Here is a 57,609-nt window from a genome sequence, read left to right as displayed (position 1 = left end):
GTGAAGAACAGTGGTTCCAGGATAGGTTATCATCTTTTGTGTGACTTTTTCCAGGTTGAATCTATGTTATTTTCGAGGCCCCTCTTACCATTTTGTGCCTTATTTGTAGAGTAAGCTGTATGTAAAACCAGGATGAGAAGGTTCCGAATTGCCTCAATATATAGAGTGTTTTGCATACACTAAAATGGATCATTTTACAAATTATCTTGAGATCTTCTCAAATCCTTTGCTATACCTAGAATTTCTACAATCTTTTTTTTTTTAGGGCCTCACTCTCACCACCTGTGTTTATTGTCACTTCATTAGTCAGAGGCTGTTGATTCTATCGCCAAACTCTTCTAGTTAAATTGTTTTCATGGCATTTAAAGGATCAACTCCAGGTATGCCGGGTTTTTCGGGGCCTGAAGCTGATCGGAACACACCATAAATGTCTGAGGCCTAAACTTTCCTGCAGCCTGTCTTTGGCTGTTTTGGGGGCTGGCTGCTTGTGTCTGATTAGATGAATAGCTTCACCTGGCTGCCCAGTTATCAAGCAAGTGGTTTCATTTGGATTTCTACCTATTAATACCTCAGTCTCTCAGACAGTCTTTTTTTATTTTTATTGATTTACGGTTTTGTTATAAGCTAGGTCCCACTAACCACACCACGTAGGGTAACTGATCAGGGTTCGTCTGAGTAAGTTATCCCTGAAAGGTGGATTTCAGAACAAATAGCAACAAAACATTGAACTCCATGCACTACATGCATTAATTTATCAGTGAATTAGTGAAAAGATATTCCATTCCACTGTAACCATAAATTTGTCTTTATCAATTTCTCTTCACTTTTTATGATAATCTTTCAACTTTTGACTTGTTTTAGTCTTAGCTTGTGTCCAGTACCTAAATATTAGTGAAATGTTTATTTTTTCAATGTAACTATAATCTACTGCATAAAATGTTCATGCTTTGCAACTCAAGACAAGAAAAAAAAGAAAGACAGATATGCTAGTACACAACCAATTTAAGACTCAATATTTAGATCAGTCTATCTGTGCAACATGATTTGTATCTGGATAGGGTATTCTTTTTGAAAGATATAAAATAAAATGTTGTTACCAGCGATGTAAATCCCAAAATCTAAAAGACCTACTAGGTCTACTGAGATATTTTTATTAGCTATAAATATCAGTTCTTTTGATCTACCAGTACATAATACGTTCTCATAAAAGATGGTTAAAAATGGCTAAAAATGTCAGGGCCCAAAGAAATCTCAAAAAGTTGGAGAAAACATTAATTACGACACCTTAAAAACCCAAAATAAAGTCATTTTTTAAAATCTTACTTCTAACGGGTAATTATTAAATATCTTGTATTGATGTACATATTTTGCCAATATTCCTTATCTCGCCAGACAAAGGTTCTTGCAGTAGCAGACTTTATCCACCAGGCGCCACCACTGCGCCCTATGATGTCATGTCTTTTCCAAGTCTGCTGTTTTTCTCCACGTCATGCATTTCTGTAGAGGCTCCCTGATCCTGCAGCTGTCATAAAGGCATATGGAGGAGCCCCTTTCACAGAAACATCCTGATTATCTTAGCTTCTTTGGCATTATTGAAATATGTTCTAAGCAGCAGCTGTAGCAGCTTAGCTTGACCCATTAACAGATGCTGGGGACATACAAACCTTCTCTGTTCCTCTACTGTCCATGCTGCCGCCAATCAAACACCGTTTTAGACGCCAGCCTGTTACCTAGCAACCTCTCCCCACTTCCATGGTGATGCTATTAAAAGCAGCAACACACGTACACACACAGATTTAACAAAAAGTGGAAAACAGACGAAAATGAGGTGAGAGGGAGGTGATAAGGTGCAAGCAGAAAGGTTTTAGTAGTTTTTAAACGAGGCAGACAATGTGGACCTTTTTTTTTTGCTGTCTTTTTTGTCCTTGTCCACTATTGCATGTAACACCCTTTTTGGTTTCCCCTCCATTCCCCCATGCTTTATGCCAGTGGGAGCATATTTTAGAAGAAAAAGCAGACAGAATCTGAAGGCCAAAGTGTTTGGAGAGGATGGTGATATGCAGAAAAAAAATGAGTTGGACACAAACAAAGAAATATGAGTGTTTCTGTTCAGCTTCGGAGAGAACGGCTTGCCAGATTGCCTGCCAGTTGGTGTGTCCTCAGATCTGCAGAAGGGCTCGCTTTATCTTCTGCTGAATCTTTTGGAGTTAAATTAAACCACTAATGCAGTTTTATTAGGAAATACTCTGTATGTTAAAGAATAAATCTGACATCAAGGAGGACATTTTTACAACCTAGATCATTTTAGATCAAAAGTTAACAGATGGAGAAAACAAGTCCATGAAACATCAAGGGTACTTATTAAGATTAAACATTAAATATTGTCCAATCCATGTAATGGATAAGCACCAAACTACTTTTCCATATTTTATTCTAACTGAAACGTTAACGTTTTAGTTAAAATATGTCTTTCCAGAGCCGTTTTATTTACCCAATCTCTTAGTTACTGACTCAATGTTTCATGTTTTTAAGGAGTAATTTAACCATCCCCTTTGTTGGAAGTTAATGTAGCATAAAACTTTAAGTGTTTAAAAATGTAAAAAATTACAAAATTACTTTTTCCTTTATCGACACTTAGCCAGATCAGGGAAATTATTTTTCCCATAAAAGAGAACTTACAATATTCATTCTGAGGTTCACATTGTTAAACTATGATGCTTAAAAATGAAAATATAGTTGCCTTTGTTTCATCCAGTTATTTGTGAGCTTTTTGAAAACTGCATAAAAATAATAATCCTTAAATCTCTGAATACATCCGGTTTCATTATGCATTATGATATATGATAAATATATGTATATATGATTATATATTACTATATTATAATGAAGTGAAATGCACAAATATTTTTGAGAAGTGTCTAGGTGGCGACAACAATAAAAGAAATGTGTCAATGTGAAGCTCTGGAAAAGATGGTATATGGGGTAAAAAGGTGAGTCTGTTCTGAAACTAAAACGTTTTGAACCAATGACCACAATTTCTTTATGATTATTTTTGAAGTATTTGAATCAAAGTGTTAGTTTTGGATCAACTTTTAACCCCAAGAATGTATTAGCTGATGAAAGGAACAGACTCACTGATGATGAAAATTAAAGGGCCAGAGCTAATTAAAGCAAGAATTAATTAATAAGAAATAAAATACAAAATCATTGTGAAAGAGCTTCAGAAAAAAAAAGATGATATAAAACAGCTTAAGGAATGAAAAGGTGTCTTCTTGAAAGTTAAGCACCTTGGATACTCAGGGTGATAAATTGAGTGTAATATTCTTTTAAAGGTCTCCTTTACCATTCTGTTAAAAGTGCCAAAGCAATAATAAAGCTAAACATTGGAAAAAGAAAAGTGTGTTGTTTCTTCTTCAGACTATAAGGAGTAGAATCAGCAAAAACAACAAAGACTCGTTTTAGTTTTAAACTTTATTCATAATCCTCTCATACCAGTTATTAGTGCATTACCAGCCTTGCATTTCATTAAAACCTGTGACGGAGGCCTCTCACATGTTTGAATGTTAAATGAAAAATGGCCTCCTGAGAGGGATTTGAGACAAAAGTGCAGTCTTAGCGCCGTGTCACCAGCTTCTTGTCCTTCATGTTTAAACACACAGTTTGAAGGCGTGAGGCCCACCAGTTCTCCAATCCTGTATTTTCCTTTAGCTGGGACTGTGCTCTCCCTCTAAGTCATTTTAGGTTCCCTTGACGGGAAGACAAATACCAACAAATACGGACACAGTCACGATGAAGCTCTGAGGAGGAGCTGGAGTAATTGTCTCTTTTTTATCTCTTACTTTTCTTCTGTTGATAAAGTAATTCGGTAAAGTAAAGCTTTTCACAACCATAAAACTTTCCATCTGTAATTTTTTGTACAATTATTTTATATATTAACAAGAACTACTTTGACATTTGACAAACATTTACCTTGAATGACATCAAAAGTAAAAAATAAGCTTTATAAAATTAAATAAATGAAATAAAAATACATGAATAAAAACACAGCCATTTATTTCTTTTTTTTTGTTGTGCTTTTTGATTGTTTTAAAAGCGGTACGGACAAAGAGATGAGGAATCTCTGTTTGCACACACGACGCGTTGGATTATGCTTCAGTTACCATGAACAGCCTCAGAGTCAGCTCTGTCAGTAATCAACACACCTGCTCGGCGGATAGCTAGTTAACCTTCCACTTCTACGACGAGCTAAATAACTTCAGCACAACCAGACAAAAACAAGATGATGAGCTGGTGCCGTGGAGAGACGACCACGAGGGGGGACACCGATCCCCGAGGGGGCCTGTGGGTGAGGAGGCAGCCATGGAGAGCAAGCCTGCTGGTGCCTCCTTCCATGCTGATTTATCTCGTCTGGGAAATGAGGAGACATAAACACACAGCAGAGTGCACAGGCACAGAAAGCCTTCTGCATCTAACGCTTTAACCCTAACAGACTATAAATCGGTGTCAGGCGCTTTAGAGCAGCCCTCTGTATGGATGGAGGAAGTCCTTCAAAAAGTACTTATAACACTTGAACTTTTTTATTTTGTCACGTCAAATTTTTTTTTTTCTAACCGAGATGTGATGTGATGGACCAACACAAAAAAGGATATACTTGTGAAATACAGAAGAAACATATTAAAGATATTAAAAAATGAGTAAAAATGTCTTAAATTAAGTGTATTTAACCTTAATTCAAGCCAGTAAATAAGATATTCTGCCAATGGAATGAACATTTCTAATCTTGTAATAAGTATAAAATTAGATAATTAGATAATATGCTCTTGGAATAAGAGACTGCAGTTGTTTTTTTCTTATTTTAAATGTAAATTCCCTTATTCCATTGGCAAAGTGTATCACTTAACTGCTCAATTCAAGAAAAAAAATGCCCTTTTTTAAAGAAAAATAAACTTAGATTTAATTGTTTTGCAGTGTATCTCTGAATGAAATTCAGTTTTACTAACTGCTGTAAAAATTCACCTAATCATTCACCTGTTTTATTTAATAATAGTATTATTTCCTGCTGTTCATTAGCAAACATTAGTTAACTAAAAGCAGGTTGAAGGAGATGAGCTGAAAGGTCAGGAATGTTACCTCATTGGTCAATGAGAATGACTCTCCTGTATGACCATCCACCTAAACCCAACAGGGACGAGCACTAATCTGAGTGGCCAATGGTAACTCTGGGAGAGCTGAAGAGATCCATAGCTCAGCTGGGAGAATCTGTTGACATGACAGCTATAATCTTTGCTCCCCACAATTTATTCTTTTATGGAAGGTCAAGAAGAAAGAAACCCATAGATCCTGTTTCCAGTTTCCACCCTACAGCAGACATGTGGAGTAGCTGCTCAGGTAAGATGAGACCTACCGGTATATGTTCACTCATCAACCTGTAAACAATATCAGCAGAGGGAAACATGGCAACAGCAGCATCATGCTGCTTTTTCCCAAGAGGCGACAAGGGAGCCACAAAGAGTTGATGGAAAGATCAAATGGTCCAGCCGAAATCCAATCCCAAAGAGCTGCTTTTTGACAAAGCATCAACTCTGGCTAAGCCTGTTTAAGAAGGGCCGTCAACATCCCCAATCTCTGCGGATAGCCGGTAGAGAAATATTTTTAAAAACTAGCAGCTGGAATTCTGTGGAAAACGAGTTTCAGGAGGACTGAATGCATCCAGAACCACACACCTCTCTGTGTTTTGGTCTGTCACATCACATTGTGTTAAAACAAAGTGAACTTTGTGGTTGGAATTTAAAAATGTTCAAGTGGTACGAATACTTTCACAACTCTCTGTGTACTTTGCATACAGGCTCCAGTGAAGGCAACCCTGAAAAACATGTTAATAATATATTTAAGTTTATAGAAGAAAAAAAAAAAGGACTTTTGTTGTAACTGAACATCTGAACCTGCTGCATCTTAAAACCAACTCCTTAAAGGAGTTCCTGGTAAGTGGAAGCTGAAATACTTTTTTTTTTGTGAGAATACGTTTGTCTCCACATATTTTTGGTCATGTAGTGTTGAAAGATAAATTCGGTTGAAATTTTCCTGCAGGGCTGCAGCTGCTTAACTCGAGCTGATGGCCTACTTCTCCTTCCCCCGGAGCCTCCATGTATCATGCCGGCCTCCTCAACTCATGATGTCGTCTCTCCAGAGCGCCACTGACACACTTACTGTAGGTCCTTCTCTACCTTATACCAGGCCAATACATTAAGCTTTGAGGGAAACTCTTTCCCAACATTTTCTCCTCTGAGTTTCTAAAAGCAGGGGAATTATTTTCCACCTTTGTAAACTAGCAAAGACAAGCCTTATCTAAAGTTTTTTATGCCTCTTCTGCAGTTGTGATCACAATCTCCACCTTCTTAGTTTAGAGAGGAGAAAACCAGATCGCTTGAGCAAACATTTTAGTGGCAGCATGCCATGAGAGAAAGAAATAGAGCCAATGAATTCAGCTTAAAAGTCTTCTGAAATAACCCTCAGGAGCCACGCTTTACATGCAGAATGGTGGCTTGCACCAAAGGAAAGCTGGGTTTCATAGAGTCAGAGTTGAGGGTAAATGAGGTCATGCTATCAACTATGATCAATCCAACCCTCTGCAGAAAAATGCAAAACAAATGATCAGTGATTAAGTTTTACGAGTCTCAACAGAAGCAGAGCTTTTTGCAGAGTTTTGACAGCCGGTAATGGATATGACCAAACCGTACCGTCAGTAGTATGTGATGCTAACGCAGCATGCCCTGACAGCCATGCTTGTTTATTAGCACGCAGCAAACCTGGAAGCAGGAGAAATATCAAATGGCTCTCTGCTTTAAAAGGACGTGGAAGCAGAGTGCTTCAGCTTTGTGGTTCGGACCGATGTAGATAGAAGAGATTTTCTCCCTGCAATAATGCTGCCCAGAGTCTCTTCTGTGTCTCAGCAATGACTGGGAAGATTCAGCATTAGCGGTAAAAGATTGGACCATTAAGAAAAGTGTGAGTCCAACAAGCTTATGGAGGTTTGATGGACCTCCTAAACTCACTGGCTATTTTCCATAGTGACATCATTAACGAGAACGGAGGGGATAGGATCTGGGAGCGGCTTCAGACGATGGATTTAAGACACATTTTACTTCTTTTTTCCACGATAGCGATAACAGCAAGAACCGCTTGAGACTTTTTCCTATTTGCTGCAAACAAACATTTCAAAATACAACTGAGCATGACCAGAAACCATAGAATGTAATAAGAATTACAAAAACTTGATTTAGCCCTTGAATTGAAAAAACAGTCTAGAAACTGAGATGCATGGCAGGTTGAACAGATTTGGAACAGTTTCTCTTCTCTTCTGTTCTGTCTAAGGGTTGGAGGAGAGCCATTCGGTTAGGATCTACAATAAAAATGGGCTGCAGTCATAATATGTGTCTCACAGACACCCAATCGTTGTGCTTTAGAGCATCTCAGCCCAGATGATCACACACCACTTCCCTCCTGCCAGAGTAGTCTGGCTTCCCAATCCCTAAAATTCTCCACCAGGGTTTGGATTCAGTAGACAGAAAGAAAAAAAAAGAGTTAAGAGCAAGAAAGCAGGAATTAAAAGCATGTTTACTGACTCATCCAAATGTCCATGAGGGTTTATTAAGCTCCTTTTTTACTCCATCATAAGAACGGTTTCAATGAGTATATTACAGTTTGGTCTTTTATTTTTATCTTTTTCGTTGTTTTCTGTTGATTTTCTTCATGTTAGGCAACTGATTGTGTCGAGGGAAGAAAACCAAAGCCCCTGAGGGAGAAACTGGAGGGAGAAAAGAGGAGAAACTAGTAGACGTTGCTTGATATGTGCCCCGTTTGTGTCACCAGCTGGGTGATTGGGTCTGTTCTGTCTGTGCTGCTGTCAGAAGAAAGGGGGGGGGAAGGGTCAGAGAAGACTTGCCAAAAGGGTCGAAGGTAAAAAGGGGTCCGAAGTTTAAAAAAAGGTAAGCCCTAGGTCTCTTTGCCGCACTCTCGTTCTCGCTGTCCACTCTTGCTCATCTTCATCTCTGTCAGCTGGATGTACCTCAGCACGTTGGTGTCTGCAACAAACGGAAAACTTTATGCATAAGCGTAGGAACCATGACTTCAGTTAATAAAGCCATGCTGTTTTTCTCACAACGCTGTTAATGAGGTTTCATTTGCCATAGAAAAACGTTTTCCACTATATAACCAACATGTTAAAATTCAGTTTGAAAACTAAGACAAGCAGGTACAGTTAAACCTCAGATTATACACCTCCTGATACACTGAGAACTTAAGTTTTTTTTGTATCTTTTCTTGTGATAGTAAAAATCCTTAGTGTTTTAGTATGGTTCAGCCAGAATCTTGACTTAAATCTGACAGGGAATCTGAGAAGGGAGCTGAAGATCAGGGTTATGGCAAGGAAGCCTTACCCCCTCAAAGATATGTCATCAAAATGCCATAATGTTAACCAGTTTTATATACAAACAATGTGAATTTTAATTCTCCGGATACCCAAACCAGGCTGACTCTGCTGTGATGAGCTGCAGCATCAAATTGCTTTGTTTCCCTCCAGGGATCCGGTATATATGAGGCAAACTGTAAATATAAACGTAAAACTAGGTAGATTGGAAAAGCGTAAAGATTGACGCCACATTTCAAACTTTTGAAATGTCACCAACCATTTCCTTAATCATCTAGTACCAAATATTTGTATTATAAATTACTTTTAACCAGGAAAATGGCAGGCATCCTACAACTATAGCATGTAGGAATAGAGCTGTATGTGATTAATGAGCCCTCAGTCCATTTAAATCTTCCGGCTTTTCTTACAGAGACATAAGTTTGGTTTGGTGACAGCCATGGAGAAAGGTTGATTCTCTCATTGTTGAGCTAATCAGACGTAGAGTTGTCCTAATTTTAAAAGGATCCATTTTCAGTTTATAGGTTAAGACCATCAGCTATTTATACAGAAAAAATATCAATGACATCATTTGCATTGACAAAGCTCCTGGACCTTTGGAGGGGACCTTGGTGCCCACAACACCAAAAAATCTCCACCGTACTTAACATCATATATCAGGAGCTTTCAAACAAATCTCTGTACTCCAATAAAAGAACATTAAAAAACAATCCACTGGACTTTGTTTCCAAGTTTGAAGGCATTTCGGTTCCCATCCAAGAAGCTTTTTAATTCAAAATGTCAGGAATAGCGTTGAGTTCGAGGATTTATGCAGTACTTTTTACTGTATAAAACCTCAAACTCAACGCTGACTATGATCTGGATGACTGGGAATCTTCACCAGCAAATCTCTGTACTCCACGTCAAACAGCTTAATCTCTTTCAAATCTTTCGTCATTGCTTTTAAATGATTGTTAGGGGCAACAATAATTATACAACTCAGGACTTAGTTGATATAAAACCTTTCTTTGTTTTTAATTTTACCTCTCAAATAGAAAAAAACATGATTATATCTTCATTATCCTACAGAACAAAAAAAGCCAACATTATGCTCAACACTCTTAAGAAATGTATCCTCTCAAATAGCTTTATTATATTATGTTTAGCTAAAGGACTTAAAATGAAAAATCAAATCCTGCTGCGAAGGATAGAAACTATCAGTATCATCATAAGACCAAATATTATTTAAAACTGTTTAACTTAGAGTCTTTAACATTGACTATTCTAATAGATTTATTTGTGTTTAAAACTGTATTTTTTCTTCATTATGTCTTTATGATTCAGTTAGGTACTTACTTATATATCTATCTACATTAACTCAGGCTTACCTGTAGGTTCGCGGTTCTTAGCATCCCGCAGATAGCGTAATGCACATTCATAATCGCCCAGGTGATAGAAGGCGATACCGGCCCGGTACATGGCCTTAAAGTGGTCTCTCTGGTGGCTAAGCACCTTCAGACAGTACTCCTTCACCCTCTCGTAGTTTACCAACTCAGATTGTAGAAGACAGGCTGCAGGAGAGAACAGAAAAGATGGCAAGAAATAATTAAGGCAGGAAAGAAACTGTTTGCCGAGATCCCCATACAAAGGTTACCGGTAATGTTATTCAATGGTTGCACTTTCATAGTTTCCCAGTGAAACTTTTTCATGGTTTATCTTCTGAGTAGTGGTGAGCAGACTATAAATAGTGTGTCCTAATGTCTTACAGAGCGCAGAAAAGACAAAAAAAAAGGGGAAGCAATTGAAGCCCCCAGGCGAGAGCATGGTGTCTCTTTTATTTATTGCTTTCACTGGATGTGTCAGGCAAAATAGAGGAATGGAGTGAAACGGCAGCCACAGAACGATGCAGACACCTAATGTTTTAGAGTCAGGCACAAGAAAAAAAGCAAGAGAAAGGGCTGAGTGGATTATCAGAACACATCAGGAAAAATAAAAATACTACAGTCATCAATCCTACCTGTCAAACTAGCGATATCTCAGCAGTTCTTACATCAGCTTAGGCTGGAACTACTTTATTATGAAAAGCACACAAGAAAAGTCAAAGACAGCTTTTAGTCCATCAGAGCTTTTAAACACCACTGATGGCTCCGATATCCTCTGCTGATCACAACCACACAAGCTTTTATTTCCACCCGTTTCCCTTCAACTCTCCCATTGTCTCTGCCAATTAATCTGGTGAGACATTAGAAAAGAAATCCCTCTATCTAAGTGTGGGACCACAGTTCCACACTTCTTCCCTGTTTCCTCTGACTTTGTCCTTGACATATTTGTTAAAATCATGAGTCATGGAGCGTTAGCTGGGAGGCATGGTGAGTCAGAGGTGAGAGGCAGACTGGGGAGGGAGGGAGGTGGAGGTGTTTGTGTGGGAGAGCGGGGTTAAAGCAGGGGAGAGGAGCAGCACCTTTGGAGGCGACGTGGTGAATAGGAGGAGTGTGATGAAAGCAGTTTACAGCCTTCCACCCACCATCCTCTTCAGATCAACACAAAGAACATAATAATTAAAGTCATATCAATGTGATTCATGGTTTTTAGCATTTTCTATTCAATTAATTTTCAAAAGTTAGGTCTAGTTTTGTGTTCAGCACCTCTGACTCCATTGAACCCCCCTTGAGAGTACGTCTCTGTAAACATTCCACAATTTGAAATAGAAATTCTAAGCAGGGATCTAGATCTGACTTTGACTAGGCACACTGACCACATTAAAATACTTTGAGATAAGCAACTCTACTGTTACTCTAACTTCAAGTCACCAATGACAACTCCATTTAAAGGGGAAAAGAACCTTGTTGAGTGCTTGATAAGTGCTGCAGTTCTGTGTTTTGACCACAGGTGGCAGTATAATTATTAGAAAACTCTGTCATACCCCTTTAAGGTCTCTGTTTATAGGGATAAACCATCCCATTAAGGCTGGTTTCCTGTTTGGTACCTTAGCCGCTTGTTTTGTTTGTATGACCGCCATTGTGTAACAACTCATGAAGATGGACCAGCTAGAAGAGAGAATCTGCGAAGAAGTGAGGAAATACCCACATCTTTACGACCGTCTTTCTCCACATGACAAGGACAGCTCATATTCAAGCATTTCGTGGAGGGAGATAGGGATGAATGTGTGTCTAGATATGGCTGAGGTGGTGAGGAAGTGGAAAAACTCAAGGAACAAGTTAGTCTCAAGCCTTAGTCTGCATCCTCCAACATGCTTTCTGCCAGGATAGTTGTGCATTTATCAGACAGTATAATGCCTCCATAATTCACAGTGGGGATGGTATGTTTATTTCAATGTGTTTCTTTTTCTCTGCACAACATGTTATATGTGCAAGTGAAAAAGTTTCATTTTGCTCTTGAATTGACTTTCTTGTTGACTCTTTAAAGGCTTGACCAGCGTAACCATAGGGCTCCTGACTACTTTCCTTATTAACATTTAGGCTACATCAGATCCTGAGGACTTAGATTGGGCTTGAAATACATTTCTAAGCCAAAGTCGATGCTGATAGGGACCAATTTATGTAATGTAATGTATGGTATTGAGTTTAAAAAATTGTCCCAAAACATTGGGTACAGATGATCTCATCAATAAAACTGGATGCAGCATGCATGGATAACAGACAGGAGAGGCTTGAAGAAACTGGTGGCATGGTATATAAAAAAAAAAGAATAGAAACTAAGAACCTGGAACTTTACTGGTTCAGGGATATAAATTAACTTAGGCCATTTTTAAAATAAAATACTCCCTTCTATAAACAAATCTTTGACAACAGCCTTTTCATTGGAGCACTCTCACTTTAAGGAGCAGATTAACGTTGACCAAACCCAAATATACAGCAAATGTTCTTTTTTGCTGGACTAACTTCATAAGACTGTAATTGGGTCTAGTTGTCATGGTAACAAACTTCTGAGACTTTCACAGAACATCTGTATTTATGATAAAATTAAAATATACTCAGCAAGACACTACGTGCTAATTAGGGGAACACTGAAGGCCATTTGTTGCACTGGATGCTCTTAAGGGGTGTAGGAGTGAATATGGTAGTGCCAGCATATATTTCTCTGAGTTTTATTGTATAAAAGTCATTGGGTACTCTAACGTTTAATTATGAAAACTTTTTTATCAGAATTATTAATCAAAACCAATTTCCATATTCCAAATAAACTTAGGTTTGTTATTTTGATGAAGGTAATTTCTTGTATGAAAGGTGTGATATTATTAAGAAAATGTTTTTCAGCTTTCCTTAGAGCTGGACTTTGATGCAACTGAAAAACGTGGGAGAAAAACAATCAAAATCCCAAATAAATACTATGAAGAAAAGGAGGCCTTTAAAAAATATCATGCGCCAGGCTCCTTGTGGGCCAAAAAAGGACTGTGGCAGGAATTATAAAATGAATACCTGCATAAGAATCCACACATATAGGTTTGATAATAACAGGAACATAAAGAAAACTGACACTTCATGTTGTAAGTCAGAGTCAGGGGCAGAGCAGGAAGGGCAAAGCTGTTTTCCCTCTTTAGTCAACATAAAGCCCTCTCACATCTACTACAGCAGGATTCACCTCACTCGCCCTCCACCTGTCCTGCACACCCTGCAATACACACGCTACTCTGTTTGTTTCTACCAGCACTTAGCAATCACAAGACTCTTCCTCGCTGCACACCCATCCATCATCTTCCTCCAGCAGGGAGCAGGGCGCTGAGCTTTCAGAGGATTCAGTTACAGTCCATAATGGTTTAATGGCTGACTTAGAGGTCTCACTCATACTGACACACTAATATACAACCAATACACACCAACACTGCATACAGTACATACAAGTAATCCAAACATCACAATGAAACTGTGAAAACATCCACCTGTGCCAACATGGGTGAACAAAAATATCCACTCAAAAAAATCTGCACAAAGCAGATGACTTTAGCAGGAGGACGCACCACAATTGTATGAGGCCCTTCAAATATACACAATCCACAGTGTGCAGAAGTGATGACTGGCTGGCCGCACCCAGTCGGCCCATTAGGCAGATGGATGGAATGCCAGAGGAAATGTAGAGTGTGGTGGGATGCATTAAAGATACGACGATAATGATGGGATCATCGGACCACGCTCTGCAGGGGCACGGACCCAATAAACACAACGGAGCGAATTCACAGTAGCCGAAACGTCTCTGTCACTAAAGACATGACTGTGTCTGGTATAACTGGAGACACGTGACAGCAGGTGCAGCGAATGGGTGACAAGTTAGTTAGTTAGTTTTTTATTTTTATTTTATTTTATTTATTTATTTTATTATTTTTTCCTACTTGCTTTGATTCTGTTTTATTTTCCTATATTTTAATCTTGTAAAGCACTTTGCATTGTCTTTGTATTAAATTGTGCTATACAAATAAATTGGCCTTGCCTTGCCTTGCCTAGCAATTAAAGAAAAAGCGTGGCAAGTATTAAACGTAGAAAAAGATGATAAACAACTGACTTCTTTTTTTGTTTTCATCTCAGTCTTAGACAAAGTTTGACAAAAGTTCTAAAGAAACTTAGAGATTCAACTTATACATTATAATGATTACTTTGGTACATTTACACACATTCTCTGAAAAATGTGTCTCATATTCTCAATCTATGAATCCCATCAATTCTTTACAGTCAAAATAATGTGAATTCCTCTCTGTGTGTTATTTAATTTTTAGATGGCCGACAAAAACCATCAAATGAATAAACAATTTTATAAAAAACACTGATGAGCTTAGCGTTTAAAAACACTATGGTGAATGGAAATCACAACTCATTCTCACAACTCTTTCTCTTCATTCTACTCTTGCTGTAGATAGTACAAAAGTTTTTTTTACATAATTTTTTCTTAAACCCACAAACTCAGAACACACTAAACAGTATAATACATGGCGCTACACATAAGGGGGTGAAGTGTACTGTACATACAGTAACAGCAATAAACATGCGGTTATCTTCAATCCTGGCCTCCACTGCATGAAAACAGGGATCTTTCTGCTCAAGCTTTAAATGCTAATTGCAAAAATGTTGCATATTGCTTTTAAATTTTGTTCCATAAAGTTTACTTATGAGAATTGTGCTTAATGCATGAGAGACGTGTGAAGTGTTTTGAAAAAAAAAAAAAAAATGTGTTTTAGAACTACATCTAGAGAGAAGAGCAGAAAACGGGTGTATAGTTCAGCAGAACTGGTTCAAGCTGGTGCATGAGTTACATCTTTTGGTGTGTAAATATTGGAAAAAACCTACATTTTCCTAGTCATACTGATATTAGGAGTAATGAAAAAAATGTACAAAGCCCAACAGAAGAATCACAGGCGGCTTATTTTTCATCATCTTTCTTTAGGTTACTTATTTTAAGGAGGATCAAGGAGCTAAAGTAATGTGAGCCTTTCAGATGTGATGCAGACAGCTGATTTCTCTTAATCAGCTGCTTCATACAGGGAATAATAGAGAGATCTGAGGATTCCAGGCTTTACTTTCTGCTTTCCGAGGGATTCAAGAAGGAGCAATGTGTAAGAATTGTTAAAAGACTTTAAGTAAAGATGCTTGTGACCTCAGATTGCCTTGGGATACCATGCTTTTGTATTCTTTTCTTAAAAAAAAAAAAGAGAAGTTAGAGGCACGTAGAGTTGAAGGAGTTCAGAAGCCCTACAAGTTGCCTGAAGCATGAAGCAATGTCAAAGACTGTTTGAACAATAAATAAAAAGAACAAAGAGTGAAAATCAAAAAAACAAGCAAGACAAACAAAAGATGAAAGGCAGAAGCAGAACAATGATAGAATCTCTTCTGTTTTCTGTTTTTCTGATCTCCACTAGATGTTCCAATCCGGCCTAATTTCGTTTTGCTGCTTCTCGTCATGTATTCCCTGTAGACCCATGTCCTTCCCTCAGCCTTGCATCTTCTCCATCATAACAGCAGGCCTGACACCGCGCTCAGCCTAATTTGAAGCCTCTAGTGACCCCGGTGATTAGTCTGCTGTCCATCACCTTGTAATTAGTTCTGCTGGAAGATAATGGGAGTATCAGAGAGCCATCACTCTCTGGCACTTACATCTCCTTCATGTCCTCCCTGTTCACTTCAGACCAAAGTTCTGCTCCAAACCTTTTTCCTTCATCATGTCCTCTATCCTTTAGAAAGGCCATACTGCTGCAACAGATTTAGTTACGGAGTTAAATGAAGCGTGCATCATTGTGAAACTGTCTCACACATGTGCTCTTGACGTCACAGTTCGTGTTTCACTAAGAAAAGCTCAACCCAAAGCAGTTTTTGCAAATGTCTTTAGATGTTATTGAGAGGGACAGGGCCACAATTCATAGCTCTCCCCAGCCCTCACAAAACCTTTACCAGCAGCACTTTCATTTATCGGTTTAGCCACTTTCCTTTCCTGTCTGAACCCTTTGCTTTTGCCAGATAAAGTATAAAAACTAGGACTGCAACTAAAGATTATTTTGCAAATCGATTGATTTGTCTATTTTTTTTTTTTTTAAATAATCGATTAATAATCAGATAGCCAAAAGTTCCTTAAAGAAGACCTTTTGTGAAATTAAAGCAGGCGAGACAAAAACTTTTCCATTTAAGGGGGTTCTGAATAGAGGATATTGACAGAGGAAAAAGATTTTCATCTTAAATGCAAAATGTTTACATATATTTAATTCTTTTTACAATTTTGGTATAATTGCTGCTCAAGGTGAGTCGCTCTGTAAGCTGAAGACAGGGTTTAGAATCTCTACACTCCAGTTAATGATTAATCGAATACTAAATGAGTTGAAGATTATTTCAATAATCGATTAATTAAGATTAATCAGATTGTTTCAGCCCTAATAAAAACTAATGGAAGTTTTCTCTCTAATTTAGAAATACTGTATTAAACTAAATCTATAAGCTCTGTAAAAAAAAGTGTAAAAAACAGATTTATCTTATTTTTATATTTCAAATATAATTAATTTGTAAATCTAACAAAGACAGGAAAGTTAAAATACAACAATAACTTTTCTTTTTAACCAAAGTATCTTGACCAACTAAACTCCTTTGTATTTGGCAGCAGGTCAGAGAAAAAAGTATTAGCATTAATAAGAAGTCTCTGACCCCTGAAATAGGACACAATTAAATCCAAATTCTTAACACTATATTTGATTTTGGGTCTTTTATTGTGAAAATAAAGTTTGTAAACAGGATATGAACCTGATTTATTCTATATAGATACTTGATGTTTTCAGCTGCTTTCTTTACTTTTGCGGACATTAAAAAATGTTCATTGGATGTCAAAATAATACAATTAAGCCCTATGTTTTTAGAACCTTGCAGATTTAGATTTTAAATTATTTTATCTATTTTTCTGTGAAGTTTATTCTTATATTGGGAGGTATTGCTTGAAAAGAAATCAAAACAATGTAATATACAGTAATTTAGATTTAAAAAAGGACATTGTTTTTTAATCAGCATTAAATCAAACCCTTTGTATAATACCTAAAAGGTTATTCACATGCATTTTCACAGCAAATATTTTTCAACCATCTCAAAAGCTAGAAGGCCTCTTTGCGTTCACGGATTCTACTGAATTCACGACTGTATAGCTTCTAGAAGAAGAACAAAATACCCAAAAACCAGGAGACATCAGGGGAGAACACACATGGGGAGTCAAGCAACAATAACAAACCAGCAAAGGGTAACTGAACAGGTGGTGTTTATATGGGACACAGAAACAATAGAAGGACTAATTATCTGATGGGGAGCAGGTGTAGACAGAAGTAACTAGAAGGAGATAAGGGAAAAGAGTCTGACACAAGGAGGTAACAGCGAGCAACTCAATAATACAAGACTGCATAAATTTAACACAAAAATGGACAATGAACAAGAAAACACAAAATAACATAAATCAAAGTAGAGCTGAAAACTTAGAAAGGAACTCAAACAGAAGACCACAAGGGGAGAACCATAACAATCAGAGCAAAACAAGGTGACAGGAACACCAAATTCTGTTGGAAAGAAAATCAAAAATGAGATATGACAATAAAGAGCAAACAACAAGAAAGAGAAGGAGATGGTGAAGTATCCTTAATGCTAGGAACTGCACCAACAGCTACAAAATCATGTGTCATAATGAGCATAAAGACAAAATAAAACAGCACCAAGAAACCGAAAAATACCCCACAAAAAAATCAAGAAATGCAACCTCATCATTATCAAAAGCACACAAATTACCCACAATTGTTTTCGCCACCTCACCACATCTCTTCCTTATCAATGTAGAAATCATTGACCTGCTGATAAAAATGATTGTGGATAAGAGCTGCTGCTACATCAAATATATTTATAGAATTTACCCACAGCGGATTTTCATCCTAGGAGAAAAGAGAAATAGAGCAATTAGATTATCCTGTAGGACACATATGGGAAGCCTCACAATGAGGTATTTAAACAAGAAAGGCTACTAAACTCAGCCTTCAACATTATTGTACAGCTCTTCTTAAATGTGTGATACTGTTCCAGGAAGGGAAGAGATGCTGGACTAATAGTCAGGATTTTACTCTTTCCTCTGCTTTACCAAACTGCACTTTCTTGTTCTAATTTGCAAAAGCTTTTGGTTTGCATCAAAAAACTCTAAGCTCTGCTTGGTCTTATGTTAGCAGCTGACCACCATTGTTCTGCGCTCCTAAAATAGTTACTTAAATTAAGGCTCACTTAAATATTTATACACTGGAGGAAGCTATTAGACAGTGTCACCAAGTAGAAAGGATTTAATGGTCCCTGCCTCCTATTTTAGTTTTAGGTTTTTAACTTGGGTTTTCTTTGTTATTAGTGTTTTTACGGTCTAGAGATAAAATAAGGGGTAGTTTATGCAGTTGTAATACAATAAGGACTGTTTCATATAAGTGCCCAAAAAAAGAATTGAGAAACGTATTTAATGCTCTTGTAGAGTGAGCAAAAACAGGTTCTGATTCTAGATAAGAGGGTTTCAATATAGGATAAAGATATAAACCCTATTTGAAAACCCTGACTCTCCTATAATGTTGTTGGAGCCATTATCTGACTGGTGATGTCATCTGTGGAAGCTCAGCAGACTTATTTTAAATCAGCAGCAGAGTAGTTTCTGCCTGCTGCTGTTTTTAAGCCCAAAGGACCCAAGTAGAGTATTTCCAAGAAAAAACAGAGTGGTTTGCTAAAGTTATTAATATGATCCACTCTTATTGACTTTATGAAGAAGGGTTGTGAAGATACGGTTTTCACAGTATCAGCAAAGCGGTGGATAAGAAAGTCTTCACAGGAAAATCTGCCAGAAAATCAAGAGATAATAATGGTCAATGAACATAAATTATTCCCAAATGGTCATTTTGCTGTTTCCTTAAGCAGACAGGAACTTTAAAATGAATGCAACTGAAGGCAGGTCAAGCTTTTGTAAAATAACTCTGCACAACAATATCAGTTGTGATGATGGAAAACAAATAAGTCCCTTAGACTGGAAACGAGTCAGTGGAAGATTGGAGTAATATGTTTTTATTCAAAAAAGGTCATAGAGGTCAAGTGAGTGAGATTATTGAACGTAAACCGAGGGACTGAAATCTCAAAGCTGAAGTGACGTCTTTGAACAACCTACTGCGATGTTTGCAGGTTTTGGTTGTGGTATTCCTTTTCATAGGAGGAAAATATGATGTTTTATTACTGTTTTTAATGCTGTTCTTAAAAACAAAAGTGTCCAGAGGACAAGAAAGAAGACTTTAATAAAAAGGACAGATGTTTTTCCCCTTAAAGGCATTGGTTTTATCAACAACAATTAGCTGCAGAAAGATTTGTTTCTGTGTGAGCAAAATTAGAATCTGCATGTGGCAAGGAAAACATCTGCAAATGACCTGAATAAATATAGTTTGTTTCTATTTGTACACATCACGGGGTTCAATGCAAACAAGTTTGATACTCATTAATCGCTACATAAACTTTCTTCACATGTGCTTATCACAGCAAGAGTTTGCAGCTTTATGTAGTTCATGTAGTACTCCCTTCTTTATGGGCAGCCATAACTTCTGTTTAGTGTCTTATCTAAAATATTCATCAACTCATCAACTCTAGACAGGAACATTATTATATCATATAATACATGAATAAAGAAAACATTAGAAATATTATGAAATATGCCCATTAAGGAAACTGATATATAAAACATAAGTTATATGTTCCGGCCGTTTGAGGGAGAAAAAAACACTTTCATTTGAGCAAAAAATATATTAAAGAGAAATGTAATAAAAGGTGATGCATAAGGGATTTTCCTATTCATGAAATATACCTTTTTAAAGCACAAAAGGATGATGTGTTATATAGGAGACAAAATGGAGCAGTTTAAGGCTAAAGGTAAGCAGGGAGAGCTGAAGGAGGGTTAATAATATAACTAGGAAGCAAGGAAACACTAAATTAAGGGAGTAGGACAAAACTAAGATGAGGGAACAAACCAGAATAGGCAAAGAATAGGACACCGAAATTGAAACTCAAATGGATGAATTAACTAAACAAGACAAAAGGAGTATAAATGAGCAACAACAACAAAAAAAATTAGAGAAAACATTAAGACATAGAAAACTAAAACCTAAAACACATGGACATCGTGCACACTAGCAAATCAAAACCCTCAGTTATAAACAGGCTCACTCACTGATGAAAACAACTGAAAAATGTTGTGTAAATAGAAAACATCAGATGACCTTATAAACACTCATCCTTAAGTTTAGGCCTCTCATAGTTCTACCAGTCATTTTGCCACTAGTGACACACAACAAATCTAACCTTTAGGAGCACAAAGCTGCTGTCTGTAGGCATTCACAGCAGTTTTATAATCGGATTAAACATTCATTAAAATTAACTGTGTAGTCCTGTATGAACATTCTGCATCCATTTACAGATAGCACACGCAAGTGGCTGGAGGGGGAAATGCTCGCTCATGCTCATCCAAATTGAGCAAAGCGGGAGCAAAGCAGCCTCTTCAGGGGTGCTGATGCTGAGACGGCTGTCAGAATCCAAAGGAATATTTAATAAGCAGGCTCGCGCTAACTGTAAATCCAAGGACAAGCTGATACATGGATCCAGTAAGTTGAAAGTAATTAACTTTACTCCCAGGTTACAACACAGGAGAAAGGTGTCCAACAGTGGAAAAGGAATATGGATGAAGGAACCTAGGATTTTCTTGGTGAATGTGAAAAACGATCTACTTTTGAAGTGTAGTGAGAATAGAACAAAATAAATGCAGAAAGGAATCAGTGTGACAGGAACTTTTGTTATACATTTCACCTGCAGGGAAATACAGGTCAGAGAATTTCTCCTCTGCAGAAACCATTGTTTCATGTTGGCAAACTGCTGTGTTGGCCTTTTGCCGATGTGCCTTGGAGCTTTTTCTGAGAATGGGGGAAAGCTGATTAAAATGAAACAAACACGTCTAGTATAAATATAAAATATTATAGCTCAGTACAAACAGTTTCAAAAGGAAATCTACATGTTTTTTAGCCTTTCATTGTAAAAGTAATTGACAATCAAAACCTTGACAGGCATTTTTCAGATAAACCAGACCGAGATTATCCTAGAATCATTCGCTTTGAGGTTTATGCACAAGTCTGATTGTAATTTTGTTGCTATATCCACCATTGGGTAACCAAGTGAAGCCAGTGAAAGGGCAACCTTCTCATCACTAACTGCATGACAAACCTGTGCAACAATCATATACACCAGCAAACTGTTACATGTATTGCTCATTTTAAAGGAAGAGAACCATCACCTCCAGATTTAATGGATGCCGGCTAACTTTAGATGTGAAACAGTCTTAAAATGGCTCCCAGTAACAGCCCGGTTGTTGCACCATTTTTAGTTTTTAAGTCAATGACTCGATGCAATCAGCCGGGTTACTTTAAATAGAAAACTTCAAACTCTGACTGTGTGATCTGAATGAATTGTCTCTTAAAGTGCTTTGAAATAGCATGTTTTGTGAATTGGTGCCATTTAAACGAACTGAATTGAAGTGTAAACATAAGGCTTGGCTTTTTCATTGGAAGCCCTTCTGATTTCTAACTGCCTGAGGACTTTAAAGTACTTTTCTCAACAAGGTATCTATTGTATATGCTGGAATTTTACACTTTAAAGGTCCAGCTGTTCAATAAATAGAGTATTTCACAGGTTGTTACATCTTTCACTGTGAGAGAACCCTGGTCTTTTAGATGAATCAATAAGATGACAGTTTAAAAGAAAACCACTATCTCAATAAAAATGTCTCCCTGACACAATCTAAATACCTCAAACTGTAGCTTCCATCTTTTGCTCTTAGCTCCAATTCTTCTACCTTTCGTAGGGTCAGCAGTTATAGAACTCTATCCAAGGTAGCGAAGGAGCTCCGACTTTTGTGCTGAATCCAGACAGCCTACAGCCTTAAAGATATTATAATGCGACAGACACACACATGAATAACACCGATCAAAGTTGAGGACACCTGTATGCCTCTCCACTGTACAGGTGACTGCTTCCTGGTCCTAGCTTTTTCCTAACTTCCAGCACTTTTCAGACGGCACTGATCATGGCGGCCACAGACAGCATTTTCTCATGCCTCATTGTAAACAGTTCATCAAGAGCTCATTAGAAACATACAAAAGAGTAATTTAGGCTTCACATATGGTCATGTGATTTATTATCAATATCTGGTGCTGTTATGATCTGTGAGGGATTGGGTCTTTCATTATATGCCTTAGTTTGCCGAGTTTCTGATATATTTCTCAGAGCTGTTATTTTGTTTATTACACTCTAATGTTATTTTGGCTTCCTCCCCTTTGTTCCCTGTTTACCCCGTTAATTGGTTCTCCTTCAGCCAAATCCACCTGTTAATCTGTTTATGCTATTCACCTGTGTCCCCTCGTTAGTCTAAGTTGTTTGAAGCACCTTTTAAACAGGATTTGTAATTTAATGGATGCAAACATTGACTCTTATCGAAACCTTGGCCAGGACTCTCTAACGGTTAAAAAAACAAACAAAAAACATAGTCAGAATGTGAAGCATAAAAGAAGACAACTGGCAGGTGGGAGAAGCCCCCCCCCCATTTCTATGAAATTTTACACACAATAACATTTTAATATGCACACAAATCATGAACAATTTCAAAGGAAGTTAAGTTAAAAGTTAAATGAAAAAAATTTAAATAATATTGCTAACTATAGTTGTGCACACTGCCAGTAGGTAGTGACATGTTCACTTGACGCCTCATAAAATGTGTGATTTGTTGAAGGCAATTTGCTCAAACAGTTCAATGCCTCATGAGGCTTCATCTCACCATCCCTATTGGTCCAGAACATTGGTACTGAAAAACTGTCTTTCAGAAATATTCATTCAGCTTGAACTTTATCATTTGGAAACACGCAGTATTCAAGACTCTGGTAAGCCTGACCTGCATATTCAGACTGCCATGACATCTGGTCTTCTTCTGCCCTCCAAAAACTCAATAGCATCCAAGACTCTTCTTTCTAACCTTCATCACGGTCAGGTGTTCCTACGTTTTAACCCATCACTGCTCTGTTCGGCCTCCTACTCAATTCAGCTCCATTCCAAGTCTATCTGCTAGTCCACCACCAGCATCCAGGCCCCAGGAAAACGGCTCCCATTCTCCTAAATTTGCCCTCTTCTATCATCATAATCAGGAGCAATGCTAAGCTCTACGTCTTCTACCTAAAAATCCTTAAATGAAAAAAAAAAAAAAAGTACATTATTCATGTGAGACATCTTGAAAATCATGACTTGGCTTTTCACTTCAGTTATGCTATTTTTTCTAAATTTAATTTCTATCCAAAAACTAAAAATAAATTTGAACTTCACCTAATGTTAAACATTTCAGACCGATGATGAGAAAACTTTTTTGCACATGAATTACAAATTATGAGTAATAAGTTAATATTAGTGTAGATCTTAGTAGTGATAATGAAACTGGGGAAATCCCTTACTGAATAGAAAATAGTGGATATAAAAGAAGAATAGAGACAGCATTCAAACTTATCAGAAAAGCCTTTAACAAGGACGATTTTTCAATGTCAAGCCCCAGCAGAGTGGGCTTTAAAACGCTCAGGCCAGAGCAAGATGAACAGAGGAAGCTAAGATAGCAATGACCATGTTTTTTTTTTTTTTTTATCAACATGGAACACAGCTGGGAAAAAAATACAAACAGCCATTTGGTTCAGTTTGGGTGTAAGATGTGTGCAAACAGCTTTAGCAAATTCTCATTACCGATGGCTTATAGAGGATGGATATTTTTCTCAGCCTCACTTCAAGTGTCAGGAAAAGGGTGAATGTCTGAGTTCTCTCTAAGCTGCAGTCAGGACTTTTTATGAGAGACTGGGGGAAAAAAACATAACTCGCTTTTGACTGACACTTTCAATTTATGCATTATTTCACACAACTGTCAGCCTATGTCAAATATGAATTCTAAACCACCATAGTTACAGGAAAAGTTTTCAAATTCATTTCCCGAGGAGCAGTTGTTTAGGATGGTTTGAATACTGCTGATTACGGCATTTTTAGTTTCTTCTGTGTCTTTCGGGAGTTTTACCGATACTCAAGCAAACTCTTTTTTTGCCAAAATGAAAAGCCTGGTTCGGTTTAATGTCTCCAGAATAAACCAAGCAGTGCATCATGCTGAATAGAAACTGGGAAATCAGGAAAATAATGACCTAGATACTAGTTTTAAACTTTTTAAATAACTTTTTAGCAGGACTAATTTTGATTTGTTTACTATAACTAGGGCTGAAACAATTAATTGGATTAATTGTGATTAATCGATTAATGACCCTAACCCTAACCCTTAGAGCAGTAGTTATACCAAAATTGTAAAAAAAAACAAACAAAGAAAACGTTTTAGTCTGTCAATATGCTCTATCCAGGACTCAATTTAGTTTCACCTGGTTTAATTCAGTTAAAACATCTTCTTTAAGGACCTTTGGTTATTCGATAATTAACTGATTAATCGAAAAATAATGTACAGATTCATCAATTTGCAAAATAATTGCTAGTTGCAGCCCTAAGTATAACCATATTGAAATTTGCAACATATGGTTATTTTAACTGTATAGTTGTAATGAATAAATTAAAATGTGTTTTAATTTAAAAACACCTTTTAAATAGAACTCTTAAGCAGGTATTTAACAAACTTTTCATTAAGACCACTTTATTTAAATACATTTATAATGGCATTACATTTTATAATGTAACAGATACATTAAAAAGATTTAAAAACAGATATTCGTCACACATAAACGGATACTGGCATTTTAACACCTGCTGAGATGATCTAAATAAAGCCTGAAAATCCAGCATACAGATGAGCTGCGACAAACACTATCACTGTAAATAGTTTTTTTGGTTTTAAATCCAGATTAAGCTGGAAATGATTCATCTTAAAATGTAAGTTTACAAGTAACTCTCCAGAATCTCAATGAAGGGATTTTCTATTCTATTTTATTCTATTTTCAAACTTTCTGAATCAAAGAGATAAAAAATGTATTACCGTACATTTTCTCTTCAATCTCATTGCTTCTCATTTTAGAGAAACTGAAGCAAAGGTTCTTCACCTTTAATGTTTTTTCATCTCTGCAGAAACATAAAGCCTGCAGCTCCTGCTCATTTAATGTGACTACAGCAAAGTCTACAGAGCTGTGCACATCACAAATTATTGTTATAAATCTGGTTAAAGATGAACAACTTAAAAACCAAAGTAATTATCACTGCGCCTGGTTCCGGTTATTCCACATTAGACCACCATCTGGGGACTGGCAGGTGAATTGAATTGACACGCACACATACCTCCTCTTCCTCCATATTTTTACACACCTACTCTCCTCTATCTTTCCTCTCAGACAAATGGCTAAATCTTTTTTTTTTTTACTCCTGTGACAGCAGTTATCTGGGCTTGTCAGAGGGTGGGATATAAATCAGTTCGGTCTTTATTGGACCTTTCAGAGTAATGAACGTCAACAAAAAGCAGTTTGGAAAACTCTTCTTTCTCCTCTTAGAGGTCATAGAGGGAAGCACATGGTTTTTAATTTATGAGACCTGTCCACTTTGTCACAGACCTCATTCTCTTCCTCCCTCACTTAATCTCTCTGTCTTCACGTATCACTTTACTTGGATTTATTCACTTTAATTGGACTTTTCACTTTATTTGGATTTAGTTTTTACATATACATATATATACATACAGATATATGTACAGAAGAGCTATATGTGTATATATATTTTATCTCTTTTTATTCTTATTTTTTATCTTATTATATTGTATAGTTGGATGTGTGTATATATCATGTAAAACTGTAACTAGAGCGTGTAACAAAAGTAATTTCCCTCTGGGATTATTAAAGTATTTCTGATTCTGATTCTGATTCCAGCTCTGAGGTAACACAGAGTAGCAGTACAGTAGAGGGAGTGCCATCTGCAGCTCTGGCGCTCAACCTTCTCACAGCTCTCCTCTGGCCATCCCTCTAATGGCAGCAATACATGAAAAGGGGGGGTTGGTACAGCACCCAAACCTCATCCCATCCCCCTAGCTAACTCTCTCATGGCACCTCCCTTCCTTCTGTTGTAGAAGTCCTCCTTCTCGCAGCTGCTTGGACAACTCCCATCTCTCCAGATCATAACCTCTCAGTTTTAAAGGTCTTTTCTTCATCTGCTTCCTCTACAGTCTCCTCTTCTGTCTCTACATATGGCTGCCCACCACTTTCCCTTGTGTCTGAGTTGGCAGATGATGAGGAGGAGCTTTCTATTCCTCCTTCATAAGCAGGCGTTGAATGTTCTCGAGCAGCGTGTCAGAGTGCATGGGTAGAAATCCTGCTGTCTTTAGTATAAGACACCACTTAGATTGTTAGAAGGCACCCTCAGCGTCCTTCACCAGTTTTTGAGACGAATGAGTTGATACAGCCCTTCTTGGTACTTCCTTCACCGGTAAAATGAGCCACATTCCTGAAAAAGAAATGTCTTAAATTCCCAGCTGTAGCTTTCTGCAGCTGTTGATTTCAAGTCTATATGTAGCATTTAAAACCCTGAGTGTTTAGCCCATTCTAAAGGCTTTATGCAAATAAAAAGATATAATTTTCATGATTAATCATTATAATAAAGAGCTCTAGTCTTAAAAGATGTTTGAGCATGAAGCTTTCTTGCAGGAGTTTTGTTGAAGTAATTTTTCTGTAATTACAGAGGTAAAGAATCACTTAGTACACTATCTCAGGCTTGCTTTTTATTTGATCAACATGTTTTAATTAAAATGTTTATCCCTTTTTTTGGAACAATGAAAAGAATAAGAAAAATAAGACAAGAATATTAGGTTTCTACAACTTTAAATGAATTTATATATAAAATATAGTCTCTTAACACCAAATATCTTTGCTTAGATATATCAAATAAAAGTATTTCCATGTTTTGTTTTTGCATAAAAAGTTAAATCATATAGTTAACTGTTGAATCTGTCACCTTAACAAGCAGGTTAGAAAAGACTGGATCATGATCAGGGACATGGGGAGAGACACAGGGCTGCACGACTGGAACAAAAAGGTTGCTGGTTTGTTATGAAACAAACAATTTTACACGTCGCCTCCTGCTGAGTCGTTCCCAAAGCTTTGACTTATGACTCATCCACAGAATGAGGCAGTCAGGATGAACAAAGGCAGAGATCTGTGAGCAGCAGTTGATAAAAAAATCATGATTTTTTTTTGAGAGGATCACAGTAACATGTTAATTTCTCACCCTTTATGAATTTTCTGAGACATTTGACTCAATCACAGTTTTCTTAACTAGTAAAACTGTTTGATGCAAAACCAAACTGCTACTCGTGTTCCTGAGTCTGTTTGCAATCTGCAAGTCACTCTGTAAATGTTTCAGTGTGACTGTATTAGATGTGAAAAAGGACATTATGGTGTAAACTATCAGGAGGCTGTATAGACAGACATCCTCACCTGTTTTTTTTTTTCAATATGGTGACTAAGAAGGAATTTTAGTAAATAGCAGCATAAGTCTGTCATTGAGGTTGCACATTTGATGACTCAGAAGCACAAAACAAAGAAAGTCTAGCAGGAATGCAGTAGACATACTCTTCATTTAAAAGATGAATGTACATTTCAGAGTTTAGTAGTGAGTAAAAAACATAAAAATCTGCACTGGTCCACAAACATGCAGAAAAAAGCAGCACGGCAAGGTGGGCTATTACTTTTTATCTATGTCCATCTGTGGTGCAGAGCAAGCAAGTAATACACATGTGTAAAATTGGCCCTCAGCGCGATCCAGTGGCTCCGTAATAGAGTTGGAGGCATTTTGCTGACTTAGTTTGTCATGCTTGTCGTCTTTTAGGCAAGGGTCACTTTAAATCAACACAAGGTTGTCCTGACTGATGTCTTTTTGTCCTCTCATACTGATAAGAATAGACTCTCCGAGACATGGCGATGTCCCTGTTACCTGGGAAGAAAACCTAAACCCTGACTCTGCAAAAAGTTGTAGGTTTGCATACATGTATTTCTTCTTCTAAAAATACTTTTTTTTTGTTTTGTTATTATTGTCTTTTAATGAAGTTATTTATTCACTAAATGAAAGAAGATGAAATTCAAACACAGATTTTTACTTTAAATGTTTGCAGTATATTAAATATGTCGAGACAGAACTGGAAATAAATTCAAAAATAAAACTAGAAAAGCACACGAGAGCAGTCCTCCGCCAATTAACAATTTAACACCTGTATTCACAGAATCTATCAAAAAAAATTCCTGGATCCACATGTTGATTCAGATCATCACCTACATGTAATAATTTGTTGCCAGTCACAATAAGCACCTTCTCTGAAAATTTCAGCAAAGTCCGTCCATAACTTTTTAGTTAATTTGTAAAACACATACAAACCAATGCTAATGAAAACATTACCTCTTTGGCAGAGGTGAAAGTTATGATGGCAACTTTGAAAGAAAAATAATCTATTTCTATTAAAGGTTTACTTAGAAGGAAAGAAAGCTGACAGTAACATTTACATCTAACTTACAAATCATTCATCAACTGAATTTATTGTAATGAGTTTATCTGGTTGAAATTACATTAACATGATCGACAAAATGAAATGGGATTCAGTCGGTTGCACAGTGACATTACATCTAAAGACACTGCCTGGAACACAGTTAATCTACCGGATAATGTATCCTAGTTTTGAAAGTAAATTCAGCAGCTCAAAAAGTAGTCTTTTCTAAAGGCTAGTCAGCAGACCCTGGGTATCTCCCTTCCTGCTGCTCATCATGCATATTTCTTGTGCTGCTGTGGTCTAAAAAAACAATCTACAGGGTCAAAATCGTATTTATTTATATATTATGAAGTACTGTCATTCTTAGACATCTGCGTGCTTTAAAAACCTTTCATAACCAGTCTCATCTGGCAGTAATCAGATGCATCATCCACCAAGTTTAAGGCCTTAGTTCAAATGAAGCAAAACAATGACTAGTCAAACGTGACTGAGGTAGGAATTAAGCACAGACACATTCAGATTTTGCTGCTGGCTGCAGCCTTCAGCTTTCTGAACCCACAGAAATTTTAAAGAAAATAGTCTATTATCAACATATTCTTCAACTTGGGAGGACAGCTGAGTCAGTGCATCTGTTTTGTTTTTTTTCTTTGAAAGCCAGACACACACTAAGGCCGCAGGAAGAGTATGCTCTCATCATGGCAACATCAAGATGCTGAGACATTCTTATACATATTTCTTATACATTATTCCCAGTACTCTCTGAGTGCCTCATGGGTTGAGCTTGGAAACCTTAGGCTGCTTTTTCAGAGTTTAATGCCAAGTTAGCTGCTACAGTATTCCACTGCTGCCTGCAAACTTCTGAACTCTGGGCCATGTTGGTGTTTTAGATGTTTTATTGAACTGTTAGTGTTAAAGGTGTTGCACTAGATCCTCTTGATGAGAAAAGCAAAATTAACTGTCGTCCCCTTGAAAATAGCTGCACAGGGCTAACGTCACTCCTACTGCAACTCTTAAAGCATTTGATTGGTTTTTCTTGTTTGTTTTTTACTTTCAAATTGGTCTGCCTCAATTTCCTCTGCGTTACTTCTACAAACAAAGATGCCATCTATTTGTAACTCCTGTTAAAGTGGTATCAGGTCCCATGGTGTCATGAATACAAGAACTTACCTGTACACAGGTTAAGGGACAGATGCCTAATCTTGGTAGGCCTACAGTATTGTTTCATTCCCACACTGAAGGACATTAATTAGAGACCTATTAACAAAGCACACATGTTCTTGGACTTCTGGAGGAAGCCAGCATTCCCAGAGCAAACATATGCACACAAGGGGTGAACAAGGTTGAGAGGTTTTTGACATAATTCAAACTCATCACTATCCAGCAATCTTGCACCTGATTGCAGAAGCATATTTTGCAAGATGATTAGTAGAAGCACTTTCTCTTAGCTGATTATGTACTGTTAGTTTTCTGGCTAATCGCCCTTGGGTAGAAAAAGTTAAATATAAAGAGGTAATGATGACTCATGGGTTTTGCATGGCGCTCTGTAAATGAACAGGTTCTGACAGTAAAGAAAGGTCCAGTTGAGGTTTTCTGGTCTGTTATTGTGCTTTCACACACCCAGACTTGAATCAGCAGAGAACAAAAAGCATGAGCAATGACAACAAAATAAATGGGAACAATCACAGCAATGGTTGCCATGGTAAATGAATGACATGGTGAAGTGCTAGCAGTCCACCCCTCTGCCTCTTATCACTCCGTTGTCCTGCTAACATGTCTCCTCTGTGTATTTTTTCTCTTGGTTCATGCTACATGATGAGTGTTTTTCAGTCTTTAGCTCCCCCCTGCCACTCCCTTCACTCATGCTCTTTTTTTCTCCCTGTTCTTCTTTCCCTCCCTTCCTGCTTCCTCCCTCCCTCCTTCCCTTCACACCACAGTGGCCTCCCTACAGGCACCAGACAGACCCTGAATGCTGCACAGAGGAGGCGACCTTCCATGCCTCATGCAAACTGACTGGACAGAGCCTGGCACAGATATAACAAACAACATCACCGCTCTCAAACTAGGCAACACAATCCTAACAATATTGTAATACAGCTGCCGAGACGCACACAAATGTATGAGTCCACCTCCTGCTGGACTCATACATTTAACAATAGCTTCTGTCAAAACTGCATCGCGAAACGTCAATCATAATTGCTGTTTTTTTTGGAAGAATGTTTTTATGTTAAACCAAAAACACAAGGAAATATGAAATAAAGTATAAGGTTAAAATAGCATAATAATATATGTCTTAGAAAGTCCACTTTATACTGTGCTGGGGAATTATATCGCCAAGGTAGAAAAGGTGTTGATTTACTAAATGTAGCATAAAATAACCCAAAATGAGGTCAAAAGGTCAGGAAGAAATTTGATATGGCAGCCATTGAAATTATGTAGAAATAAAAATATCAGTGCAGCCATGTATGTTTTATATTTGATAAAAATTAAGCAAAATCTCACAAAAAAAAAAAAAAAACTTTGAAAAGATATATAACTCTGGAAAGTTTTTTATTAGAAAACTTTGCATCTAAAATGCAGTATAACAGCATAAAATATGATATAAAGTCATAAACAAGTCATAAACAATACAATAAAATCAATCAAACAAACAAACTTTTAAAGAAAATCTTCCTGTCTTGAGTTAAAAGCCATTACATAAAGGGTGAGTTTTTAAAAGAGACTAAAAATCAACAAGAATAGGGGAACCATTCAAAAGTTCTGGGTCTGTTATTTAAAATAATCTGTTTCTCCTTGTCACCAGTCTAGTCCTAAGAGCTAACACAATAATTTGATTGTTATATTTCAAATCTTCATCTGAACAATAACCAAGCAGGAGATCAGAAAGACGAATTGCCAAATGCAGACAGAAAAGGATCAGATATGATTATTTTTCTGCTTTTTCCTTTTTGGGATACATTATTTTAACATTTTCAAGTTAGTGAAGCAAAAACATCACATATTTCCTAACTAAGAAACACATTTTATCATTCCAGCTGTTATAGGTGGCAGTTATATGCTTAAAGTGGGTTTGGGACACACAGAAGAGAAGAGCGGGTTGCAGCTAATGCACAGATCCATGCATGTGTGCGAAAAGTAAACACTATTTAACACAGCAGTAAAGTCCCATGAAGTTGGGGTCTGAACAAGATCGTGTTTAAGGCCATGAAAACAATGACACCCTGAACCAAGCATCTTCTGGTTAGTGCAGACGAAAATCAGATTGTACCTTCTGGTAGAAAAAAAAATGTAATATAGTGATTTGGTACAATTGCAAAGCCTTAATAGAACGTGAGGAGTTGAACTCCCACATAAATGCTAGAAATAAACTCTATCAGCTGTTTACAAAATTCTGATTGTCAAACCTCGACTGCAAACGTATTATTAAATGTGTATAAAGAATGAATTAATTTGCTTATTCAAACTTTTTCCATAATGTTAAGACTTGTCAGAGACAAGGTTTTTTTTTTTTTTTTTTTTATCTTAGCCCCAAATGAAGACTACAGAAATCATAATCACCATACTTGCCTTAGCATGTCTTCAGTTGGAGGACTGTAAACTCCTCTGAGATTTCAGGTTCTTTTGGGGCCCCTAAAGTAAGCAGGGGGCTCTTAGCAACTGCAAACTTTGCTTATAATTCAGACAGTGGTCACTTATTCTGTTAGCTGCTATCAAAATGTGACAAATCTTTACTGTTTATACTTGTTTTCAAATAATCCCCTTTTGTCAATTGCAGAATTTCTGGAGTTGTTCTATTGATCTCTAACATAAGACATTTACATCCAGTAAGATCACTATGCCCCTTTAGAAAAGCCCTGATGATGATGATGATATCATGACATGGTCAAAAGAAATGGACTTTAATTATAAAATGTTGCTTGTAAACATAATTTCCCCAAAATTGCTGCAGCCCATTAAAAATATGTTTATTCCCTTTCAATAAGTTTTACGTCCTAAAATGTAATTTAAATTTGGTTATTTGAAAAGGACAACATTTCCTGTGGTAGAGATTTATTAAATATGTTATCTTTGTCTTTTTGTAGAAAACATCATGCAATGTTTGTGGCTCTGAACAAGTTACTTTAGCTGGACTTTAGTAATGTTTTTTTTTTTCTCCCCGAAATAAATCTACTAAATATTACAGAAATATCTCTATTTGATCTTTCTAGGTGCCATTTTTTTTTTTTTTTACATAATTTTCCATAAACATTTGTTATATATAAGTTATCTTTTTTTTCAAGCTCATGTTTGCAGCTCTAACTGAGTTTTATTTAATGGACAGAAGTAAAAAATGCCTATTTGGGTTTTAAAGGTTGCAGACGCCTGTACTAAGTAAACAGGAACCCATGCATATCACCAAAACGAGTTAAAAACAGACTGAAAGGCAAAAGGAAATTAATGGGCACTGCAGAATCCCTCTAAACTATTGTTTGCATTTATTCTTCCATAATATCTCATGGAAGAATATTTGCAAACTTGCCGAGTTTAACAAGCAATTCAACCACTTACTATGGAAAATGTCAAAAAGTTTCAAAAATCCTTACTATAAACTCTATTTCTTGTAATTCTGTATAAATAATTTTATATTTTCAATAATCCTGACCATCCTGAAAAAGGAAGTATTTTTACTTAATTCAGTATCTAAAAGGATGTTATCTTATCATATAATCCACTTAATTATCTGGTTGTAACTGCACGTTAGAAACAAAATATTTTCTCACAACGTGAAAAGGACATTTATTAAATCTGTTTGACTCTCAGCATCCTGGATCTTATAGGACAGTGTGTGCTAAAGTTGTCAAAAGCAGATATAACTTGTTGCTTAAAAATATTGACTATCATAAGGTGTGACGGGTTTACAGGATACATTTCACTGATGATTAATTGGTAAAAAACGGATTTATTTGGGAAATTGGCGCACAGGTTGCTGAAGCTGCTATCTTCCTTAAAATCGGTACACTTTGTTCATTCCTGGAAATAAACAATAGGTTGTTTTTCCTCCATCTGTGCAGAAATAAGCCAGCTCTCTGTGAACAGTAGTGTCAGCAGGACCCTTCGCTCACCTGTCAGGCTGTCGTAGCACTCGATCTCGGTGCTCTCCACGGCTCTCCGCTGCTCCTCGGTCAGCTTGGCCGCAGCTTGACTCAGCAGGCTGACCTCGGAGCTCGTCGTGCCGTCAACAACATGAACGCCTTTGAGCTGGAGCAGAGCGCGGTGGTACTTGCCTATCGCCTCCCGGAATTTCTTCTCCTTATAGCATCGATGACCCTCTGTCTTGAAGTCGATAGCTTTCTGGATCTTGAGCTCCATCTCCATTTCGGCAGAGCCGGCTCGAAACCCTCCGTCTACTCCTCCCCCTCCACCGGCAGCCGCTGAGAGGCTGCGGCCGCCAGTCTCCGGGAAGCTCTTTAGGCTTTTTATCGGGTGTTGTTTAGCTTCCATGTCCCTCAGTGAAGGCAGCTGGAGCGGACCATTGTGCTCTGTGTGTTTCGTCTGGGAGGACCGGAGCAGCGTGCTGTGCATAAAGGATGCGGTATCGGCGGAGGCAGGCGGCGGTACCAAACTGTAAGGAAGCGTCGATAAAACCAAAGGAAATAAAAGGTCTCCAGACACGTCTGTGGAATTTTACTTGTTGTTCAAATAATTAAAGCTTTCAAAAACATCCAGAGGAAGCATGAGGAAACATCCCTAAACGGTACAACCGTCGAAAACTGAATTCCTCCTTCTGATCTCGCGGAAGGATGCTCCTGTGGTTGGCACGCGCAGCTTCAGCACCACGGACAGCACGCGCGCGCACACGAGAAGCCCCTACCGCTCGGCTTCATGGGAGAAAAATAAGTCGTGAGACGTTGCTGCGGAATATTTTACGTAAAGTGAGCAAACACATGGTATAGGGCTTGGTCGTCGTGACGTCACCACTTTGCGTGGTCGCCATGTTGACGGCGCACTTTACGGCTTCCTTAGATTATTGCCTGTGACTAACGCGTACTGTTCTCCCTCTCAGCCGTGTTTTATTTCGTTTAATTTCACCGTAACTTGATTTCAACCATGGTAAACCGTTGCAGTATTGTGGGCTGTAACAGCGCATCACATGATCGCCGAGGGAAAAACCTACAAAATGGGATAACTTTCCACGCTTTCCTGCCTGGAGGCGCAAACACGGAGACCAAGTTTCACAGATAACAAAGAGTCGTCGGCTAGCTTGGATCGCGGCTGTAAGACGACAGAAAAGAACTTTCCACAGTATCCCGATGTCAATGAGAGTGTGTTCCCTGCATTTTCATTCTGGTAAGTTAAAGATGCACGGTTTTATTTTATAGCCTACAGTATTTCCTTCCTTCATCCGTGGCACCACATACATGCATGAACGCGCGCCCAGAGACTGTTGATATAGCATTTTCATCCTCGTTGGTTGATATAGCATTTGATATAGCATTTCATCCTCGTTGGTTGATGTAGCATTTGATATAGCATTTCATCCTCGTTGGTTGATGTAGCATTTGATATAGCATTTTATCCTCTTTGGTAGAACACACTGCTAGTTCCTACAAGGACAGGGACATCCCTCTCCATGTTAAAAAAAAACCCTGAGGTTGACAGCTGTCATAGCACCACTTACAAATTTTGCTGATCCTAGCGCTTACCAGCCGTCTTGTAATGTAATGTAATCATATAATACAATATAATAATGTGTATATTGAGGATCATTGATAACATTATGGTTCTATTTGTTTTCAACACTGCTGCTGTGGATAATAATTTTTAATTGTGTCACCAGGAAAACCAGCAAATGAAATGTACACCTCGCATCCGGATTGGGCACCATCACTACACTTGGGCCACACTGAGATAAAGGCCACACAGACTGCACGCTATGAGAGACAGGAAAAGAGAAAACGGCAAAGGACTGACAGTACACCTGCGATGGATGAGACAGCTATTGATGACTTTGTTCCACCCGGTAAGCCTTACAGAGCCAGCAGATTCAACACCGTATGTTGCTTCTGTGGCTTTTTCAGCTGCATGATGCACATTTAGCTAAAAGATGTCCTTATTTTATCCATAGTGGAGACACCAGCACCAGCTGAGGATGGAGCTGAGCAGACACCGCTGACAGAATGTGACTTCTGTCAGCGCCGGCGTGCTGAAATCAACCGGCTGCTGGAGGAGAACAAGACCCTGAAACGTGAGCTTGGCCAGAGAAAAATGGATGAAGATTTCCTGAAGGAAGACACCGTCAAAGTGAAATACTACACTGGACGTCCACACCTTAAAGTCAACCACTTTATTCTGGTGTTTATGAATTACTGTATTAAAGAAAAGATTGATGCTCAATATGGAACTGACAATTTCTTTGTATCAACAATACACTCTAAGCAAACATTTAACAAGTGGGTTGTTTTTTAGCCATAGGTGTGTTTTGCATCAATACCCAAAAGCAAGCGGTCTCAAACCATCAGATCCTTTTCAATGTTTATTTGCAAGTAGTGAAACTTGAGAACACAGTGTAGCGCAGAACAGTGCAGTTTGAATGCTTGTAGGTAAATGGTTACAAATAAAAAATGGACGCAATGAAAATGCAGTGCAATTACTTACAATAACATAGTATGTATTTATACAAAATGTTCAATCCTATTAAGTCGGTCTTAATGAAACATCAATGGAGAAATGGAAAGTGGAGGTATTGCAAATTATTATTATACAAATTGTAGTTATAGTAAACATTAACAGTTAAACACTGTTAGTGCAAATTCTTATACAAGTATTTATAATAATATGCATTACTTAAATTGTATAAATAAAGGCTGCGATGCAATATGTCATGATATACAATAATATAATCTATAATTGTATAATAATATAACAACGTGCAATAATATGCAAATATAACAATACAATGTAATAATAAAAAATACTATGCTTTTTATAAAAAATGTCTATGATGACCCATGGCTTCAGGGGAGTCTCATTAATGCGCTGAGAGTGCAAGACCTGAGGAGAAAAAAAATAGACATAAATTATGCAGGTAAGGACACCATTATATTTCATTCTATGCAGGAAAGCAAACGTTAACCTCAACCCCTCATGCATGTGTATACATATCATATAAATCACAGTTATACAACAGTAAAGTATAACAACCACGCTGTTATATTGTTATATCACTTAAAAGAAAAAGAAATGAAATGAGCACAGGACATTTAAACCTGCATAATGCCTCTGACTGAATGATTTAAGCTCAAAGTTACCCGTTACAGTGTTTTATGAGGTCAGATTTAATAACCCGCAGTCAATACTGCACTCATTTTTCTAAATAGTTCACTTTGAAAGACTCTGATTCAAACTAGGAGTTAACTTTAATGGCCACAGCACTGCACTATTGTTTATTTTTTTATATTTTGCGGATCTTTGACTATTTAATCTGTTCCTTAAAATTTTATTAATAACAATGTTCAATAAATGATTTTCAACAAAATACAGATGTAACACCTATCCAGTTTCTGAATGATGGTAAAAAAATCTTGTTTCTACCAGCAGCTGGGGGAGACTAGATTAGAAGATGGTTCAGTAAACCTGTCAGGACACATTTTTTTCTAACACTAAGAATCAAACAAATGCTGATTTCTATTTCAGCAAATTATTCTTAAATTTTTTTTTAAATAATTTGAATAAATGTTTTGATAAAGATTTGAGATTCCTTTCACTGAATGAATGGTCACAAAGCTAGTGTTAAGCTTGAAGTAAATCAAATGGAATGCCCCCCCCCCCCCCCCCCCTTCAAGTTCTTTCTGCAGCCGGGTCTGGCTAACGTTCATGTTGATCCTACATCTGCAGCAGGAAAAGGCTCAGATACGTGAGAAACCCGGAGGGTTGGCAGTTACCGTTACAAACTACACTTTTGAAACACATAGCAGCTAGTTAAAAGAACATTACATGCGTCAGTGGTTGTCAGCACTAGCGGTTAGAAGTTGCTAAACTAGCAGTTGTCAGAGCTCGTCTGAACACAGCTTACCTTGGTGCGTATCACTGTGTTCCCAGTGTTTGCTGGCTTTATGATCTGCAGCTCCTGAACCCATCCATTGGTGAACTGCACATGCGACTCCAAGGACTTGTAGCTTCCTTATTGTTCTGAGGTATATGCGCTTACTCCACAAACAAGGTAGCCGAAGACGTCCGAGAAGGAGAACAGTGGCAACAACTCTCGTCGTCGGTGCTCCACTCATTATTTGGAACCTCTTACGGATCCAAATTATTTATGATGCTGATTTTGTCAACATACCGGTCCCTGGCTTCTCTATTAAGTGTATCCCGGTAAATTCCGGATCCTTTTTGGGACTTCAACATCGTTGTTCTCTTCTGATTTTCCTCGTGCAAATACGTTATGTCGGCGCTATGAAATTGTTAGCGTAGCCGTCAACATGGCAACCAAGTCCCAGAATGCAAAGCGGATCCCGAGCCCTATTCATCAAAATCACTTATTTTCTTTTCTACAAAAAGAATCAGATCTTTGTTAATAACATTTTCTTACAGTGAGGTTTTATCATTCATTTAATGATGAAACATATATAAAATTTGGTTTTTTAAGATTTCAGAATTCAGTAAAATTCAGGTTTTACTTATTTGCCACTATAGCAAGAAGTAGTTGATGATTTCATCTGATAACGTTTTCGAGAGCAGGTAGAAAAAAAACATGAGGCTACATGCGATATGAGAGAAAGACAGCGACCTCAGGTGGGCATAGAGTAAATTACACACAGAGAGATCTATCTATCTATCTATCTATCTATCTATCTATCTATCTATCTATCTATCTATCTATCTATCTATCTATCTATCTATCTATCTATCTATCTATCTATCTATCTATCTATCTATCTATCTATCGTTCTTACATATATTGGATATTGGCCCTATTCTAATGCCCTTTTATTTAACAAAGGCTGAATAAAGTCTGAACAGCTGTGTTTTAATAATAGACCTTTGCAGCTTTTACTTATTTTTTTAAATGTGTTAAATATGGAAGTTAGGTCCCCCTGATAGCGGCTGCGCCTCAGAACTTCCCTACCGGTTCTTTACCTGGGAGCAAGTTATTTATTACTCTTACCTCAAACTGGGTAAAACCATATAAAAAAGGACTATAAAACAGGAGTAAAAAAGTAACAGCATTTATTCCAGGTCAGGTCATTACAGGACAGAGAAATCGCTTGGGGTTGGCAAAGCTGTGGGCTCAAAAAACGTCAGAAAGCGTCTAGCAACGATTGAGCAAAGAATGAGCCCGGAACAAGGTCATCTCCTCCTTCCTATACCTAATGAGTCTATGTGTTGCATCAGGTGGATGCTTAATTGTCCGTATCAGAAACTGACACGCCATCCATGCCTTGAAATTCATGCATCTTGCCTCTTTACCCAAGGGTTGTATTTTTAAAGGCTGTCCTGATTAGTAAGCCTCTGTACACACAGTGACATCCACCATGGGAAAGAAGGCCTTCTACTCTGTCTAATCTGGCTAAAAAAGTAACAATGCACATGATGTATAAAGAATAAACCTAACAAATGTCTCCATAAATGTTACACACTGTTTCTCTTTCTCTGCGAGTTATATATCTTAATTTGTGTTTTGATGTCTTGTTTGCTTCCTTTCCGCTATTTGAGGCCATGTTCAGGGTTTCTTCCTGTGTCTGATATTTCTTATATTGGATCATTTTGTTCCAGTATTACATTTTTAATCTTGTTTAATTTGTTAGGTTATGTTAGGTAATAAAGTAATTTCATTTCATTTGAATAAGACTATGAAGTAAGTTCAGGAAGATAATACAACTGATCACATATTCCTTAATTTCTTCATTATTATTGCTATTGTTTCCTTGTAGTTAACAGTCTTTAAAATGTAACATAGAAATATGTTGCATAAAGTTGTTTAAAAATATGAATAAAGAAAAATGTATAAAACCGGTTATAATACAGGAAATCAAAAAACTATTTAAAAAACAGCAAAAAAAAAAAAAAAATCCACTGTGTAGAAAATGCCATGGGGAAAGGCTTACCTGTGAATTAGTGGGCTAATAATAAGTTGTATAACATTGCACTACGACATATTGGTGTTGGATGGCGTCCAACTTCTAGCGCTCAATAACAGTTTATCCAGCCCAGGATGATTGAACTACATCAGATAATTGTTCTGCATTTCTTTGTTTTTGTCCATCAGACAGATTCGTTTGGATTTCACACCTCTCCTTTACAATCTGTTTTGGGATCAAGATAGGGCTTGCTAACTGTTGTGCCTGGGATTGTTGTCTGTTGAAACAGAAATCCTCCTCCTCACATATAAAGCCCTAAATAACCATCTTTTATAAGAGATCTGATTATTCCTTATGTTCCAAACAGAGCACTTCACTCTCATTCTGCAGGTTTACTGATGGTTCCTGGAATTCTGTAAATGTAGAATGGGAGGCAGATCTTTTAGTGATCAGGCTCCTCTCCTGTGGAACCAAGTACCAGTCTCAATCCATAAGGCAGACACTGTCTACTTGTAAGGCTTTAAAGTTTTCTCTTTGATGAAGCTCATAGTTAAAAACAGAGCGATGTTTGCTCAGTTGCTGGGTGAGTAGAGAGGTAGGTGGAGGTAGAGCATTAACAACCTGATCCAGCGGGGAAAGAATTTCAGTCCCTAATGAAGTTTCTTCTTGGCTCAACCTTTCTCATACCTGATCCAAAATATTCAGTCATCCTGGGCTATTGTCTATATTTATGCTACAATATGTTTGGGTTGCTGGATCACTTCTTCTCATCCTGCTTCTCTTGTTCTGCAGTATGTGTTAAGTTCATTTCATAACTTTATATTCTCTCTGCTTTTTCTCATCATAGTAGCTTAATACGATCAGTCCCTGTTCCACTGTGACTCCATCTTGGATTGAAATATCAGCTGTACTGCTGCCATCGACATCTCTGTTTATAGATGCTGGAGATTGGCCCATTTTAATTGTAGTAGACACCCTGTCTATTTTTAAGAGTAGGCTTAGAACTTTCGTTTTTGATGCATCATATCAATGATTGGCAAAACTAGATTATCACCTAGGTTCCATGAACAAGACCCTTAGCCTCAGAAGGCTCCCTGGTTGCTCCTTACTCTTCCTGAAAGTAAGAAGAACCTTACTTACTTCAATCATATTTTGTTCAGATCCAAGATTCTTTTTTGCCCTCAATATCTTAAAAGAAATTCATCACTTCTGATGTTTTTATTCTTCTCTTTTTCTTTAAAGCATAAAAAACATTTCTATATATTTACAGTGAAACCAACGGCATGTTTAGATTCTTTCTGATTGGGGTGAACTGAGGTGAACCTGAAACCATTATTTACAGGAGGTAATGTAATATTTTTTTTTACTATACTCAACTTCTAAAAGGCTCAGCAGATATAAAATAGCATTAAAACAGCAAATACTGTGTTCATGCAAGATGTCTCATTTACAAATAAATATGTATCCAGTACAAGTCAATTATTTAGTAATGTAACCTGTGAGCAGCCTTATATTTTAATAAACTAAGAGCAGAAATATAAAAAAAAAACGAATGTTTGTGGTTATATGGACCTACTTGTATCTTTAACAAAAGCTTGAGTAAAGCCACTGCTGAAAAACTAGCCTTTTTCAAAGTAATACCTAAATCCAACTATTTAGTCAACCATTACATGATAAATCGTTTTTATGTTTGTATTATATTTGTATTCACGGTGAGCTAAAACAAAATATGCTGCATATTTCACTGCGTCTTAGTCTCTTTGGTGCCTTACAATTTGATCACCTCATTCAGCAGCGGGGTGAGCAGCCTAGGAGGGTTCAGCATTTTAATCAAAAAATGGGGGTGTATTTTGGGTATCACCACTGTGGTTTTATTTTTAGATCATTTAGTTATTTCATTATTTGGTAAACTGGTTGTTTTATATAAACCGATATATTAAATGATTAATACGTTTCTGAAAGCATTAAGACAGCCTTGCTCCGGCCCCAAAATGTGCATATGCAATGTACACAGAATGGCAAGTCTAACCTGGAAGCAGCAACATTGCAAGTCCTGCCTTAGTAGACGTGTGTAAACACAGGCAGGTTCATGTTAAGCCATGAATTCAAATCATGGTTAAAATGGGCCAGTAACAATATCAGTCTCCATGGAAGACATTTTCCACAAAAGATGTTTTCATCTGAAAATGCTTCTCTTTCATGGCTTCAGAGTTCTTTCTCATGACCAAAAACATCACAGGTGGCAGGAAGTTGTTTCAATAAAAGTCGTTTCCACATGGTTATATTCACTGGGAGCAGGAAGGAGGTTGGAAAGGTTTATTGATAAATCAGGTGCTCAGTGTTCTTATAGGAAAGGGGTGTAGACATTGCTATTATATGATCCTGCATAACAACTCACATTTTAATCATATGTTGTTCAGATCCATAATTCTCCCCTCCTCAGTATCTTAAAAGAAAGTCATCACTGCTGATGTTTGGATCTCTGCTTTTCTTTAAAGCATAAAAAACATTTCTATATATTTCCAGTGAAACCAACTGCAGGTTTAGATGCTCTCTGAGTGGGCTGAGGTGAAGTATCTACAGTGAACTGATGTCACCTATGAGGTTCTACACAAGTTTCCAAGTAGAAATATCAAGAAGGTTCTAGAAAACTATTTGTGGTCAAAAAGTTAAAGGTGCTACTATCATTTAACAGAGTGATTAAAGGGATAGTTCGGTATTTTTGACATGAATCTGTATGGCATCCCGATCACCAGCGGCATGCAATCACACTGACTTACCCCTGGCAGCGTCCTGTGAGCAGAGTTATCGTCCAGTTTTGGTCAAGCCGAAAGTAGTCCTGCAGGTTTTTAGGTACAGCGAAATAAAACGTTTCTCTTCCCAAAACATTATGTGTCCAAAAGTGATATTTTCGCATCCCAAAAACATTGTAGTGGAAAAAGTCACACGTCGTTATCAATTGGTCCTATTTTCTCTCTGTTCGTATCAGTGCGCGCCGTCATTCAGACAGCGAGCCCAACAACAGCCATGTCTCCTTCCGCGGCTTGACCAAAACTGGACGATAACTCTGCTCACAGGATGCTGCCAGGGGTAAGTCAGTGTGATTGCATGCCGCTGGTGATCGGGATGCCTTACAGATTCATGTCAAAAATACCGAACTATCCCTTTAAGCAAAGATATGTTGCTTTCCTTGTCTCAAGGGTCCAATGAGGATTGATCAACATGTTTACCCTTTTTTTTTTTTTACAGCTGAAAAACATACAGTACATACTGAAGCCTTTGATGACAAACATGATACAGCAGGATTTTTCAGGTTCAGATCAAGCAATAACATAATTACTTGGACTGTTTTCAACTGCAGGCTGATAATCTAAGGGGATTTATTTAACTACTTTAGGAGAAGTTCATAAATTGAGTGCAAAAGCAGTTGGGTTCTTATACAGGAGCATTACAAATGACTAGAATATCACTGAAGACTTTATTTATTCCAGGAAATCAATTCAAAAAGTGAAACAGATTCGTTCAAAAGTGGTATATTTTTTACTCACAGCTAATGGAAAGCAAAAATGTACTTTGTATAAAAATTTGACTGGTAATTAAAAAAGATAGTTATGTTTATCTGCATGGGTCAAGACAACCATGTGAACTTATCCTAATAGTTAACTACAAGACAGTGTTTGAACCTTCTATACAAAAGATAATTGCTAAAGGTCAGAGAGCTGCATCCAAGTAATTAATGTGGTGATGAGTGGAAGGAGAACGTATGGATACCTGCAGTTATCAAAGGATAGTGGGGGAAAGTCCAATTCAAAGTTTGTAATGCTACGTTCAGACTGCACGCAGCAGAAGCAGCTAGTTTACATGTAAAGTCTATGGTTGACAGGCATCAAAAGGTCCTGCAGCGCGTTTCAAGCAGCAGGCGCAGTGCATCTTGACGAGTCTTCTGAGGCGCGGGATGCGCTACTCAAGCAGTGCTGCTGGAGTATTTGGAGTAATTAAACTTTTGGTTCTTGACGCGTGGCATCAACCGATCAAAGAAGCTGATCTGGGAGCTGGCAGGGAGACAGACACAGCACTGCTGATGCAGATCGCAATGATCACCCCCCTGAAACAGTTTAACGCCTAAATGAACTTAAAATGTTGAATCCTGCCAGTAAAATATGTTCGCTTTTATTATTCTGGTGCCTGCAGTTTGTATTACATACATTAAAAATGCCTTCCGGCCACCACGAACAGCAGTGGAAGGGGATTTCCAGTGACAGGGCCGCAACCGTGTATGGCTGTCTGAGCGGCTCAGACAGCAAGTTAATATTTAAAGGCAGGATTGTAATTTTGATGACTGAATGCACAGATGAAGTTCACAGGTGAACTTTCTCACTAAAAAAAATATTCAAAACTACTTCTTAAACACTTATAAAAGCAAATACAGCAAAGCTGCTCTCTGCTATTGAACATAGGAGCAGCAGAAGCATCAGACGCATCTGGAGACACTTTACTGAATGCGCTTCAGGAGCGTCAAAGATATTCTTGAGGTGCATCAGATCTTAAGTGTACAAGCTTAAAAAATGAAGCAGCAGCTTTTGTGCCGCTTCCAGTGTTTGCGGTCTGAACGTAGCATAAGAGATTGATAAGGCGCTGACAGCAGCTGAGGAAGAGCTTCAGTGGTCAACACAGAAGCAATCAAGTGAATGTAATGTATAAGACGGCCTAACGAAGCGGTGAGTGACGATACGGTGCAGTATAGGGGCATTCATTTCAGCTGTATAGCATTTACTAAATATATAATTAAATTTGTGTTAATTTATGTTCACATTTTTGGAGAAACTGTGTTATTGTATTATTAGTTATATAACTTCTACGCACCAAAAATAACAGATATAATAGAGGAAAATATGTGCGGAATTAATCTATACAAGTTTCACTTTTTGAACCAAATGACCAAAATTAGATTCCAACTCATTAAGATGCACTTGTATATAAAGTAAACAAGGCCAATCAGAACCGCACCTCAGCTAATGCTCATTGCTTTTAAAATACACAAATTGGCCGATATGACGCGATACCAAAGCCTTGAGTCTGAGCAGCATGAAACAGCATCACTAAAGCTTTTAAATAAAAAATACCAACATTAAATAAAAGTGACTCATTAATGGCAGCAACAAAAAAAGTAAAAAAAAAATAAAATACTTCTAATAATGATAACACCAACTTGCCATCCTGATGGAGGAAAAGAATATGATTGAATTCTATATTGTGTGTAGGGTGAGAGTCTGAATGGATGTTAGGGCTTCTTGTTTCCCAGTCTTTTGAATACACTGACAGCTTTGACGTCCATCTTGGCCCCCACGGAGTCTCCACCTCCACCCCCAACCCCGGAGCCATTGCTGCTGCTGCTGACCTTTGAACTGGCTGTAGTGGGTTTTTCCATCGCTCTGGACCTGGTGCTTGTCACTCTGTTGTCCTGCGTGTCGGCCGATGTTGGCGTCGTAGCCGTGCTTGCGGCGGGGGGCTTGCCCAGTCTCTGAAGCACACTAATTTTGGCAGGCAGGAGGCCATTTGGGGAGGAGGTAGAGGAGGATGTGGGAGGATCAGAGGGAGGAAGCTTAAATTTTCCACCAAGGCGACGCAGGGTGGTAGGAGGTGGTTTTGGGGCTGGAGCTTTCTTCAATAGAGATGGTCCCTTAAGGACACCGGCATACTGTAGGACGGAGCCTTCTCCATCACTCTCTGCATCCTCTTCTTCCATATTTTCATCCAATTTTGCTGGCTTTGGCATTTCTTCGCCTTCATCCGCCCCGTCAAGGCGGCTGAATACCCCAGTGGGCTGCAAGAACATAAGTTTAGATGGGGGGGCTTTATTTCAGGCAGGATGAAGCTGGAATCATAGTGAACACTCACCTTGCTGTTGCTGGTTGTTGTATCTGCCATTGATTCAGCTCCAAGTCTTTCAAAGACTGAGGTACGCTTCAAACCTGTTTTAGCAGAAGAAATACTTTTAGAAGAACGCAAAAAGTCTTTGGAAATAGTTACTGATTGGAGGTTCTGATTTTTCTTAGTTATATAAAATAAAGACAATTTTATGTATTAATCCTTAGTTTATGTATTGGCCCTAGTTTAGACCCTTGTGTTCAGTGGATGACAGAACTTATTAGTTGCTTGTAAATATAAGAAATTTATATTTCTGATGTTTGTAAATGAGTCTAAAAATAATCAGATACAAAAAAACATCTCACATTAGCCTGCGTTTTATCACTTTAAGCTTTCCTTATGAAATGCTCACTAGTATCATTGAATTCTAATTAGCAAAATATACTAAATGTATATATAAATTGCTCAAAAAAAATAAAGGGAACACAAACAACACGATACATCCGCAATCAAATCAAACTTCTGTGAAATCAAAGTGTCCACTAAGGAAGCAACACTGACAATTCCACACGCTGTTGTCTAAATGGAACAGAAAACAAGTGGAAATTATTGGCAATTAGCTAGATGTCCTCAATAAATAAGTGGTTCTGCAGGTGGGAACCACAGACAACTTCTCAGTCCAGCTTTCTGGCTGATGTTTTGCTCACTTTAGAATATTGTTGGTGCTTTCACTCTGGTGGTAGCATTAGATGGACTCTACAAACCACACAGGTGGCCCACCAAATGTGCTATATAATATTCTATGACCCCTTTAAACATTTGTTCAACATTCAAGCAAAGCAAGAAGATATGCCTTTTCCAGAAATTGTGTTACACCGCAGAAATTAAGTAGGAAGGAAGTAGAATCAGTTGGTTAGTATCATTAGTGAAGATGGTGACTGAATTGAAAAAAAAAAAAGAGGGTCAGTAGAAGCTTTGGTTAAGTTTAGGGGGTATACTGTGATGATTGGTTTTGTTGAAGTCTGGTGTTAGCCATTCTGTCGGCGAGACCACAGGGTCAGCCCTACCTTTCTTGGCCTGCTGGGCAAGGATTCGACGTGTACGAGGCGTGGTGCCCTTTGGCATGTTGATGATGTACTTGCCTTCCATCTCTGCTGTGACGCGTCGGCGCTTTGCTGCAGACTTCCCTTCGTCGGCTGGTTGGCTTACGACTGAAAATAGACGCAGAGATTAAACGTTGAAAAACAAACATCAGAGAAGACGAAAAGTAGAGCTGAGCAAATTTTACCTGGTTTGTTGTTCTTGTTTGCTTGGGAGTTGGACACCGTGACAGAGAGCCGATTGTCAATGGGTCGACGCACCGGAGTGGGAGGAGGGGAGTCATGGCTCAAAGCATTGGCAATCATACGGGTGGCAGCTGTACACAGACAATTTATCAAGTTATTATAGCTGTGGAAAAGGTCAGGAGCAGGAAGTCATTTAGGGATACATTAACCATAAAACAAGAGTAATTAATTATTATTTGTGCTAATTTTCACCTTTTTAAGTCGTGGGGCATTAACATTTTTTGGCACAAAAAATATACAGGGTTTATATAGGATTGAATAACTCAAATTTAATGCTCTTAGAAATAATTGTAATGCCACCAACAGGTACCCGTCGATAGGCTGCAACCATGTTCCGAATTCCTCGTTTTCTGGAAACTTTTGTTGAAATTAGCTGCCCCCCACAGCACGTGGTGAAACTACAAACACCATATGATCACTGGAGGTGCCATCACATGAGGTAAGATTTTCTTCTGGTCAATCATAGAAGACCATGGTGCCTAATGGTGCATTTACAAAAAACGCGGTGGTCGCAACGATTTATACAAGCCATGCGGGGAATTCACCGCTCTGGATTTCAGATGCAAAGTGTTTACACCCCGGACCACATCATCAAATCTGAGGAGCTTTCACTGCGTGAGCCGCGTCTAGATGACGGTCAGATTTTACTGGACTATCTTCTGAATCTACCCATGCAGAATAAGCACTGATGCTGGGCAGCAACAGACTGAGGTCTATGCTGGAGGTAAGGGAGGATGACAAACAGTACTTCTAGGGTTAAATCAAAACAGCTTGTTTTAAAGCCACAGAAAACCCTCTTGAGAGCAATCTTTAATTGTTATTGTTAAGAAGAGAGCCAGATGGTAAGTGCTGCCAATTTGTCTCTGCAACCTATGAGGTCTGAGTAAGATTAAATTCTGTTAAACCTACAATCAAGTTTTATAGTCATTTAATCTATACATTGGAAAGTGTTAAAGTGCTTGTTCGTGGTAATCTCTTCTCAGGAAAAGAATCAGGAGAGAAACTGTGAAGTTGGAAACACTATCGCTTTCCTTTACACTGTCCGATAACAGAAAGATTCATATTTATTCGGTGCCTTGACAATTTGACTCTTTACTTATATAATAGTGAAGTATAACTTTACTTAAAAATCTCTCACTTTAAAATGAAGTGAATAACAATCATCTGCTGTAGCAAAGGTAGAGCTTTCAGAACTAAGTGAGCTGAGAATATGAAAGCAGTATCCTTTTGTTATATTCTACCAATCAACCAAGCAACACAGGGTTAGGGTTGTTACATGTACAAGTGTGACGCAAATATATATAATAATACCCAAATAATTTTGAAGACTATAATTATCCTCCTACAGCAGATGCACACACCCTGTATCATTAAGCAAATTGTTCAGGAATGGCTAAAAAAAAGGGGTCAACACCCTATAATACCTCACAAAGCATGGAACTGGATCTAAAGGAGCTTGCCTGGGATATCCAGGACAGAAAACAAAATCAAATTCAAGCCAATTATAGCCCATATTTTAAAGCATCCATCATAATGAACCTTTTGACCTCAAATAAACAGCAGTTAAAATCCCTTACCCCCATTATGTGGCCTCAATAATGAATTATAGACGCTCTGTTTGTTTGGTCTGTGCATGTGTAATTAATGCCAACATGGCGCATGATGATTCAGGCAAATAGTTAACTGGCTTCTTGACTTGCTGATGGTTTCATTAATTATATCCTCATATTTCTTGAGAAGAATGTGAAGACACTATATCAGACTGTGGGGATGCACTTTGCACCAGGCTGAACTTTACAAAGCACAACTTAGTACCTTTATTTTCTGAAACAAGATTTTTCTGAATACTGCCATCCAGGTCTGTTTTATATCTATTAAAATTACTTTCATCAACTCTTTGGATGTTTCACTTTCTAAATGTTTTTCTCTATTAACTGTCTGATAAACACAACATGATGTTCTAGAAAGCTTGGCTACTTCTGCCTTAAATAAAAAAAAATTAATCGGATTTTGTTACTCACGAGTGTTGGCGGTTCTTCTGAGCTCTGCTTTGACACTTGTCTGTCCTGATGTGATGGCATCGGTTGCCATTTTGCACATGTCCTGAAAAAACAGCAGCAGAAACTATGTCATTTTAGAGGAATTGAAAAAATTATTTTTGGGCGTCTAGATCAGAAAACAAAAACAAATTAACACAGAGTGAGTCAGTAAAGTGCAGTGATAAGCAGTGCTTTTTCAACATACAAAGATCAGCATGAGAATTTATTAAAACAAGTTACTAAACAAAAAAAAACCTACAAAATGATGTAATGACCAGAAGACAACACAGAAAAAGTATATTTTGTTTTGTAAAACCTTTATACTTTATAATAAAGTTTTAATATTGCACAGAATAATATGAGAGAAAGTATTTGCCCTCCAACTGGTCTCTTTTTGTCACACTTAAACCCTCCAGTGTGACTAAATATAAAACTATTTTACAAAAATAAGTGGTTTGTTAATCACAAAAACAGATCACCCATATCTCTCACTTCACTGCCTGCAGAGGCTCCAATACATATCACCCTGTTCCTGCAGCAAATCCTGAGAACTGTCGTGAGGAAACTTTGTGCTTTCAGAGTAATGAGAAGATTGCTTGTTGCCATAAAGACAATACCTCAAAGGTAAAGCATGTCGAAATGTATCAAAAAACTAATACTAGGGCAAAAACATTTCACAGATAAAGAGCCATTTGACCGCCACCAGATAGTGGACTCTATAGCGAATGTCTACCTAATTTAGCAGTTTGCAACTTAAAAAAAAAAAAAAAAGTTTTAACTCATGTATTTAACTATTGCTATGTCCCAACATGAGGCAGATAATCTGTGAAAAATCAGACTCTACCTCTGCCTCTTCCATGTGTTCTGTTGTGTTACTCTGCTCAGTCAGAAAAACACAATCACAGAGAGGGCCTTTGGGCTCTCAGCCACTCTTTGATACAGAAAAAAAAAAATAGTAATGCATAAAACTATTAGCCATACTTTCAGGGAATTTTGAAATACTGACTATTGATTGTTTATTTAAATATAGCCTGCATTTGGCTTTGAATATTTATTTTACTTGACATTATTCAATATAAGCATTGCTGCGATACTTAGTTGACTTTTTGTATAATTGTTAACAATCTATTGAATACCGTATAACTTTTAGCAGGTTTTCATTTTTCCTTTTGACTGAATACTTTCCGTCTGTATGTTTTATTTAAATTAGGTTTTTTCATTATTCAATTTTGCAAGCTCAGCCAGTCGTAATATCTATATCTACATATAAAATAATTAACCGATAATCCAAGTGCTCGGCAGTCATTGGGGACTGGTATGAGGATCAGCATTAGCATTCCTAATGCAAACTGCATGCACACTAATTTCCTACAAACTATTTTCCACTGATTACGTATTACTGGTCTTGAAATGAGCAAGTATGGTTCAATTTTAAGGGCAGAACTAAGAGCCAACAGAAACATAAAAAAGGGTATTATAGCAGCCAGTTATTTGCATTCTAAAATATATAAACAGCTCTTTCAGGCCGCTTATATATTGTTAAAAATATAAACGGCATTAACTAAAAATCGCACCATTGCAGCTGCAACCTTGACTGTTATAGTTAGAGCACTGTTGCATTATGGGCCCTCCTACTGCTCTGTGATCTGTCCAGTCTGTTTTAGACCGTAGAGGATTTAGCCTTACATGGGGAGTCAGTCTGGCTGATCAGGCTATACAGAAAAACCCCAGTCTGAGAATCAAACCCAGAACCTTCTTGGTGCACAGCAAAATTGCTAGAAACTGTTTCACCGTTCAGCCCATATTTAAGCATGACTAATAATAACAATAAAATATATAGAAAGGTAAACACAAACAAGGTAAATATTCAAGTGTGGCCTCACCTGCCTGTACACCTGTTTGGCATGTTTAAGAATGGCAATGATGTCTCCAATGACAGTTATACCGAGGTCCATCATAATGTCTTTACTAAGGTCCATCAGCATGTTCTTTTGAATCCTGGCGGGACAGAATCAGATGCAGACATTAGGGAAATTATACATGCTTAGTTAGTTTAACATAATAGAGCTTCACTGAAAACCCAATTTACCGGAAGGTTGAAAACAGAAAATCTGTTTTTTTTTTGTTTTTTTTTGTTTTTTTGACCATATCCCTGCATTTCAAGGTTCTCTTATAAGCAACAATCCTCTAATGAGGAAGACTAAACAGTTAAGCCTTTTAAGTGTCTGCAAGTATTTGAAAAATGTAAATTAGAGAGGACATAAAAGCTTTGTGTAAATAAACTGTTGCATATGGAGCCATGTCAGTAGGTAACATAAAGCTAAACCTTTTACACATAAGTTCATCTATTAAATCCTTTTGAAGCGTCAATTCTTTCTCAGTCTACAGTAGGACAAGCAGGTAAATGTTGATGTTAGATATTGAGCGATACAGGTTTTTAGGCCAATGCTGATGCCGTTTATTGTGACATAAGTCCAATCAATCCCAAATATGTGCTACTGTTATTCAAAGCCAACTTAGCTCTTTCTTCCTTTATTAACATTATTAAAATAACATGTTAACAGATGTGACATAAGTCTCAATTTAAACAAAAAGTAACATTTACTAAAGATCAAATAAAATATAAAAAATTCAAAGCATGGAAAGATAAATGTTGCATGTTCTCACATAACCTTATGGGATGGGTGTCCAACTCCTTTTTCTTTTGATCTGTTCATATTGAAGGTGATGCTCATATCTCCCATCAATATGTGAACTATCAAACTAACTCAGAGACGCTGTTCTGATCCACTGAAAGGCGGCAATGCATCAGAGCAGCAATGCTGCCTTTCATCGGGTAGGAAAGAATATCTAAAAGACACCGACTGGTTCAGCTTGACAGACCGCATGTTTGGGAATCCTGAATCTAAACTCTTCACTCCTACCTTCAAAGATGGCTCTCTGTCTACAAATGAGGTGGTAGCATGAGTTAACTTGAGTCTGAAGGGTGCCAGGTTTTTACAATGATTTTCTCCGGTATAAGTGGAAATAAGGAGGTAAATGAGCTTCCATAGCTGTTAGGCTAATTAAAAAAAAATGTGTATATCAGAATAATTTCAGAACCTCTTTGACAATGTTCAGGTGTAAAAAGGAATATAAAAACATTGCATTTAGTGGTAAAATTAGCAAGATACAGCCCTGGTGGAGGGAGATCATGTCAGTTCAGGGGGGATACGCTCGTAAAAAATTACCGTAGCAGTCTGAACTTCAGCATGGCGGGGAACAGACAAATTTGACCACTATGGTGGAATACGCTTGTTAGAACCTAACCACCTAATAGAACTGGAAATGTGCGCGTGCTACTTCTGTCCCACAACTTGGAGGATTTTACTGTAATAAAGTGATGCACAGAGAGAGCTCTCTCTGTTTTATTTTACGAGTCACGTTTTGTGCAGCCCTTCAGAACTTTTAATACTAAAAAGCATAAAAAATTATAATATGGAAGTTGAAATTAGCTAGGAGAAATTAGATAGAACCAGTCTTTTAGCTAGCAATGCGTACATTTTACACCATTGCTAAAAATATAAGAAATTGTACACCTTGCTTTTGGGACGTACGGCTTTGGTACGCCCTTATTTTCCCCCCCGGAAACTTCCCTCAAATGTTCAAAATTTGCCGATCCGGACTTTACTGGGCCACCCTCTTGAAATCCCCTTCTAGCCTTGTGGCGTCTTTGTTAGGGGGAAATCAAAAGCATCAGGTTTACATTAGGGCTGCACTAGCTATTATTATATAAATCGATTCATGTGTCCATAAATTTTTTTGATTAATCAATTAATAATCGAACAGCAAAAGGTTCCCTAAAGAAGAATTTTTACAAAATTAACTTTTCCTGCTGGACACTGGAGCACCAACCAATCAGAAAAGCTGATCCAGGATGTTTCCGGGGGGAGAGACACTACCTGCTAGCTGTCGTCACTTCTGCAGACATTCTGCATAATAAAAATATATATCAAGGGAGTTAAACTCCAAAGGTAAAAAAAAAAGTTGGAAGAATGGATTGTTATGTAAAAGGAACAGAGCTAAAACATGTTAATGAAGTATGGTGTAAAAGTTTATAAGTACCCAAATTGAGTGGAAATGTTAAAACCTGCTGACGAAAAATATTTGATTGTATATTCTGGTACGGTACTTGCAAATAAAAGCAGTGCTGGCTACACTTCCTCCTCTGTTGGTTTGCAGATTGTGTTGAAGACTGCTTCAGTTTGTTTTACTTGTTGTTTATGTAGTAGCAAAGATGTACCTCACAGTCTTGGCTACACTTTCTCCTCTGTTGGTTTGCAGATGTAGACTATTTTTCAGTTTGTCATAGCTGAACTTCTTGTATACATAACAATCAAGTTCTACCTTTAGCAGTAAGTTTAAGTTACACTTTCTGATTGATTTAATTAACCTATGAAACATAATATTGTACCTAAAAATTATCTCATGTCTTTCTTAAGAAATGTCCTCTAGTGAAACGAACATTCTTCCTATAATATGGACAAAAGTAGGGTTGTAACAAAAACAAATAGTTTGCTGCATTCCACCTCAAAATGCAGGAAAATAGTGTTTCAAGAGTCTAAATTTAAACATTTTACAGGGGAGGATGCCCTCAGACCCCCCTACAATGCTTGCATGTCTAAAGAAGTGATAAACCAAGGTGTAAACCCTATAAAACATTCCTAACTAAAAGCCTGGCTAGAACTAAAGGTTAAACCTTTACTGAACCATCAATTGGAGGGGAGGCACAATATCTCTCCTCATTACTTCTCTAATAAGACATGTCTAAAGATTTTAAGTTACCTGTGGTCCACGAAGGAAACTGCATAGGTGACAGCAAGACCGGCTGGAATCCCGGCATCCTTAAAAAACTGAATCCACTCTGAGGTGGCTTAGAAAACAAATAAAAAGAACATTTTATTTTAAACAAAAAAACACTTAATATTTCTAAATACTAAACAAAATGCCCAGAGAGGCAAACTACAAATTATAAATAAAGACTTTTAGATTGAACTCTTGAGGAAAATTATAATCAATAAAAAATGCTTAGCTAAAACTTTCTCCATAATCATCAAAGAATGAACAATAACTGTATCTATTTTATAATAAAGCAGTGTCCTTTATATATATATATATATATATATACACTATATTGCCAAAAGTATTTGCTCACCCATCCAAATTATTGGAATCAGGTGTTCCAATCACTTCCATGGCCACAGGTGTATAAATTCAAGCACCTAGGCATGCAGACTGTTTTTACAAACATTTGTGAAAGAATGGGTCGCTCTCAGGAGCTCAGTGAATTCCAGCGTGGAACTGTGATAGGATGCCACCTGTGCAACAAATCCAGTCGTGAAATTTCCTCGCTCCTAAATATTCCACAGTCAACTGTCAGCTGTATTATAAGAAAATGGAAGTGTTTGGGAACGACAGCAACTCAGCCACGAAGTGGTAGGCCACGTAAACTGACGGAGCGGGGTCAGCGGATGCTGACGCGCATAGTGCGAAGAGGTCGCCAACTTTCTGCAGAGTCAATCACTACAGACCTCCAAACTTCATGTGGCCTTCAGATTAGCTCAAGAACAGTGCGCAGAGAGCTTCATGGAATGGGTTTCCATGGTCGAGCAGCTGCATCCAAGCCATACATCACCAAGTGCAATGCAAAGCGTCGGATGCGGTGGTGTAAAGCACGCCGCCACTGGACTCTAGAGCAGTGGAGACGCGTTCTCTGGAGTGACGAATCGCGCTTCTCCATCTGGCAATCTGATGGACGGGTCTGGGTTTGGCGGTTGCCAGGAGAACGGTACTTGTCTGACTGCATTTTGCCAAGTGTAAAGTTTGGTGGAGGGGGGATTATGGTGTGGGGTTGTTTTTCAGGAGCTGGGCTTGGCCCCTTAGTTCCAGTGAAAGGAACTCTGAATGCTTCAGCATACCAAGACATTTTGGACAATTCCATGCTCCCAACTTTGTGGGAACAGTTTGGAGCTGGCCCCTTCCTCTTCCAACATGACTGTGCACCAGTGCACAAAGCAAGGTCCATAAAGACATGGATGACAGAGTCTGGTGTGGATGAACTTGACTGGCCTGCACAGAGTCCTGACCTCAACCCGATAGAACACCTTTGGGATGAATTAGAGCGGAGACTGAGAGCCAGGCCTTCTCGTCCAACATCAGTGTGCGACCTCACAAATGCGCTTCTGGAAGAATGGTCAAAAATTCCCATAAACACACTCCTAAACCTTGTGGACAGCCCTCCCAGAAGAGTTGAAGCTGTTCTAGCTGCAAAGGGTGGACCGACGTCATATTGAACCCTATGGATTAGGAACGGGATGTCACTTAAGCTCATATGTGAGTCAAGGCAGGTGAGCAAATACTTTTGGCAATATAGTGTATATATATATCCATTAATTCAAGTGATACATTTGACTTTTTTTCTTCATAGTCTACACTTTTGCTTCATCCTCAGCATGTGTTTTGTCATGTAAGCTTTTTTTTTTCTCTCTGCTTACAGAAGATGCTCTTCTTTCTGCTACTTGCTTTGGCTCTGCTGCTGATCCCAGACATGGCAGTCTACGGTATCAGTCACGAGAAATATATATATATATATATATTTTTTAATTCCTTTATTGTCCAACGATGGGGAAATTCATTCTCTGCATTTAACCCATGCCCTTGGGGAGAAGTGGGCTGCCATTGTGTGGCGCCCGGGGAGCAGTCAGGAGTTAAGGGTCTTGCTCAGGAACCCATAGTGGAGGCTGTGGGGATCTAACCGGGTAATTGCAATCTTCTTGGAGGACAAGTGCTCTGCTCTAACCCACTAGGCCAGGGGTCTGCAACCTGCGGCTCCAGAGCCACATATGGCTCTTTGGACCCTCTCCAGCGGCTCTTAATAGCGGCTAAAATGCATATAAAGAGCTAAATAATTTACTATAATATATACCGGTATCAATAGCTTTAGCTTTTTTTATAAGATGGAAAAGAAATAAGATTAAAAGAACCAGAAATATGTTTTAAGAGACATTTTTCTATGAATTAGCTTGAAAATGATACGTTTTAACATTAAAAATATATGAATTGATTGTTTGAGATGGCAACAACTAATTTCCTATACAAGATTTAAAAAAAAAAGGTTTTCTAGAAAAAGTCATGGTATATTTTGCGGCTCTAAACAACTTTTATTTGGTAGTACTCTGGGCAAAACGGCTCTTTGGATATGAAAGGTTGCAGACCCCTGCACTACGCCAATACTCCCCTAAGGAGATGTAAACCTGAGCAGACAGCAGCATGTTGAAGACTAATACATGCCGACCATAAGCAGCTGGGGGATATTTATAACACCAGCGATGAAGCCATGTTGGCTTGAGTTACAGATACAGAGTGAAGGAAGCCCAACAGCTGCCACAACAATAACCGACCAACACCCTGACTCCTACTGATGGAGACTGAGCTCTCACTATAGCTAAATAACCATTTTACACTTTAGAAAAAAGCCACAGAGTGACTCATCTTACACGACTGATAAAACTCAGACGAGGTTAAACATTTTGAGGGCTTTTGCAGGTAGAGGGAGGGCACACAAGGGAACATTCTGTTTAAATACAGTGACGGCGGAAAACAAAACAAAAAAAGTTCAAGCTTTGATCTTAAAATCATGTTTCCTCTCCATAACATGAGATTCTGCTCCAACAAATCTGATACAAAATCTACCCGAGTGGGAGATAAACTTGTAGAAATGCCTAACTATATAATCTGAAACAAAAACATTTTAAAATTAGACTATATTGCAATATAGGCGGGCGTGTTTTAGATACCACAAGTAAAGAATTAAGTTTGTTATTGGAGCAAATAAGGCATCAAGTTATATTTCGTATGTCGCTCCACTGAGTAATATTGAGTTATATCGGACACACTCTATGTCTGGTAAAAAATAAAAATAAAAAAATTCGAAACTTAAGCTTTTAAATAATTAAACAGCTCTATTTTATCTGCTGTCTCTCACACAAAGAAAGAAAATCGCAAGTTAAGCAAACAACTACCGGCAGATGTGCATTTAGCATCTGTTAGCATCCCTTAGCGGCAAAATAAAACCACAAAACATTTGTCGACGGGGCCAGCTATAAACAATTTAAACATTAACTGTCGCGACAAAGAAAGCCGTTAACATGGGTGTCATCTCTCAAGGATGTTTATAGAAATATTTTAGGGGTTTTGTCAAATATTGTGCCTCGCTCGCCGGGCCTCGCCGCTCTCACCTGTTGTCACAGTCGCCATGTTTGCAAGGGGAGATGACGTAGTTTCCGGTAGAAAGACCAAAATATTAAAATTGACGGCAGTTCTGAAGTATTGGCGAGAGATGGCGAGCGAGACCCATTCATCAACATAAAATTAGTCATTTTTTTTAGTTTCTTTTTTTTTTTTTTTACTTAAAGCCCTGCCCTTTTTCTATAAGATTATCTTAAAACAATAATTATGATTTAGCTTTTCTGTATTTTAATTATAGGTAAACACTTGAAGTTCTGACTTTAGGTAGAGGTTCCTCTGGCCACAATCGCAGCAAATACAAAATGACAGGTACAGGTGCTGGTCATAAAATTAGAATATCATGAAAAAGTAGATTGATTTCAGTAATTCCATTTAAAAAGTGAAACTTGTATATTATATTCATACATTACATACAAACTCATATATTTCAGATGTTTATTTTGTTTAATTTTGATGATTACAAATGACAACAAATGAAAATCTCAAATTCATCATATCAGAAAATTAGAATATTGTGAAAAGGTTCAAAATTGATGGCCCCTGGTGCCACACTCTAATCAGCTAATTAACTC

The 57,609-nt window shown here is 37.8% G+C and overlaps 2 protein-coding genes across 3 annotated transcripts; both read right to left on the bottom strand.

Annotated features, from left to right (window-relative positions):
* Positions 1 to 7,741: 7,741 nt before the first annotated feature.
* On the bottom strand, positions 7,742 to 34,274 carry ttc9b (tetratricopeptide repeat domain 9B). Its single transcript, XM_038306385.1, has 3 exons — positions 33,544 to 34,274; positions 9,793 to 9,975; positions 7,742 to 8,081 (listed from the first exon to the last, which is right to left on the bottom strand). The coding sequence occupies exons 1-3, from the start codon at positions 34,001 to 34,003 to the stop codon at positions 7,993 to 7,995; spliced, it is 732 nt and encodes a 243-aa protein (XP_038162313.1). The 5' UTR covers positions 34,004 to 34,274; the 3' UTR covers positions 7,742 to 7,992.
* Positions 34,275 to 43,643: 9,369 nt separating this feature from the next.
* cunh19orf47 (chromosome unknown C19orf47 homolog) lies at positions 43,644 to 57,084 on the bottom strand. Of its 2 annotated transcripts, none has more exons than XM_038306356.1 (8): positions 57,028 to 57,084; positions 53,576 to 53,663; positions 50,635 to 50,749; positions 48,734 to 48,815; positions 46,655 to 46,783; positions 46,434 to 46,577; positions 45,397 to 45,470; positions 43,644 to 45,322 (listed from the first exon to the last, which is right to left on the bottom strand). In XM_038306356.1, the coding sequence occupies exons 1-8, from the start codon at positions 57,044 to 57,046 to the stop codon at positions 44,780 to 44,782; spliced, it is 1,194 nt and encodes a 397-aa protein (XP_038162284.1). In that variant the 5' UTR covers positions 57,047 to 57,084; the 3' UTR covers positions 43,644 to 44,779. The 2 variants fall into 2 exon arrangements, with proteins under 2 accessions (XP_038162284.1, XP_038162285.1); XM_038306357.1 differs by having other exon boundaries at positions 46,509 to 46,577.
* Positions 57,085 to 57,609: the final 525 nt, after the last annotated feature.

The sequence above is a fragment of the Cyprinodon tularosa genome, unplaced genomic scaffold, assembly GCF_016077235.1.
Source record: "Cyprinodon tularosa strain WSP-4 unplaced genomic scaffold, ASM1607723v1 ctg58, whole genome shotgun sequence".
Classification (NCBI taxonomy): domain Eukaryota; kingdom Metazoa; phylum Chordata; class Actinopteri; order Cyprinodontiformes; family Cyprinodontidae; genus Cyprinodon; species Cyprinodon tularosa.
This window is presented reverse-complemented; position numbering and strand designations above follow the sequence as displayed.

What these genes read in the sequence shown, in the direction of transcription:
- cunh19orf47 (XM_038306356.1), bottom strand. An exon ending in GTTTCCTTCGTGGACCACAG is followed by an intron (nt 50,750 to 53,575) that starts GTAACTTAAAAT and finishes CTGTCCCGCCAG; the next exon opens with GATTCAAAAGAACATGCTGA. An exon ending in TGCCCAGCAGGCCAAGAAAG is followed by an intron (nt 45,471 to 46,433) that starts GTAGGGCTGACC and finishes CTGCTAAAACAG; the next exon opens with GTTTGAAGCGTACCTCAGTC.
- ttc9b (XM_038306385.1), bottom strand. Translation starts at nt 34,003, where the DNA reads ATGCACAGCACGCTGCTCCGGTCCTCCCAGACGAAACACACAGAGCAC. An exon ending in GTGCTACGACAGCCTGACAG is followed by an intron (nt 9,976 to 33,543) that starts GTGAGCGAAGGG and finishes TCTCTCCTGCAG; the next exon opens with CCTGTCTTCTACAATCTGAG. An exon ending in TAAGAACCGCGAACCTACAG is followed by an intron (nt 8,082 to 9,792) that starts GTAAGCCTGAGT and finishes CGTTTGTTGCAG; the next exon opens with ACACCAACGTGCTGAGGTAC.